Source organism: Protopterus annectens, chromosome 10.part0, assembly GCF_019279795.1.
Source record: "Protopterus annectens isolate FY-2018-M chromosome 10.part0, PAN1.0, whole genome shotgun sequence".
Taxonomy (NCBI): domain Eukaryota; kingdom Metazoa; phylum Chordata; order Ceratodontiformes; family Protopteridae; genus Protopterus; species Protopterus annectens.
Genome location: NC_056744.1, coordinates 1,232,791,185 through 1,232,863,273, shown reverse-complemented (window position 1 = coordinate 1,232,863,273; position 72,089 = coordinate 1,232,791,185).

Genomic DNA, 72,089 nt, shown 5'->3' with positions numbered 1-72,089 from the left:
AAAGAAAGTTTCTAATTTTAACTCTACACTTTCTTTCCATCAGCTAGTCTGCTACCCATTTTGCTACATAGACATTCATATCAATCTTCCTTAAGGTGTCAACAAATCATCACAGGAAACAGATGTAAAGGCTTTGGCAAAACAAAAACATACCACATCTACAGCCAAGCCAGCATCAAGAGAATTGATGACATATTCATAAATATTCATTAGTTATTATTCAATAAACATGATCTCCCTGAAGTAAAACCATATTGAAACATATGAGAAATTAAATCAAACATACGATGGAAGGACAAACCAATTGCACATTCAAACCATTACTCTGGCATACAGCTGAGACTAAGTTATCTGTAGTTATCAACATTTAAGCTTGGTTTACATTTCTCAATTGGAATAACAATTCCCTCCTTCTGTATATTGGACACAAAATCTTCAACCAGGGATCTTTGAAATAAATCAGAAAAACAGGGAAGCACACTCTCAACTATTCCCTTCAAGAAACAGCCATTAATAACAAATAAAGACTTATTTATGTCACTCTCCTGCAATAAGGGTCAATTCCCAATTGGGCCAATAAAAAGGGAGATTGTAGGATTGCAATCTGTTAAGCTCTCAGCAAAAATGTTTACCTAATTGTGAATCTCAGTAATACATTTCATACCATCCTTTAAAGATATCCCTGCTGTTATATGAATTCATAATTATGTAGATGTTTAAATATGGCCATGTGTTTTATCTTTTAAATTTGTAGTCAGATTTAATGAATAAGTATATCTTGATTTTTGAATGAGTCTTGAAGAAGATTATTTAGTCTGCTGTACGTTACCTTATTAATAGAAGCTGGGCAAGCTCTGAAATATCTCAATAGTTTCTTTCTGTCTATCTTTCATCTTGGAGATCTTACAGTTCCACTGGATGGATTACTTTTCTTATGATCAGAAACCATAACAATGGGAACAAAACATTCTATTAGACTATTAAATAGAATATCACCTATCTTTCTTGTATTGACAATCCCACAAAAATTGCTTTCTTATTCCTTGATTGAATTTGAGCATTTATCAACACAAAATCAGATTAATGAAGCTTTCAAATAACCCTATTAGCCTCAACAATTACAGATATAAATGTAACAACCTCAGAACTGACACAGAGGTGATTTGACCTACCTGGTTGTGATGCAATACAATATGCTCTGGTTTGTGCCAGTTTAAACTCTAAGTTTACTTCTGATAGCTCTTGAGTACATGGCTTCATAATTTGTTTACTCTGTGTAAAGGTCTTATACCATCAGAATGCAGACTTCATGCTCATGAGTAGAAAGTGTTCCCAGACCAGACATCTAGCATGTTCCTAAATAAAGCAGAATAACTACTCTGACATGCAAAGGCAACCTGTCTCAATAAATATGCTTTGGGTTATAAATTTAGCTCCAAAGACTGTTTTACATTTGAGTTGGAAAGTATACTTTCTTTCCTCTAGATACTTTGTTAGAATGCAGCATATCAACATTCAGTAAGAGACAAATACCCTCATCATGAAGACCACCTTATACTAAACACAATCTAGCCTGCAACCAATGATAGCATACTGAAAGTTTTGCAATCAAGAATTATTTTCATAATCTTCTGTTACATACTTTCAAACAAAGATAAATACATTTTGGAACAGGAACAAAATAAAGAAGTATAGCCATACTTTCAAACAAAGATAAATAATTTTTGGAATAGGAACAAAATAAAGAAGTACATCCAATAAATGGCCTAACATAGGTAGTAAGTAACTTTGGCAAACTACATACTAACCTGGAGCTAAAGTCTCTTTGATCATACTTCCATTTTGAACATGGCCTGTGACTTAGCAATAGGTGAGTTATTCTTGAAATCTAAATTTGAATTAATGTACACACTTAAGTCCCTGTATTCAAGAATTCCTTTAACTTTAATAACACCCAAGTGAAGGATGTAAGCAGATTTAATGCACCAAAATATAATACACCACATTTTGTTGAGTTAATATATAAACCATATTTATTTAATCTTCCAAATATGTAAGAGAGATACAAATTAATACAAAAAAAAGATGAAGTTAAAATGCACCTAGTTTATATCATCTATGTATATGGGCACCCATAAATAACTTTTGTGGGCAGCAGTGAAAACATATAAAATAAGGCATAAAACCAGGCCCTGTGGAACTCCTGAAGAAACATACTATAATCTGAAATAATGAACCTCAAAAACAGATATTCATTGATGATGGCATGCCAGTTTTGACCACAAAACACAAATACTCTACACCAACACGGGAACTGTGGGATACGATCAGACAAATTCATTAAGGTACCATTATGTATACACAGAGATATACACATTGCAATACTTTTTCCATATTCAGCAACCATTCTTACAAGGTGCTGCATGGTCTACTAATATGAAGGCACCTAGCACCATAAATGGCTGGCTCTGTGGTTATGCTGAATGGTAATGAGGTATTCAAGAGGAAAGGCATATGCTAATTGGCCATGTGCTCTCTCATTGGAACTACCTCCAGGAAGGCATTCACATAGCCAAGCAATTCAAGAAACCACTCAGCCATTTACATTAGCACAGCCATCCCTACCACATTGTAGTATTTGGCATGGTCAAAAGTTCATGTTCAACTGCTTAACATTACCATGGTGAAAGAAAACCATTAGATTCCAGAGATTACTCTTAAAGTGACACAATGACACCAAGGATAGTATGGTGATCAGGGGGTGGGGGGTGCACTAGACACCAGGTATTTCACTTTAAAGAGCATAATGGAGACTGGGGAGTGGGGAAATGTGCTACATACCAGGCAGCACTCTTTAAAGATCTGTAATGAAACTGACATCATAACAGGGCTTGGGGATGAGGGAACCACTGGACAACAGGAAAGAATTAGTAAAGTGGTGTAATGGCAATAATAGCAGTGCAGGGATCAGAGCGGATACACTAAACCACCAAGGCCTAATACATATGTGCCATAATAGTACTTAAGCTATTACAGAGTGGGTGGAACTACAGGAGGCAGACAGGGCATAGAGTGAGGGACTGTGTGTGTGTGTGTGTGTGTGTGTGTGTGTGTGTGTGTGTGTGTGTGTGTGTGTGTGTGTGTGTGTGTGTGTGTGTGTGTGTGTGTGTGTGCGTGTGTGCGTGTGCGTGTGTGCGTGTGTGCGTGTGTGTGTGTGTGTGTGTGTCTCTGTGTGTTTACTTTTGTGTACATGACAGTGACTGGGGTAGGACACTGCCTACATGAGCAGCAGGTTACTAACATGTTATGGTTCAGCAATGATCTGTATGTTGTGCTGGCAAATGTGAGTGAAGAGATGTACAATTTAGTCAATAATGACATCTTACCTTGCAATCTCTAACATGATTCTGAATCACAAAAGGGGACTTTGTGGGGGAAGGGCTCATGCTAGCCACTTAAATTAATTTGTAAACAGGTGTTTGTGTACCAGTTGGTATCTTACAGTTTTTGTGGTAGTGTGCTGTATTTGTACATAACAGTTAGAATAACAACTATCCAAATAACATGTTGACATCTATGTTTTAAACAGCATCTCATCCCTAAAGTAAGAGTTAATATTCTGCTTTATTGAGAAATCTGTAATTACAACATGAGGAATACTGCTGAAGGCCTTTGGCGGCTCCAGATATGGGTCCCCTTCAAAACTTCTAAAACCCATAACATCTAATTTCATAACATCGAAACCAGAACATCTAAAACCCATAACATCTAAAACTCATAACATCAAATTTCATAACATCTAAAATGTATAATATGTAATAGTGTATCAGCACATATGTAAATGTTATAGTTTAATCTGTTAATCTTGTAGTATCACTATGAGATGTTGTAGTTTTCATTTCTATAGTTATTATTTATATAGTGCAGGAATTTATACTATTTATATACTGTTTATTTTGCCACTCTGCATGTGGTTTTTAGGCTATATAGGTAAGTGATTTTGACATTATGTGCACATTCTTTATGGTGATTGCCATACAGTGAGGTTAGGAAATTAACTTTTTCCCACTGTAGTGCAATCTCGAAGTTGATATATTTAATTTACGGGAGTTGTGGGGGGCAGAACCCCCCACTTGGGGATGCAGTGCGAGAGGGCTTGCACCCCTGTAGAAAGATAGTTTGGTAGTGTGGCATTGTTATATGTGGAAGGGATGTTATTTTTATGTGATTTGTAGTGTTTGATGTTGTGATGCACATTTTCCATGTTATGTCATTTGATGTTATGGGTTTTAGACGTTTTGAAGTAGACCCCCCAGCTATACCACTGTATACTAATGCCATTATCAAGTGAGATGCTGACTATTTTATAAAACTGTACTAGATTCATTAGTGTTTAATGTTTTTTTTTCTTTTCATAAAATAATTTTAATTCAGATCTGCTAGGACTAAATCATTCTCATTGTTCAATAGAGATGATAATCTCTTCTCAAAACACTTGTGCAGTGGTGAGGTCAAGCTTAATGGACAATATTTAGAAATGTCATCCGGCATGCCATTCTTATATGTAGGCCAACATTAGTTGACTTCCAGGTCAACGTAACCACATCCTGTAAAATATATAGCCATATCAAATGGTCTTTAAGACTATTAATAAAACAATCTGATATTGTTACACCTGACTGAACTATTCTTTCTAATACTTTATAAGACAAATCTATTCATGACCCCACAGATTTTTGAACATATTGTGGCAGGTTTATCAGTTTCTAAAATTTCTTCTAAAAGGATACTCTTTGATGTTACTAATGTTGTAAAATAATCATTCAGTAGTTCTGCAGTATAATTTTTGTTGCTAATAAAGATGCCCTCTTTCAATATAGGACCTCTTCTATTATGTGCATTCTTGGCACTATTAACACAATTATGAAATGTCTTTTGATCTATGTATTCCATCAACGAGTCTGCATATTTTAGTAGTTTTGTTTAACCTTTTTAATTACTTACATGTTTTATTTAAGGCTCTTTTTGTACTGCAGGATGCATACTTTTTGTACAAACTGTACTTTCTAGCTTTCTTTTTTAATTACTTTTTTATTTTTTTTTATTCTATCTGGGTATTTTGACTTGCTTGGGGCCTGCCTGTTGGTCCCCTCCCCGTGGTATTACTTTAAACAGGCTGTTGATGTCATCTACCTTACAAGCACAGTCACATATTTTCTAACACAAAGACACTGTGGTGCATGCAATAATCATATCAGTCTGTACTGTACATAACTAGATAGGTAGGTCATCTACTAGGAAAAGTGTCAACTCGGTGTGCATATGTGTTTCAATGCATGTCCCATGCAGCAGTGCGTCTGTGTTTCAGATTACTCTACCATGTTAAGAGCCTGGGAACCCACCATTGTCAATCCTAACAGCCCCTGCAAATGTCACACACTTCAATAGTAGTGGCAGACACTGCAACACTATAGTAGCTCTGTGGTGTTTTTATACATATGTTTCAGTTGTTGTCACAGATCACAGCACTATCATTTGTAAATCTAGGCAGGTAGAGGTTGTGCTATCAGCAAGGGCAGGTCATGAGTGTGTGTGTGTGTGTGTGTGTGTGTGTGTGTGTGTGTGTGTGTGTGTGTGTGTGTGTGTGTGTGTGTGTGTGTGTATGTGTATATATTCAGCAGTCTATCTATGTTACGGCCACCAGCATACCTCTCAACCTCTCACAGAAAGACATCTGGTTAAAGCCATATGGAAAGCTGGGGCAAACACCAAACATTGAGCACAACCTTTACATATTGCTGTGACAAGCATGGAAAGTTAATACCAGAATAGGTTGTGCATTTTAATGCACTTTCCAAAGGGTATGTGTTGTTGCATGGCAATATCCATCATCAATCTGCAATGTTAGTCTGTCAAGACTTTCCTACATTTTTCCAGAAAACCACAATTTTATGACAGATAGAAAGAAAGTATGTGTCAAACATCAGGACAATCTGCAGACAGATGCAGAGGTCACAGGTATGGCCACAAAAATGTCATACAGTTCTGTAGTGATTGCATACAGCAGTTTTTGCACATCAGAAGCCCCTTAATGTTATGACAAATAGTGAAGCTTAGGGAATTTCACACAGTAGAGGAACAGGGCTTTTAGCCTATCTGTATAGTATAGCTGTTTCAGACCCTGGATTTTCCTGGTCAAGAACCTCTGTAGTCTCTCCAACTGCTGCATGTACATGGCAAGATAAATGCCAAAGGGGGTATTGTACTCAATAATGGGTCTGATAAGGAAGGAGTACAGGGATGTTATGACCTCCTTATTCCTGGATGACATACCCTGATGTATGAGGTGGACCATGTAGACAGCCTTCTGTACAATGGAGGCAACATGGTGGTCAAAAGTCTGGTTGCTATAAACCTGGGTACCCATGCCCCTCACGACTGACTGCATGCTTAGTATGTTGTTATTAATATCATAAGTAGTGGGGATGAAAATTTCCCCAAAAGGGATAATGATGCATTTCTCAGCATTCATTTTGAGGCCATGTTTCTGGCACCAGTCATTAGTTTGGGTAAGGCCCTCTTGGAGGATGTTCACGTCACTAGGGGAATGTAAGACAGCACCCAGCTTGCAGTCATCTGCACACTTGGTCGGCCACAGACCACTGGTTGTGGCTTGCACCTCAGACAAGTAAATGCCAAACAGTAGAGGTCTCAAGACTGATCCTTGGGGTACACTGCTCATTATGGGTCTACTACTAGAAGTGGCTTCCCCTACTTTGACTGAGTGGGTTCTATCAGTGCGCCAGTTAGCTACCACCTGGTAACATACAGGCTGATACCTAGTTGGGAGGGTCTATTTATTATGCCTGAGTGTGGAATAGTGTCAAATGCTTTGGCTGGGTCAAGGTAGGCACTGTGCACCATCTTCCTCTTGTTCATGGCTTTGGTGACTGTTTTGAAGAAGTCAACCATGTTTAACAGCAGTGATCTCCCTTTGACAAAACCAAACTGTGTGGGGTGCAGTGTCTGGAGTTTGCCAAGGTCTGTTTTTATAAGGTCTATGATAACGCATTCCATGGCCTTGCAGATCAGGCTAGTTAGGTTGATAGGCCTATAATTGCCTGGGTCAGTGGATGCTCCACATTTGTGTAGAGGGATAACAGTGGCTATCCTCCATGCAGCTTGGATGAAGCCAGTGCTCAAGCTGTTGTTGAATAGGGTGTCTAATGGAGCTGAGAGCTCATGCATGAGTTCATGTACGATACAGGCAGGGATGTTCTCAGGTCCCATGGAGACTTTATTTTTTCCCTTTGAGAGGGCATTAAGGAGCTGCTCCATGGTAATGAGGGGACAGGGGCAGGTGCTGGGGATGTCCTTGTGTACTGATGGGGGACAGGGGGGTGACATTTTCACTGAACCTGTCTGCCAGCAGGTTGGGTATATCTATGGCATTTGTGTATGTTGTGTTATTGACCACCAGTTTAGAGTGGATTTGGGTGTTGCCTTTGAGATTGTGGACATATGTGAAGAAGACCTTGTGATTGTCCTTGGTGGATGTGGCCAATTTGGACTTGGAGTTAGCCTTACAGGATTTCATCAGTGACCTTATTTATTTGTTCAGACAAAGGGAGATTGCTTCAAACTTGGCACCAGCTCCCTCTTGGCCCTGGACAGCAATTACCTCCTTCTATGATAGATTTTGTTTATTGCTGCTGTCCACCAGACAGGTTTACTCTTCCTTGAGGAAGATGATTTGGCCCTGTCAGATATCGCTGAGTCCATACAGCTATGTAGGTGTTCATATATTTTCCTTGTGTAGGCTTGGACATTAGTACTAGTTCCATCTCAAGGAATGGTGGCTATGCAGCTCCTTATAACTGCTCTCAGGAGATTGTAGTCAACTTCAGACATGTTTTTTCATGTGACCCTGATGGAGTCACCAGACAGGTTTACTCTTCCTTGAGGAAGATGATTTGGCCCTGTCAGATATCGCTGAGTCCATACAGCTATGTAGGTGTTCATATATTTTCCTTGTGTAGGCTTGGACATTAGTACTAGTTCCATCTTAAGGAATGGTGGCTATGCAGCTCCTTATAACTGCTCTCAGGAGATTGTAGTCAACTTCAGACATGTTTTTTCATGTGACCCTGATGGAGTGGGGGGGGGTCAGGGGAGATGGTGACATCAAACGTGATTGCTTTAAGGTCGAATCTTACTAAGGAGGATGAAACTGTAGGAGTGCTACAGTGGCTACTCGTGTTGGTTAGGACCAGGAACAAGATATTTTCACCTCTCATAGGGGTGTCTACCAGCTGATCCAATGCATTGCCATTGACAAAGTCATGGAATCTCTGGCCATTCATGTTTGGACTAGAATAGGTCCTGCACTCCATGGTTAGGTAGTTAAGGTCACCCAAGATCAGGGTAAAGGGTTGAATCTTCATGGATTGAGGTAAGTAGAGATAGATGGAGTGGTTGTCCTGAGTCATAGTTGGGGGTCTGTAGCTTGCTATGATTTGAATATGTGTTTTGTCAACAATTAACTGCACTCGCAGTGTCTTCTGTGAATCATACAGTTTGACCAGCCTAGAGGTGTGTTTGTTTGATAAATATTAAAAATTCACTTCCTTTGGCTTTGTAGCCCTCCATTTGGTGTCTGAAAGTATGGTAGGATGTGTAACCTGGTAAGGTTGGGGTGCTCTAAACAGCTTTGAACCAGGTTTTAGTGACTGCACAAATGTTAGCATCTTCCAGGGCAAGGAATGCTTGCAGTGAGTGCAGTTTCATGCTAAAACTCCTAGCATCTAGCAGCAGGACCTTTAATTTTGTTTATATGAATTATTCACATTGGTAATCTTGTGGTCATGACTTTGGCTAAAAAAGGCACTATGGTGGAGGCAGGAGCCTTTGCCAGAAGCCTAAAGCCCAGGGGAGACAGATGAAGGCCATCTGTGGCAAAGCATCATGGTCTGTCAATCATGTTCTGGTTTTTGACTGAGACAACAAGGATCCTAGGTTCTAAATGTGATTGCATCTCTCACATATTATGTTCTTAGGTGGTAGTAGTAGAGGGCTGTCTGTGTACATCAGGCAGTTGCTACACTGTCTCACATTGTTCGTCCATGGTTATCAGAATCTGTGGAACAGAGGTCACGGATAGTATAGTGGTTACTATCTGAGGAGATTACCTATGGGTGTGAGTATGGCTGGATAAAATCAATACAATAGCTGCATGTGAGGACCTCACTCTCACAGGAGTGCTGGAAAGGGAAAAAATGCAACTGAAATACCTCACAAAGGGTTAAAATGGCACACCAGTGGTGTGCGACAGGCAAAGATGCACAAACCCACACAGATGCTGGTTTTAAAAACCATACAAACAAAGGTAAAATAGAGACACTGGAATTGACCAACCAACCCTTGTTCCTGAGCTCTTAGCTCAACACTCTATGCCATACTAGTTCCAAACAGTTTACGTACTCCCAATAAGTGCAGGCATGCCCTGACCAACACAAGATGGTGTAGCAGGAAACACAGGAATCACACAAACAGATCTGAATACAGCAAAACCTGTAACTAGACTATGCTAAAGATATTTCAACTCTGTTTAGGTCAATTTAACACAGGAGAACAGATACACACTTAAATATAACAGTAGCAAACAAGAACAAACTGATTTAAACAAATTAACAAATTAACCAAAAAAAAGCTCAAAACTCAGCTCTGTTCCAGCAGTCTTCAAACAGACATGTTCTAACTGCACAATCCTGCCACTAGAGTAAAGGAACCCTCTCCAAAGAGATGGCCTGGATTAGTGCTCAGTTTATACAAAGAAAGCTAGATTCAGCTGATCTGAATCTAGTCTATGCTACAGCAAACAAGGTGCACCAATTTCAGAAAGAAACAGTAGAAATAAGCAGGCATAATAAGCCTTTAACCAGAAATTCCCAGCTCAGAAGTGCAGAATCTAACCTCTACTCCCACAAGAGTGTGGACCACAAACCTTCTTAATGTAAAATAACTGGCCTGAAGCCCAAGTGATTAAACTAAAAGGCTTAGAATATTAGTTAAACTGTAATCAGGCTACTAACAAGCAGTAATAAATGCAGCAGAATAAGTGCAACTGAGTACTTTTGAGAACAGGCAGCAAAGGCAAAATAAACTAATAAAGTAGGAAACAACACAAATACAGTACAATTATTTTATTATGTTAAGTGGGAAGGGATGAAACACGATGATTTACATTTGGGAAACCCAGGGGTGGTGTGCCTTCCCAAATTATCTCTCTCTACTCAGTAGAATAAGATGATGGGATGGTACTGGGAGGAGTTTCCAAAATGAGACCTATAGTAGGGGCGGGCAACTCAAAAGCCACCAAATTTAAGAACAGAGTGGGAGGGGGGACTCTTAAAACTCCAACAGAACAGAATAATTAAAACAAAACAAATGTAATATTAGAATAAGATACAAAATACAAGTGATCAAACCTTGGATAAAGGGCTTCAAATCAACATGAAATGCAGAGATGCCTGATAGAGCACTGCTGACCACACAAACATCAGACAGATGTACTATATTCCCATCTATATGTCAACAATTTTACATTTCTATACGTCCTTACTATTAACAATGCAAATGCAGATGAATGGATGTTGTCAGATACACAGACACATACATGCAAAGGTCTTTCTATGAGACAGGTCTGAAAGTAATAATCAACATTAATGGGTTAGCTTAGATTACATCAGTGAGTGCCACCTGCCTTCACTTCCCAGGCTAACAGCAACTAACATACATTTTAACATCTCTGCATCAGAAGTACATATCTGTCTGATGTTTGTGTAGAACTGGAAGTCATAACACAAACACTTTTACATTTTCAACCTAGTAATTATTTATGTTTCAAGACAATACAAAAACCTCTAGCTGTAGACATTTATGTCTGCTTGCTGCACTGATACTGAGATAACACATTTGTAAAACAAATTCATCTTACTTACTTGAAGTTTTGCTGTTGGAGGCTTCCAGCTTCTACTATGAATACATACATTTGCACAGGTAAGACTTTATATACATTTCTGTTTTTTGCAAGTACAGTACACTGTGGTTACACTCCTGAAACTCAGTCATAACTGTCAACCTCTTAGCACAAGAAATGTGGACAAAGTATGACAAAATGAGGGGACAAAGGGTTATAACTAGGGACAGATTTTAAATATTGCTCCTATAAACTTCACAATTTGCTAGAGTAACAGAGTTTTTTTTTGACATACATTTTCTGAGGGATCTGAAGTCTTCAGCTCAAATGTATATCATCATTTAGTGACATCATTGCTCATATCATCTCAGTGATTTTGCAGAAAAACACAAACGTTATGGGAACAGGCCAAAACTATGAGGCAACAATCTGAACATTCTGTGGAAATCTGTACAGTTGAGAGGTATGTATGTCTAGCCATTATTAACAGACTTTCAGATTCTGTAGCAGTGTACTGTGTACATGAGTGTTGTGGTGAGTAAGGTGACAGACAGATGTGAGTGTCATAGATCCTTTTCTATCAGACTGTGCATGCTGCTACAATTAATGCTGGTCTATCAGTTGTGTATGTTTGTAGGGGCAGACTGAGACATATCCTTTAAAACCTCAACATCCCCCCAACTCTTTAAGTTTGGCTGTTGTGTGAATGCTCTGCTCTAGGTGTTTGGGAGAAATGTTAGGTCTGTAGCAGGTAGTTGGACATACTGCTCCATGTGTAGCAGGCCACAGCTGCTACATCTTGGCAAGGAGTCAGACTAGGGATTGTGAAGACATTAGAGGAGAGCAAGCTGTAACTGTCAACGAGGGTGTGGTGTCAGCTGTTGTGTCACAGCATGGCCTGGTTGAGGGTACCCACAACAGTTCAGGTGAGGCATGTGTCTGTGGTGCATATATTATGTAATAGTGCCATCCACAGAGTATTAGACAACATGTGGTACACATATTCATAATTATGACATGTGTCCCACCCTGCAGGACTTTAACTTGCTACTGTGGGTGGCAGTGACTGCAGTAGGAGCAATCAATTTTACTGGACATTGCAGGACTCCATTATTCCTATGCTGTATTGACATGCATGTAGTTGTTGTGCCACACACTGGGCTGTGGGCCAGGACTGTGGGTGTCTAGATGTGACAGATGCTAGAATTGTAACAGATGGAGCTACTAAGTCATTCATATGGCAGATGTATTTGTTAGACATATGTGCATGCATGCAGTGTGTGACACAGGATTAGCATGGACACGTGTTTTCTGATGAGTATGATGTGTGACACTGAACTGTCTGTCATGCTTTTGTAACCCCAGGCTGCACTGTTCTGCCAGTATGTGTGCACACAGAGTAGGCTTTATGAGTACCCTACCATAAATAGGGGGCACAACTGTGGATATTCAGCAACAGTCTGTGGAGTTATCAGCTCTACCAGATATTGTAGTCCTCCTGTACATCCAGCTGCATTTATTTGTCTGTGTACTGGTTCTGTGTCTGCGTCAGAGGCCCAAGTACACTGTGATTTGGGCCAGTATATATGGGAGTAGTGTGTGACTGGCAATCAGGATACGTGCGTAAAAACAGTTGTTCTGTTCCACAGATCAGTTGGCTTACTGGTATGTTGCTCTGACTGTAGTTCAGATGGGTTTGGGTTCAAACTTTGTCACTAATGTATTTTTTCCCTAAGGTTACATCCCCTTAGTGCATGATATATTTACAAATGCATCATTGATTTCCCAGAGCTGATTTGGTATAGTGTTGTGTTGCTGTGACTCTGGCTCAGAAGCTCCCGTGTTCCGTACTGTTACATGACTGAAATGCATGATATATTTACAAAAGCATTAACAGTTTTCACAAGAGGTTTGTTGTAGTGGTATGTTTCTTGGACTCTAGTGCATGGGGTCCTGGGTTCAAGACTTGGCAGTGATGACATTTTCCCCTAATGTTAAATGACTGTGATGTAGGATATATCTACAAAAGTACTGATGACTCCCACAGCTGACTTGGCATAGTGGTGTGTTGCTTGCACTGTAGTGCACAGGGTTCTGGGATCAAAACTTGGCAGGAATGACATTTTTCCCCTAATGTTAAATAACTGTAATGCATGATATATTTACAAAAGCATTAATAATTCTCACGTCAGGCTTGGTGTAATGGTATGTTGCTCTGACTGTCTTGCACAGTGTCCTTGTTCAAGACCTGGCAGGTCTGGTTATTTTGTTGCTGAGCAAAATAGTGGGTGAATGAGATAGAGTGATTAAAACAGTTATAAACAGTTTTAAGTTGGTTTGAGGGTTTTTTTATGGCACTAAGCGGTGCTAAGAGATGGTTAGCTTCCCTTAACTTTGCTTAGTGGCACTTAATCCCACTTAAACCCACACTAATTCCAAAAAAAGAAAAGAAAAAAGTGGTGATAAGAAAGTGGTGAAATGGGGGAAAGCAGGGAAATACATTATGAAAGGCAGCTAGGGATGTGCAGGACCAGTGCAGGAAAGGAGAAAAAATGAGCCCTCACAAGTACGGCAAGTGCTATGGCCCAAAAAGATACAATCCATATAAAAAAACAAAAGGTCAGCACAAAGTGGTGTAGAATATACTATGTAATTACTAATTATGGCATATAGGGATAAAAGGTACAAAAAATGAAGAACCAGATAGGTTTCGGCTACATAAAGCCTTCCTCAGTGTAAGCCATACAATTCACTAATACCATTCACCATTAAATATATACAGTTACCAATATGAGCCCTTCTCGTCCAGGGGGAAATAAACCACCCAACTTAATTATCCACTTTTTTCTTTATTTAGAATGGAGTGCCATCCAGTTTTATTGCATTTATCTCCTATAATCCTATCAATAATGGTAAATCTGAGATTTGCAGTTGTGTGTGCAATTGAATGCTTATATAGGGCACTAGATTGTCTTTTATTTCTGATATCACTAAATTGTTCAGTAATGCATAGTTTTAACGGTTGAGATGTCTGTCCAATGTAAAATGCTGAACAAGATCATTTGGCAAGATAAATAATACAGTCTGTATTGCAATTGGCTAAAATTTTTATATCAAATACTATGGCTGTGTTTTTGCTGAAAAATGTTTGCATTTATTTAATCTACAACAGTGTGCACAGTGTCCGCAAGGGACACAGCATTATAGAAGTTCACCCATGATTGTTTGTTGTTTGTGTCTATCAACACCCTGCCACCATTTGTAGTGGCTAAAGTATGAACCTAATGTCTTACCTCACAAAAGGAAAATGAACATTTGTGATTAAGAATGCTGGATAGTTTGTGATCAGCTAGCAATTTATTCCACTGTCGATTGATACTGTCCATCAATATGTTGGTATTACATCCCTATCTGGTCAGTAGATGAATATCAGAAGCTCCTGAATTTTGTTTGTCCTTGGCAGATGCCCAATTGTTTGCGGTCAAGATAATGCCAGATGTGTAGCCCCTGGCTTTAAACCTGCAAATCAGGTCTTGTCTATCATGTTCATAATTATCTGGATTAGAGCAAATCTGTCTCATAAAAAGAAACTGTGATTTTGGAATGTTCCTTATAATATGAGGAGGATGGAAACTGGTCACGTGCAATAGTAAATTATATTGTGGATATTTTCGATATAGTTGACTATCCAAAGTATTGTCAATGTTTCTGGTGACCGAAACATCCAGAAACATGATTTGTTGTACATGATAGTTCACCATAAAGTATTTACCCCACTGGTTACCATTTAAATATTCCACAAATTCTGTTAAATAATCACTATCCACCCTCCAGACCATCCAACAGTCATCTAGATACCGTCTCCATATATCTATTTCCTCCATATATATATTGTGAGTAAAGTCATAAATCAATTGTTCTTCAATGAAGGCCATAAACAAATCACCATAAATAGGGGTGAAAGAAGCCCCCATGGCAGTGCCTTGCAAGTGCCAAAAACATCTACCTTGATAGTAAAAAATATTTTTAGTAAGCAAGTGTTCTGCTAGACAGACAAAGAAAGTATTGAACCCTGATGGATATAGTTCAGATCTATCCAATCAATATTGTAAAGCCTGTAATCCTGCCCAATGGGGAATGTTGGTATGTAGTGCTGCCACATCAAGAGTGCATAATAACCACCCAGGTTCTAACTGCATATCAGAAATGATGTGCAAAAACTGCGTAGTATCTTGTATCTGAGATCTAACACATTTTAACAAAGGCTTTAAGGATTTGGTCAGAAACTGGGAGAGTGGTTCAGTGAGTGAACCTTTCCCAGAAACAATTGGCTTATTAGGTAGGTTTTCTAAGTTCTTGTGACTTTTTGGTAATAGGTATAAATGTTGGTTACAAGGAGCAGACACTGTAAGATGATGTAAAACTAAATCAGTGATGATCCCTTCTTCTTTGCATCATGGAGAAATTGGTTGATTTTTTTGTTTGAACCTATGACATGGGTCCAAAAGCATGTGCATATAATAATGACCATCATCATGTTGTCTTTCAGTTCCCCCATGATATTTAGCCCACTCCATGACTACCACAGCTCCACCTTTGTCTGCTGGTAGAATAACTAAATTTGTATTATTTTGAAGGTTCAATGCCACCTGTTGTTCGATCTTTGAGAGATTATGGGACAAAATCTCTGATTCTTTAAAGTGAAAATGTAAATCTTTGAGAACACTGTTCTGAAACATAAAAACATTGTGGTGCATAGGGGGCATAAATGTAGATTTATGAAATTTAAACAAATTATGATCCTCAACAGATGGAACAGAATCAAAATGTAATCTTAAATTCAATAAGCGACAAAAAGATATGAGATCTTGGGCAAAGAAATCCCTCTGAAACAAAAAAACAGGTACAAAATTAAGGCCTTTATTTTACAGTTGTAGTTCAACTTGAGATAAAGGTGTAGATGAAATATTCAACATGTTTTCAGGAACATCTATTTCTGTACCATAATTTTGAGTAATGTCTCTACATCAGGCACCTCAGCAGGGGTATTCACCGTTTTCTCTTCCTGAGGCCTTATTCGGATTTTGAACCATCACAATTTTTGTGGACCTATTTGGTGATTTATTACATTGTGAATGACCAGTGAATAAACTATCAGGAATCCTTTTTTCAGGAGGATTGAACTTTGTTTATCATATATGGACATATGGACATGGTGACTATTTGACAATATAATTATTCAAAGAACTTTTTATGTGAATTATCACATATTACTGATTACTGATCAAGGTGCCACCCCCTGCAAACCCAGCTATGCTTAAACTTTCAGGAAAAATAAGAAAAAAACATTAAACATTAAATTTAAATTGTTAACCTTCACATTATTAGATAAGTGTCCGGGGACACTTTATTGTTTTAGTCCCATAAAGCAATTTTTGCAATCCAGGGTGTGTGTTACAGATATTGTGACACACTCCCTACATGACGTGAATTCACATTCCTAAGCCTCTCAACAGTACAGATTTCCGAATGATGTCCAGATGTGTGCCTCATATTCTCAGTCCATTTGTCATGGGATTGTGTTTCCCTGGCAAATCACTGACAAATTATTAAAGACTGCAGTTAGAAAATATTGAGGGACATTTGAGTTTCACACATCATACTCTTCAGAAAATCAATGCTAATGCAAGACCTGTCATTCTATCAACTTTCTAAGTTTGTAAGGGCAATATTTAAAAACTGTTGCCTATTTTTGGGCCTTTGTATGAAGTGTCTGAGGACACTTTCTTTACTGTAATGTGTCATGCGGCACTTTCACAATGCAGGGGGTGTGTGACAGTACCTGTCACACACCCCCTGCATTAATTTCATCGCCATTCACTATTTTGGTGTCCGTGGATACTGTTATCTTTTTTGTCAGTGTAGGGAGTGTGTTACAGATCTGTGGGAAGTGTAACACACACCCCTAGCACTCATTCAGTATCCGTGTCGGCAGCTCCATCTCAGCAGTGAGCCTTCATTAATATGTAAGACATGGACACCATTCACTCTGTGTAGGAATAATGCTATTCCTATATGGAGTTTACTGAATCCTGGGGGATATTATTCCAGAAATGTTTAAATTACTAACCAAAGAAGCTTTACTTCTGTTGTTAAAGGTATTCACTCTAGTAAAGGAAGGTTTTGATATACCTTCTTCTTGCAAATATACAGTATTATGTCCAATTCTGAAATCAGAAAAAAAGTGCAAACGGATGCTCTTCTTATAGACCCATATCTCTTTTAAATGTTGACTGTAAAATATTCATGGCAATTTACACAGATAGAAGTAAACAATTATTTCCATTGTTATAGATGAGGATCAAACTAATTTCAAAAAAGATAGAAATACATTTGACAACATTAAAATAATCCTTTCTTTAACTGGCTATGTAAATGTCACAACGGAAAATATGATCCTGGTGAGTCTAGATATAAATAATGCATTTGATTCAGTTAATTAGAATTATTTAATTTTGGCCCTAGAAGAATATGGTTTCTCATAAACGTTTGCATAGTTAATAAAAACACTTTATGAAAAATCCTCAACCTATGTTAAGATTGGTTTTTGCCTCTCTACCTCTATAGCAATTACTAAAGGCACAAAGCAGGGATGCCTTTTATTCACATTATTGTTTGCTCTGACATAGAACTCTTTGCAAATTATATCAGGGTAAATCCAAATATGAAGGGTATACAAATTAAGGGCACTCTAGAAATGAAAGTTCAGCTCTTTGTTAGTGACATCTTGCTAACCTTAAATGACAATGATAACTCATTAACAGCTTTAGTGAAATCTGTTGAGTTCTTTCAGTGTCTTTCTGGTCTTAAATTTAATGAAAGTAAAATAAAGTTGCTGCTTATAAATTCTGATGAAAAGGATTTAAACAAGAATTGTTTTCAATATTTATCTGTTGACAACAAAATCAGATATCTCGGGATTACACTAGCCAATGATATAAGTGGAATAATTATAACAATACATTAAATCATATAAAAATCTCATACAAACATGCAATAAATTCTTCTTTACTAAGAAGGATAGACTTTCTATAACTAAAATGATTATTTTTTTCCGAAATTACTATATCTTATGCAAGCATTCTCTATCCCCCATCTAAACAATGTATAAATGCATTTAATAAAATAATGTGTGACAATAGGAGGTACTGCCATCCATACCAGGAGAAGTAGGGTAGTAGATGTATAACTTGTGCCAGCACAGCTAGCTGGAATTTTGTAAATAATGTTATTTGTATATGAAACTGATTTGTACAGATGCTTGTGGTGAAAATGCATTTGTGAGGTTTGCTTGTGATAAAATATTTCAACAGTGTACCCTGCTGGAATGAAAGAAATGTACGTGTGTTATTGTAACTAAATTAAACGTATATGTTTTAATAGATGATAGTCATTCATACAGCAGAGGTTAACCAGCTAGTTTACTTTAAGAAAAAATAAGGGAAATGTAAGTGAGCTGTTAAATCATTAAAATGGCATCCCACAGTGTTGAATAGGACTAGAGACAATGGGTCTTTTAGAAGCCTTTGTTCATTAGCTCTGTAAAAAGAGGGGAAGCACCAGGCACTGCCATAAACATTTAGATGTGTATTGTAGCCATCTATGCTAAATTCCTGTTTCAGCTTCAAAGGGGTATACTGTGAGAACCTAGAGTCAGGTGACCAGATGAGGTAATTCTGCAAGCCATCTTGGATATTATATTTTACAGGGAGTAATCTCTGAGCATTGAGTATTCTGTTTTGGAGAACCTGACTAGAAAGACTGCTCTCAAATATTTCATTGTACCCTGCTCTATCAAGTACATTATTAGGAAATGGTAATTCCCCTAGATTCATTCAGCAATATAGTGTAGCTTAGTTTAGAGATTGTTTTTCTTTATTTGTATGAGTTGTCACATCAATATAACTTTCAATATTTCCTGTGATTTGAACTGTGTGGTTTACTATAAATATATATTTAGCATTTTCTTGTATTTTTATTATTTATTATTAAATATATTTTAACTTTGCAATGTGTCTGGTCCTTTTTAGGAAATATTTAAGCTTTGAGAGTATTTGCACATATTTATTTGGTGATAACTCTGGCTAGTCCTGAAAGCCTTGCTGTTTGGTCAACATTACCATTTTTATTAATATTAACTTCACACAGCATAATTGGATACCCTTTTAAGTGCCTTATAGCAACTGACTGGTGGCAGTGAATCTACCTTATAGTCTGGGCAAAGTTGTTTGAGTGGGTAATCTGTGCCAGCATTTTCCAGATGTGTGTGAAAATTAAACCTCAAACAGTGCGTGTGTGTGTGTGTGTGTGTGTGTGTGTGTGTGTGTGTGTGTGTGTGTGTGTGTGTGTCAGCTACTTGGGGCAGGGACATAAAGCACTGATTTCACAGTGCCAGTGCAGAGCCTTATTGGGGACCTGGCAAGAAGCAGATAGTGACACCCAGACCCTGGGCTGTGTGTGTGCCCTGTGTGCTGTTAAGGAAAATTGTGCTTGTTGCTGAGTGTATCCATAACGTATTCCAAGTGCAGATCCCTCTCCAGTGTTAGTGGTAAGGATTCAGGCTCCTTGATTACTGGCCCAAAGTGGGGATGTCACATAATGATTAATTTTTTATGGCATCCTAACAAACTCAGAGTAGCTATTAATCATCACTTAAATGATTTGGAGGCAGGGGGCATAAATCTTCCTGACATTAAGATCTATGTATCATCATCTATCATAAAGACATTATCTTTATTTTTAAATACCTAATAATCGGAAGCAATTGCATGAAAGTATCTGGTTAAATTCAAGCCATTCAGTGCCTCCACGATACATAGAAATGGTATATAATCATTTTCTTTGGATGATGAAGGAATATACAGTTGACAATAAAAATAAACATATAAGGTCTAAATGTATATCAGATATATTGAAAGTAAAAAAGTCTTTTGGCTTTTCCCGGTTAGGGGTCTCCACAGCAGAATTCTGGTTTGCTAATGATTGGCAGTGGATTTTTACTGTGCCGAGTTGCCAGCCCAATGCCCAACCTTCAAAGAAGGCACACCCATTCACTCATGCACCTATCTGCATTTCTTTAAACATCACTCGATTACCAGGAGGGCAGGCAGACTCCACACATAAAGCATTCCTCACTGAGAATCGAATGGAAGAACCTCTTGCTATGAGGCGACAACACTAGTCGCTGCACCACTGCAGCCAAGCAATTATCTAAACAAAAATCCTGATATTAAAGCAGGGTTGGGAGGGTGGCCTAATGGTTAAGGTGTTTGCCTTACAAACACAAGGTGCAGGGTTTGAGTCTCACAAGGGATAATTGGCTAAGCTTAAAATGGCTCGCAAGGGCAGTTAGCTTAGTAAGAATCTATAAATCTATAAATCTATAAATCTATGGGTATTTATGTTATTCCCTATTGCCTGTATTAAGAATCATATCAATATTTTCAATGTGGCAATGATAAAAATTCCAAAAGAAAAGGATTTAATATATTGATATCAACTGATACAAACTGGCAAACCTTTAACAATGGAACAAGTCAAAAATAAATTTAATTTAGATAGCAACGTGTGACTAGTAATACAGGATTTAAGACAACATGTTATAAGAAGATTAGAGTTAATGAATCCAATTACTAGGCCGAAAGTTCGTAGGTTTATAAAACATTTGATTGCTCTAGTAAATCAATCTAGTGTTCAAGGAAAAGGGTATTTGTCAAATATTTATAAAATAATCAAAAGTACAAAAATGTATTATAAAGAAAAATGTTGGAACTATTATAAAGCAATTAATAATCATTCTCCTAATGGTAACGATAAAAGATTAATACTTGTATTTTCTAAACAAACTTCCTTCTCAATTCAGTGGAAGTTATTCTCATGGAAATTTCTTCACAGATCTTTTATAATGCCTCATAAAATTGAGTTAATATTTAAACAAGATATAGAATGTTGGAGGTTTAAAATAAAGTTGAAGGCAGATTGGCAACATATGTTTTTTATTGTCACTTACTTAAAACCTTTTGGGATAAAATAAATTATTTTTACAGATAGTTTCTAATGATAATTTTCTGTTGTCTAAATCTTTAATTTTGTTTAATGCTCCTATACCACAATGTGTTCCTACAACAAAGTTTTCACTTTTATGGACTCTCCTAGCCATTGCTCACAAAATAATTACAACAAACTGGAAGGGTGAATCATCTCCAACATTTAAAGACTTAAGAAACACGTTGTTTGCCGTATCTTGAATGGAACTAACAACTATTAAGAAGAGAACAGAAGGGATCACCTCTTACTACAATTCTTGGCAAAAAGTTGTGAAAATACTAGAGAGAAATGATTGATTTAATGTACAAATTTAATCTGTTTTCTAAAGACATAAATTGTATTTATTAGTTTAGGCACCCATGTAAATAGTTGGTTTTACTGCTGTGTTATTTCCTTTTTATATATGGTTATTTATGTTGTTAACTTAAAACTGTATGTATAATTTTACTATGAGATGGAAAATCATATTTTACTTTCAAAATATTTAATAAAAACACTTGAGCATAAAATAGACCAGTAGTGGCAATGAATCTTTACTGTTCAAATGAAATAGTGTAAGATTCTTACAGATTGAGAAAATGGCTTTCCTGACATGCAATGAAGTCTGTGATTCAGTTTTCACTCCTTACTTGTTTCCCAACTCTGTATAAGAAATTAAAATAGAGAGCAATCCATCTAATGTGCCAGCAACACAGTTAGAAATCCACCTCAAAGTCTGTCTTTGTAAATAGTGAAGCTAGTGACAGTGGTTCTGGATATGTGCTTGAATGGGACAGTTTGTGTTCCATTTCTATATAAGCTACCTTGTCAATAGATAAATAAATTGGATACTGAAGTACCACTTTATTCCAGTAAATTATTAAATGGGTCCAAACGAAAGGGGGCTGTAAGTGTATGTTGTATAGTGCAAGCAGCTGCTAAAAACAAACCTGTACATTCCTGTATGAGACTGAGAATGTCAGTCTGTGCTGAATCTAGGATTTTTCTTTGCTTATCAGTAATGTAGACTTCCTCCTTCATATAAATTTTTTTTCAGAGTAAATAAATAAATAAATAAATCACTCTAAAATGTACTCACCAGTTAGGAGCAGGAGTTGCTCTAAAATGTGCAGTTCACCTGCAAGTTTCTCGTTAGACCATGAAAAAAGGTTGCCAGTCATAAACATGCTATTTTAATAACGTACACATTTGAGGATGAGATAATCATATTTTTATTGAAGATATGTGATTTTGTAGTTAGTATATATAACAGGGCATGGGGATTAAAGTTCCCCACATACAGGTGCTAGGGTCTTGCTGTCTTGTAAAATATAATGCTTTGCTAAAGATTCACAAGCCTGACTTCAGAATATCTATGTAATGATATAATACATAATTATTACAGGGTAACATTTTTTATTTCTAACATAAACATGTTTTAAGGAGTTTCCTCAGATCTTTGCTGCAATTTGAATGTTACCTTAGTAGGACTCTTATCTCAGTAGCATATCTAGGGCAGGATAAAAGGCACAGCTGCCCTAGGTAAACGTTGTTAGAGGAGATTAGTACCACAGAAGAGGTATTGATCAGTCCTTGCAAATGACTGATGGGATTGATTTTTTTTTTTTTTTTTTGCTTTTTATGATCATCACTCAGCTAAGAGCAAGTACAGTATCAGTAGTCATACTGGTGTTTGACATTGTGTGAAGGACATATTTTTTGTTGACGCTCATCTCTGGTTACAGAAGCACCATTTGGGAGACTGCCCATGGTGCCAAATGGCATAGCTAGAGCTCCGTATTAAGTAAGAGTCAAATAAGCAGAGAAGCTACAGTACTTTACTGAGGAAAAATTAGTAATTTTAAAATGCATCTTTCAAGATTATTAGCAGCATGAGACACTGGTGCTGAATATTAAACTCTGTAAATAAGACACCTGTACCAGCTTAGCAACCTCTCACATGCCTAATACATTACATGCCATTCCAAAGATCAAACTAGCTCTCCAAGTGTGCATTGACATCTGCATGGTGAAGGGTGGGGCTCAGGTGTGATGTCAGATGAGTGACAGGCAGGAGTAGGGCAGATTCACATTGTCTAGACCATGACAGTCACTCTTGAAATGTCACTTCACTAGTGTTGAAGGATCCTGAGCTTGTGTGTGGGATTGAAAAGTATTGTACGATAAAGTCTGCTATATCTCTACTCGAAGCCTTGATTACAAACCCAGACCTTTCTGATTTGAAATAAGAACACGTTGCCTGATTTTATATAGCTTCACTATACGTTAATTTGACAAGTGGACATCATTTAGCTTATGTCAGCAGTATTCACAGACAGAAAATAACTGTTTAAAATATGATCCAGCTATCGTTCTAATGAACTAAATTTATCTAATGCCAAAGCAATATAGTTTAACACAGGAGACAAGTCATGAAAAGCAAAACAGCCAATAAGCAACCATTAGAAAGGTTAAAGGGTACCAAGTGAGCAAGAGAGCCTGCAGGAAGCTGGATAGCATGAAGACTGTGGAAAAGTCAGACCTGGGAAATAAATATTTGTTTGCTTTGTCTTTATTCCTTAAATCTGTTGAAGATGATTTCAATTTTTTATTTTTGGAATTAAGCAAGAAAATTGACTGTTCACTGTACATGAAGTTCTCTGCAACAACTTTGTTTCTGCCTCCTACAAATACTTTAAGTTTGCTAAGTATAGTCACTTCTCAAGTGAAATGTTTTCAGTATAATAGCTTTTATGTTACAGATGATTGATCACAAAAATGATCACAGCATAACAGATGGTTAGTATTTTTTCTACTGACTCGGGTTACTTCAGGGCAAAAACAATCATTCATCGTGCAGACTTTTCTTATTCATTTTTTATTTACTTGTTATTTTCTTGAGCTTGCTTCTGTGTGTGTGTGTGTGTGTGTGTGTGTGTGTGTGTGTGTGTGTGTGTGTGTGTGTGTGTATGTGTCTGTATATAAAAATAAAAAATTAATGCAAAAGTTAAACATCCTCATACCTCACAATTCTGTTGCAGTTTAATATACATGAAGAATTCTGAGTGCATTAAAGGACATTTAATAGTGAAAAAAAACATTGCAAGCATGACAAAATATTGAGGTTATATCCAAGTTATCAGGGAAGTAGGTACAAGTACAAAGAAAAGTTTGGAGAATGTATTGAAGCAGTAATACCAGAGAGTATGAGCATTACAGTAAAATAAGGTACAATCTCTGAAGATTCATTTTTGGCCTGTAATGCCCACACTGGTAAGAGTTCTACCCTTGCAAAATGGCCTATGTTGTGGGGAAGAGTCCATTTAAAGGATGTTTTCTTTTATGCTTCCTGGTGATATTTTTCATAAAATCAAGACATTTTCCTTATTTATAGCTGAATATTTCATATAATGTATTTTTATAAATTACTTGCTAATAGGGTGCTGCGATAGCGTTGTCGCCTCACAGTAAGACGTTGTCCTGTTCGATTCTCAGCTAAAGCGTCTTCTGTGTGGAGACATGCATGAATGGGCGTACCTTCGTTGAAGGTTGTACATCAGGGCTGGCAACTCGGTATTTAAAAATCTACTGCCAATCATTAGAGGACCGGAGTTCCGCTGTGGCGACCCCTAACCGGGAAAAGCCGAAAGATACAACAACTTGCTAATAGTCAGGGAATGTGTGTATCTGATTGCACATATGCACAAATGTGAGAATCATGCTCCACTTACCTTGGTAAGTAAAAGTAAGCAAAAAAAGTAAAAAGTAAAATATAAAGTAAGTAAGTAATAAAATAAAGTAAAAAGTAAAATAAAAAAGTAAAACGTGCTGCTAGACTGTGGTGCAGCTGTAAGGCATGTAAAATGAACATGTCTGTGAATCCCATTAACCCCATTAATATTCTTCTGTGAAAGTGTAAACGTCTTGCATGCAGGAACATATTGGTGGAATACAAGGCAACTTGCATAGTGCATAATGCTGTGCAAGTATCTTCACATACTAGGCAATCCTGTTCCAATGTAGACTTTCTACATCGCGTGATTATGTAGCTTTGGTCTGGTGAGCAACAAGAAGTTTGATGATGCATGGAAATGAATTAGTTGGGAGGAATGGTAATGAAATCGATTAGCATTCAGGTGCACTGCTGTGGAGGATAAACTGCCTTTAATAGTAAATTCATAGACATCCGTACTAAATGATTTATATACAGTTCCAAAATCTTTTAATGTACACAGCAAGTTAGTTGCATATGCCTACACATTTCATAGTTTCAGAAGCAGCTCAGGATGAGGAGGATCATCTTCACCCTGCTCAGACTGCAGATCCAGGTAAGTAGTGCAGTTTGTGTATGATGGATTATGCAAGTGTTTGTGTAAATGAGCATGTGTCTGTATATGTGTTGAGGGGGGCTGGATGACCACTGATTGAAATCACATATGGAAGTATGGATGGAGATACTGTGGATGCAGAGCTTGCAGGTATTAGATTTGTTTATGCCTGTCTGAGTGTGCATATGTGCAAATTAGTGTGTGTATTTGTGTATGTGTGTTGTGTGTGTGTGTCTGTGTGTGTGTGTGTGTGTGTGTGTGTGTGTGTGTGTGTGTGTGTGTGTGTGGGTGCATGTGTGTATGTGTGGTTATGTGTACATATCTCAGCAGAGAATGTGTAAATGGGTGCATATGTGTAGTATCTACAATCAGACTGCTGAAGCTGACAGCTGAGGATCACAGTGGTGATATATAGTGGTTTTGCTGGTCTGCTTAGACTTTTTGATCCAATAGCAGCTAGGTTAGTTACAATATGCAAATGTGTGTGCGTGTGTGTGTGCATGGGTGTGTGCACGTGTGTGTGTGTGTGCGTGTGTGCATGTGTGCGTGTGTGTGTGTGTGTGTGTGTGTGTGTGTGTGTGTGTGTGTGTGTGTGTGTGTGTGTGTGTGTGTGTGTGTGTGTGTGTGTGTACATGCACGTGTGCATGTGTATGAGTGCATGTCTAATCATATGCCTATTTTTGTGCAGTATTCCATGTACCTGAGATACTTACTAATGCAGTAGTTTGGCAGAGTGCTCAGCTAAGCAGTTTTTCATTTGCACTGCTCAGTTGAATGATTCATAGTTATGTAAATTATTTTTTAAATAAATTGGTACATTTAAGTTCAGAGGATGCGCTCACCTCATTCCAGGTGAAGCACAGCTTGACTCTATGAAAAAACAACTATAAATGAGAGCAGCAATATTCAACATTTGTTGAATTTTCAGACTTGTTTTTTATAGTTTTAGGGCTCTCATGTACATATCTGCATATTACTAATAACATAGCAGTACAACTTAGCTTATCCATGCAGTGAGTGACGTTAATGTCATCTTATCTAAGAATTACAGCCAGCAACTTGTATCCCATGTAGTCCTTGCAGAACGAGAGATTGCGTACTGGCTCAGGTATTAAACTTGGGAATCGTCTGGTAGACATTAAGTCTAGCAGTTATTGCTGAGCTGTCAGTCCTTTATAGAATTATCACGTGTGACATGGGCAAACTTACATTCTTATGAATGTAATCAAACCATATTAACAATTTCTTATTTACAAACATCATACATCACATATATTGTTGCATATCATATAATCAAAGCAACATTACATAAACTGTTCATTCCCTCCCTTCTCTTAAACCTTTTTTCTCCTCCAAAACATTTTTTCTTCATGAATTGTTTCCACAATTTCTATTTTTTATGTAATTTACTCATACCCTTCTTGTTATTTCATTGCTATTACTATATTCACTACTTCTAATATAGCTGGTTTAGATTTTTATTTCCATATATTACTAATTGTTTTTTGGTAGCCATCAGAATTAGACTTAACAAGGCCTTACTATGTCTTGACAATTCAGATATTGTATCGAGCTCAAAAAATTGTTTTACTTATTTGCTCACCTATTCTTCCTGACAGAGTACTCTGGAGGGAATTTTTAAAGTCTGCCACCTCATTACAATTCCAGATACCCAGGCAAATCTTTCTTCCCAATTACACCACCAACATTTGCCATCTATCTGAGGAAAATTCTTCGGGGGTCTGCTTGGGGTATAAAAGTATCTATGCAAACATTTCCAGGTAAAAAATCTTAAATCTTCTAGGTTTTGTTGCATATTTGGGCACTATAGATATATCTTCCCATTTTGTCTTTGTGAATTGCATATCTTATCTTTTATGAGCTTTTTGGATTGATTTCTATAGTTTGTTTGCAATATTTACATGCCCTACTAATTATCATATTTTTTTAACAGCAGCTTTGTTATAGATTCAGTTAAAAACTCAACCAGTGCAGGTCTTTCAGTTAGGATTCCTATATATATATATATATATATATATATATATATTTATTTATTTATTTATTTATTTATTTTCATACATTTTCATCCCTAGGAGCTGCCCCTATCATGTCTTAAGCCTCTGTATCAAATCTCCTCTATGTGTTTCTAATCCTCACACTGAATGTCTCTCAAAATTCTGCTTATTTCCAATCATTAAGTTCATATTTATTTCAATTTCATACTACGTTTCCAAACTATAAGATGGGGTAACATCCTTACCTAGATTACATTATAATATAGCTCTGGGTTAAGTATATTCAACTCTCCAGACTACTTTGGCACTATAACTAGTCCCAAGCCACTCAAGGTTTAAAACTGACCCATACATAATCTAATAATATGACTTTAAGAGAATTCTTGGTAACTTGTTTAGGATTGCCTGAATCATACATAACAAAAGAGGTAACATGAAGAAATGCATTGTTTGCACTTTGATCAAGTTCTAAATCCATCATCCTCAATGTTTTAATTACATCTTTCTGCCTATTTTTAAAAATTTCTTAGGCCTTTTTAAAAACATGTTTAATGTATTCCTCAACCATACTCCTCAGTATGTAATATATTAATCTTTCCTTAATCTTCATTCCTGTGCCATCTTCCTGATGGAATATAATTAATTGCAAGTACATCACATTTTGTTTTGCTCACCTTACAAAACCAACACCTTAATACATTTGGCTAACATCTGAAACAACTTAGTACCTCTTTTATTATGTGACAAAAATCAATACCCATACACAAATAATGGTACTTTAAACTGCTTACTAAGCAATGCATATTATTCCACATCCAAAACTCTCACTAGTGCTTCCAGAGCCTGCAGGTATAATACAAACAGCTGTGATAACAATGGGCACCCTTGCATGTTCCCATACTTACTCTTAAAGGTAATGCTAAACTATCATATCTTTTAGCACAAGCTCTTATCATAACTTACACTGTCCTTGGTATCTCTGCAAACCACTCCTTAAATCCAAAGATCAATAATTCTTGCATTAAATGGTACCACTTAAAGCTGTTCCAGGATTTCTGTACATCAGGAATTGTTTAAGAAAATCTTGGAAAGTGAGATGATGCCGGAGGAGTGGAAAAGAAGTGTATTGATACCAATTTTTTAAGAATAAGGGGGACATGCAGAGCTGTAGTAACTACAGAGGGATAAAACTGATCAGCCACAGCATGAAGTTATGGGAAAGAGTAGTGGATGCTAGGTTAAGAAGGGAGGTGATGATTAATGAGCCGGAGTATGGCTTCATGCCAGGAAAGAGCACTAGAATTGTGATGTTTGCTCTAAGGGTGTTGGTGGACAAGTATACAGAAGGTCAGAAGGAGTTGCATTGTGTTTTTGTGGACTTAGAGAAAGCTTATGACAGGGTGCCTGGAGAAGGGTTGTGGCACTGGATGAGGAAGTCAGGAGTGGCAGAAAAGTATATAAGAGTGGTACAGAATATGTATGAGGGCAGTGTGACAGTAGTGAGGTCTGTGGTAGAAGTGATGGATGTGTTAAAGGTGGAGGTGGGATTATATCAAGGATCAGTTTTGAGCCCTTTCTTATTTGCAATGATGATGGACAGGTTGACAGATGAGATCACACAGGCATCTCCGTAGACTATGAGGTTTGCAGATGCCATTGTGATCTGTAGTGAGAGTTGGGAACAGGTTGAAGAGGCCATGGTGAGGAATGAAGGTCAGCAGAACTAAGACAGAATATATGTGTATGAATGAGAGGGAGGACAGAGGAATGGTGAGGATGCAGGGAGTAGAGTCGGTGAAAGTGGATGAGTTTAAATACTTGGGATCAACAGTTCAGAGAAATGGTGAGTGTGGAAGATGGGTGAAGAACAGAGTGCAGGCAGGTTGGAGTGGGTGGAGAAGAGTGTCAGGAGTGATTTGTGACAGATGGGTATGAGTATGAGTGAAAGGAAAGGTCTATACGATGGTAGTGAGATCAGTTATGTTACATGGGTTGGAGATGGTGGCACTGACGAAAACGCAGGAGTCAGAGTTGGAGTTGGCAGAGTTAAAGATGTTAAGATTTGCATTGAGTGTGATGAGGATGGACATGATTAGGAGTCAGTATATTAGAAGGTCAGATTAGGTTGGATGGTTTAGAGACAAAGCCAGAAAGGTGAGATTGCGATGGTTTGGACATGTGCTGAGGAGGGATGCTGGGTCTATTGGGAGAAGGATGCTAAGGATGGAGCTGCCAGGTAAGAAGAAAAGAGGAAGGCCTAAGTTAAGGTTTATGGATGTGGTGAGAGAGGACATGCAGGTGGTTGGTGTGACAGAGCAAGATGCAGGCGGCAGGAAGAAATGGAAAGAGGTGATCTGCTGTGGCAACCCCTCATGGGAGCAGCCAAAAGAAAGAAAAGAATTACTATCTCTAAAGTGTCCTTTTCTTACTGCATTGCTCTTAGCATCAAATCTGCTTTCAAAATAGTATGAAATGTGTTTCAGCCCACAGGAAATCTAAACCAATCACTGTCTAGCAATTTATTTCTAACCAGCTGTGTTTTTCATGAGTACTGCCATAAAGAGGTCATTATCATTATTCTAAATCGGTATATTTCTGTATCATAAAGACAGAACTCTGTGTTTCCTTCTTTAGTAATCCTTGTTATCACAGCTTCCCTCAACAACAACAATGGTTAGTCTCTTAAAACCAAAATTAATAACAGTACTAACTTTAGTCTCACTTTTTCAAGCTCCAGTCTCCTAAACTAAACAAGAAGACCATTGCCACCCGAGTAGCACGGACTACAGAGTCCATCCAAATCCTTTCCTTTAGGCACTTTAGTCAACTTGCCTTTTGAAACTAATCCTCCTGAAAAACACTGGCAGATCTACATTATGAAAGAAAAAAAGAACACCTTAATTTTTAATACCTTTATTAAAATCTCACTGAAAACATGGGCTTGCATATCTTAATAAAAAAGAAAAAAATCCATATTAACATTTTCCCTTTACACACATTATACTTTACATGTTATTTCTTCATAACAATGGTCTTTCATTCAGCATTACATAAAGTCCTGCCGTCCTTTGAACTTTACTCCTCCTCCTCCTCCTGAACATTATTCTCCACATATTATTCCTAAAAATTCCATTTATTTCTATGCAGTTTGCTCCTTCCCTCTTCTGAAGATCCTTTTTACAGTTCTTTTATCTCTTTTACAATATTTAGTACTTCAGATACAATTTGTTTAGATTTTGATTTCCATTTTGGAATCTGGAGTGTTTCTCCCCGAGCCTCCACTTAAATAGACTCTGTCTTAGTCATACTTTCCTGGTCAACAAATGTTAAACAAACAAACAAACAAATACATAAGCAAACAAACAAACAAACAAAACAAACAAAACAAACAAATAAATAAATAAATAAATACATAACTTTCTGGTAATGGCTTTTTTAGGCAGCCAAGTAAACTTAATAAGGCCTTACTGTGCATAAGCAATTCAGATCCTGTGTTCCAGCTCAAAAAAATCAATTCCTTAGTTACAATCATATCTTCCCCCAGTATTGCTGACAGAGTGCTCTGTAGGGAATTGTTCTTTTTTTTTTTAATCTGCCAACTCATTACACTTTCCCTAAAAATTCAAAAAACAATTATCCAAGTTACATCTTTCTTCTCCATCACACTTCCAGTATTTACTCTCTACCTGAGGAAAAATTCTTTGAATTCTTCTCGGGATAAAAAATACCTGAGTGACCACTTCCAAACAAAAAATCGAAAACCTTCTTGACTTTGTTGCCTACTTGAGACCTATACATATATACACACATTGTTCCTTTGTAAATTGCTTTTCCAGTATTTCTTCTCAATCTTTTCTAATCTCCTCTGACTAATTCTTATATTTATCATGCAGTATTATATTATATTTGTCCTACTAATTATCCCTTTTTAGCAACAACTTCTCTTCTAGATTTGATTAAAAACTCTTAACAGAGCAAGTCTGATTTTAATGTCTTCCGTACTTAGCATTGCTTCACATGATCTCTCATAATATTGCCCAAATGCTGAGCTGTCAAAATTTGATCTTTACTAGTACTCTTCCCATCATTCTCCCTCATATTGATTATAATTCTGTGTCCCTTGTTGTTAAAATGTAATTGCCATCTGTTTCGGTAATCCAGAGAGCTATAGATATATTTATTTAGTAGAGCTTATCTAAGAAGATCATATTTATTATCTAACAACTCTTCTAGCGACTGTCATAACTTTTCCATCAATTTTGTAGCAAAGCCATCACCTTTCGACAACCTACCTTGCAGCTCTGCCAGTTTCTCTTCCAAATGCATCAGTTTTTTGCCTTATAGCTTTTAATCATCTGGGCACTATGAGAGCATGTATCCTGCTTAAATTTCTTAAATGTTTCCACCTCTACTAATAATGTTTGCCAATTATACTCAACCATTGCTAAACTGGTATGTTTAATTTCTTTATGCCAGTCTTTACCTCCTTCAGATTTTACAAGGCTAGTAGGAGACTTCCAACATCTTTCCAAGGAAGAAGACACCACCATTTGGATAACACATTCAAGTAAAGCATGATCTAATACTGACATTAGATGTATCATAACTTCAGTATCAATCTATCTATCTATCTATCTATCTATCTATCTATCTATCTATCTATCTATCTGTCTGTATATCTATCTATCTAGCTACCTATCAAGCTATCCTCCCTTATCCATACAATATCATCCCGAGTATCTGTCATTTTAATGTCAGAAAAAAGAGGGAAGATTCATAACCTTCACATATACTGCCACATATCTCCCCATTCTTGTACCATATCTCATTCTATGACCTCCATTTACTTCTGCACTGCTGGCAGCATTCCAGTGTCATGTGGATACCATATTTACTTCTATAATGCAGACATTTTACTTCAAAACTCTGTTTGTATATTCTCTCATGGAACACACAGACTAGGTAGAGTCTGTCATGGAATATTTATATCAGGTAGTGTTTCTCATGGAATATGCACATGATGTAGTGTCTCTCATGGAACATACACACCTGGTCGTGTCTCTCATGGAATATACATACTTGGTAGTGTCTCTCATGGAACATACACACCATATAGCGTATCCTATGGAATATGCACACCAGGTAGTGTCTCCCATGGAATACACAAACCAGGTTGTGTCTCTTGTGGAATATAAACACTAGGTAATGTCTCTCAGGGAATATAAAAGCCAGGTTGTGTCTCTCATGGAATTTACACACCAGGTAGTGTCTCTCATGGTAAATATATACCAGGTAGTGTTTCTCATGGAACATACACACCAGGTAGTGTCTCTCATTGAACATGCACACCAAGTACTGTCTTTCATGGAACATACACACCAGGCAGTGTCTCTCATGGAACATATAGGTTCATAGGTTCATAGGTTTATACTAGGCTATATGCCCTAAGGCATTTATAAGCCTAGCCCAAAGTTTTGTGGCTTACGCCACCCCTTATATGAAAAAATACTGTGCCCATTAGTTTGTTGTGCCTCTGTCCAGCAGTGACACAGAGATGATTCCCGGGGTAAACCTATGATCTCCCATCCACAGGTCAAGATTTCTCTTGAACAGAACCAGCGAGGTGCTCTGCCTCACATGGACTGGGATTTTATTCCACAGCATGGGGAGTCTCTGAGTGATAAATCTATCCCTCCAGCATGTCCTAATTATATCCGTGCTAAGGTTTAAGTCGCTTGCTCTAGTGGTTTTGGTGGATTTGGATTTTTTGAGGTGGAGCATGTCCATTAATTCCGGGTTGGACATGGCCTTGTATGTCAGGCACATGTCACCTCTGAGCAGACGGTATGCGACTGAATAGAGCTAGAGTTTCTTCAATCTGGCAGCATATGACAGATTTTGGAGTCCCTTTATCCTTTTGGTGAGGAACTTTTGGGGTCTCTCCAATTGCTGCAGATGTCGGGTGAGATACATCCCGAATGGGGCATTGTACTCGATCATTGGTCTGATAAGTGAAGAGTACAGGGGAACAATGACCTCACTAGATCTGGATGTGAATCCTTCATGATCAGGTGGGCAATGTAGAAGGTCTTTCTAACCACTTTAGCAACGTGAGTGTCAAAAGAAAGGCCACTGTCAACCTGGGTCCCCAGGTCCCTGATAACCTCTTCTGTGCTTAGTGGATTGCCACCTATATGGTAGCTTGGGGTTACCTTGTTTTTCCCGAAGGGTATGACTATACATTTTTGGCGTTTAACTTCAGGCCATGGCTCTGGCACCAGCTATCTGTTTCCGTGAGTCCCTTCTGAAGGATATCCGTGTCCGATGCACTTTCCACTATGGCGCCCAGTTTGCAGTCGTCTGCAAACTTTGTCAGCCAAAGTCCTCCCATGTTGGCCTGTACTTCTGAGAAGTAGATGCCGAACAATAGGGGCCAAGGACTGAGCCCTGTGGGACACCACTTGTGACCGGCTTGGAGTCTGACATAGCGCCAGCAACTCTAACCCTGTGGGTTCTGTCCTTAAGCCAGTTTGCAACCCATCTTGTGACATATGGGTTTACATTTAAGCTGGTAAGTTTTTCTACAATACCCGAGTGGGGTATTGTGTCGAAAGCCTTTGCAAGGTCAAGGTAGGCTGTATGGACTGCCTTTCCCTCATCAATGGCCTTGGTGACTGTTTCGAAGAAGTCAACCAAGTTCAAAAGGCATGATCTGCCCTTGACGAAGCCAAACTGGGTCGGGTCCAATGTCTGCAAGTCCCCTATATCTTTGTTTATGAGCTCCATTATGATCCTCTCCATAGCTTTGCAGACTAGGCTTGTTAAGCTTATGGGGTGGTAATTACCAGGGTCCGTAGAGGCACCGCCTTTGTGGAGTGGGACCACAGTTGCCGTACGCCACTCCTTGGGCACGTATCCTGTGGTAAGGCTGAGATTAAACAGCTGCCTTATGTGCGGGTTTAATTCCTCATTTAGCTCATGTAGCACACAGCTGGGGACACCATCCGGTCCCATTGATGCTGTGTTTTTAGCTTTAGAGAGAGCAGCTTTCACCTGCGCATTTGAGATGTCTGGGAGGCTACACTCCGCTGGGATAGTTATCTCTCCTTTAGGGGAGAGGGGTGAAGTTTGCACTGAACCTGTCTGTCAGTATGTTGGCAATGTCTGTGGGTTCAGTGGTTTTGTATCATTTTGGACTAATTCTGAGCATATCTGGGAGTTTCCACCCAGGTTCCTAACATAGCTGAAAAGGCCTTATGATTGTCCTTTGAATCCATGGCAATTTTTCTCTCAAAATTGGCCTTAGTTGATTTTATGAGTGCTCGTATTTTTTACTAATAATGATCAGGGGTGACTTCCCTTTTATGGATTTTGTTCTATCATGTAATAGCTTTCTCCTCTTATTGTAAAGTTTGTTAATGGCTGGGGTCCACCAGACTGGACGTTTGCCCTTTGTGGAAAGAGTCTTGGTTTTATTTGGGATTGCCTGATCCATGCAGTCCTGGAGGTGTTCATAGAAGGCATTTGTAAGGGCTTCCGCAGCTTGGGATGTGGTTTCCACTAGCTCAGGGGCCTTGAAGGATACCACACCAGTCTTGAGTAGTGTGAAGTTTGCTTTAGAGAAGTTCTTCACTGAGGCCATTTTTGTTTGGGGTGGGGGCGGGATGTGGATTTCCAGTGAGATTAGTTTATGATCAGATCTCACCAATGAGGGATATACTTCCGGTGTGGAGCATTTTGTCCCCATGTTTGTGATAATGAGATCTAGTATATTTTCTCCTCTCGTGGGAACAGTGACTAGCTGTTCCATGGCATTTGAATTTATGAACTCCAGGAACCATTGGGCTAGAAAGTTAGGGCTTGAGTAATGTTCCCAGTCTATATTTGGGTAGTTGAAGTCACCCAATATGATGGTGTTTGGAGATACATTTATACCCTCCAGTGTCTTCAGGAAGGCTGTGTGGGGTTCCTGAGTTTGAGAGGGTGGCCTGTAGCATGCTACAATTTGTAGAGCAGTTTTACCTATGGTTAGTTGCACCTGGATGGTTTCCGAAGCTTCATGCGTTGCCACCAACCTGGAGGTATGGGTATCCTTTATGAATATGGATACACCCCCTCCTTTTGTGGTGTGGTCTGGGTTTTGGGGCGAATGCATGATATGAGGTAAAACCTAATAGTGCCGGGGTGCTCTCAGGAGCCTTGAACCAGGTTTCAGTTACAGCACAGACATCGATGTTCTCCATACTGAGAAGGGCCTCGAGTGCATGCATTTTGAGATTTAGACTTCTGGCATTGAGAAGCATTACCCTCAGTTTCTTCCCATTTTTGTTTTCTAGGGTGGTAGGTTTAGAATTTGAGCCTTGCCTAAAAAAGGCACTATGGGGGTGGCAAGAACCTTAGCCAATATCCGGAATCCCAGGGGTGACAGGTGCAAGCCGTCCCTTGCGAAGCAGCGTGGCTTGTCAAGCATGTCATCCCAGGCAGACAGACACTGGATCCCTTTTGAATGACACCAGACATTAAACCAATTGTTAAAGCTGATCATCTTGTCTCTATATTGTGGCATCATTCTTGGTGAAGGAAGGATACTGCTCAGGGTCAGGGTCATACCTGCCTGGGCTACATAATCAGAGAGCTCCTCTATGTCTCTTTTCATGTAGTCCAGGGAGGTGCGTCTCAGGTCGTTCACACCAGCAAGGACAATGACTGTGTCATATTTGTACTTGCCGTGGAGTGACCCGAGTGCTTGTGTTATGTGGCGGATTCTAGCGCCCGATAGGCAGCTTACTGTGACCTTCTCCTTGTTCAGCCTGGTGAGTGGGACATCAGTGTGTCTGACTATGGAGTCACCTATGACAAGTATGTTTGGTGTTGTATTTGGCCTTAAGGGCTGTGACTGCTTTGCACACTGATTTTGTGGTTTATGTGTTGCTTGTGGGGTGTCTTGAGGTAGCAGTTGTTTGGGAGTCTGCTTTGGAGGCCTCTGCTGTTTAGGTAAATTTTTACTCAGAGCCTCCGAGTATGTCTTTGTGTGTTTATGTGTTTGATTCAATGGTGTGGTAGCATTATGTGAGGCTGGTTTTGTGGTGTGTGTAGTTGCCTTCTCCTCCTATCTGGTCTTGCCAGTCCTGAGTTGAGAGAGCTCAGCCTCCAGTTTGGCTAAATAGCTGCATCTCTCGCAAGTATTTGTGTTATGTGGGAGGAGGAGAGGGTTGTCTGTGTACATGAGGCAGTTATAACATTGTCTCAAGATTCCCAGATTCACCAGCTGGACCGGAGAGGAGATTGATAACTGACCTTTGGACATGCTGGAATAATATTGGGAATTCCTTAATAATTGAAAACAAGGGCCAGTGGGGCGTGAGGGTGTAGTGCTTTTAATTTTTAGTGCTGACTTATATAATTGCTTTAGTGAGCAAGTGCCAGGTAACTTGAGTGCAATGTGTTACAAGTAACTAAATGCAAAAATGACAAAGAGTAACTTTCTTTCAAGTGAAACAAGGAAATAAGTAGAGTAAGCAATGCAGATATCACTAGTGATCCACAGAAGTGCTGAGAAGCCGCGTATTAGGTGGAATTAGCGTTCCAGGGAAATAACAAGCAAACAGACAACAAGCATATAAACAAAGCTAGATTCAGCAGGCCTGGATCTAGTCTATGCTACAGCAAACAAGGTGTACCAATTTCAGTAAGATACAGTTCAAATATTTAGGCACTATAAACCTTTAACCAGAAATTCCCAGCTCAGAAGGGCAGAGTCCAGCCTCTTCTCCCACAAGAGTGCAGACCACGAACCTTCTTAATGTAAAATAACTGGCCTGAAGCCCAAGTGCTTAAACCAGAACTAATACACTTGGACACTGGGCTCTCAATCAGCAGTTCCCAACTTAAAAGGATGAAAGCTACCTGTCCTGCCACCACAGTGCTTGCCACAAACCTTCCTAATGTAAAACAACTGGTCTGAATCCCAAGTGCTTAATCTAAAAGACTTAGAATGATAGCTACACTTTAATCAAGTTACAACCAAGCAGTAATTAATACAATTGAATACTTTAGAGAATGTCTGGATTAGTGCTCAAGTTACACAAACAAAGCTAGATCCAGCAGGCCCAAATCCAGTCTATGCCACAGCAAACAAGGCGCACCAACTTCAGTAAGAAGCAGTTCAGATATGCATGCACTATAAGCCTTTAACCAGAAATTCCCAGCTCAGAAGGGCAGAGTCCAGCCTCTCCTCCCACAAGAGTGCAGACCACAAACCCTCTTAATGTAAAATAACTGGCCTGAAAGCCCAAGTGCTTAAACCAGAATTAATACACTTTTAGAATAACAGACACTGAGCCCTCAATCAGCAGTTCCCAACTTAGAAGGATGTAAGCTACCTGTTCTGCTACTACAGTGCAGACCACAAACCCTCTCAGTGCAAAACAACTGGTCTGAAGCCCAAGTGTTTAAACCAAAAGGCTTAGAATGAGTTACACCAAGCAGTAATAAATACAACTGAGTATTTTTAAGATGATGCAAAAGTAAAATGAAGTAGGTAGAACACAAGTACAGTAAAAGCAGATGGATTTTTTTTTTAATCTGAACAAGTGCTGAGATCAAAGAAACAGATTTGAGTGCTGAAACTAGAAAACTGGCTAGTTATAAGAAAAAAAACAAGCTAGAAAGCTTCCCTCAAACACAGAAGGGCTTGGGGGCTCAGAAGCTACAAATAGTCTATACCACTTAACAGGAAAGGCAGGAAATAAGCTTAATTTTTTTTTGTCTGTTTCCCAGATGCTCTCTTTGTACACAGTAGGAGTGCCTGAAATCAGAATATGATCTCACTGCACTCAGTTGAGTGGGCAAATGAGATGGGCCCAGAGGCAGGGTGAGGGGTGGGCAGTTTCAAGGCCACTAAGATTAACACCAAAACAAAAACAGGGAGGGTGGGTGGGAATAACTGAAGAGCAGAGTTAAAATATATTTTTATGTTTTTATACCTTTACTCTTCTGTTCTTAGTTCTGTATTGACTCCCCCTCTGACCACTCTGTTTTTTCTGTCTCTTGCGTCTTTTAGCTGACCTCCTATAATCCTGCTACCTTTTATATTTCTCACTATCTTTGTTTTTCCCCCTCTCCTTTACCTACTGCCTGTTCCTTAGCCTCACTAAGTCCAGAATTCCTATACCTAACAGTAACTGTACTTTATTATTTCCTTTCTCTTTACATCATTTCTGCCTTTTACCTATCTCTAACCTTTTAATATCTTTTACACTACTAACCTGCCTGTTTAACACTATATATTAACCTCTTTTATGCTTTCAGCCAAGACCTATTTGTTGTCATGACTAGCTACTATGGATATTGTTTTAACTTTAAATTGTTTTTGATACTGAAGCTTTTCTCCTCAGCCCCTGACTGAATTTTGATTGTCATCTAGTCAGATTTGTACATGAAAAATGTATTTGCATTTGTATTTTGCCGTATTATACTATATTAGTTTTAGTTTTATTTGTATAGATAGTATTATTAATGACTTCATATATTATAGTGTATTAGTCTGATAGTGGAGCTTTTCTCCTCGGGCCTCTGCTGAAAATGGACATGTATCCAGCCAGACTAGCCCGGTTAACAAATGTAAAATAAAATAAATAAAATAAAATAAATAAAACTGCCAGTTCAGTTAAATTTTCTACAACACAGTTTAAATCAAATTAAATGCTGTATTTTTTTTTTTTAAAAAGTGCAGATAAAGGTACTTAAATTCTCTTATACATCCAGTTGAATATAACCAAGTTCTTAGCTGGCCAAAGCTGAGGTTTTTAAGCAGAAAATATTTCACACTGTACCACTTAAATAGGCAAGGACAGGAAATCAAAGAATGTGGCTATACCCACACCTGTAATTACTAGCAAATAACAAAATTCAGCAGACATTAATTTCAGTTCAAGTTACTGAAGAGCAGAGTTAAAACTGCCAGTTCAGTTAAATTTTATACAACACAGTTTAAATCAAATTAAATGCTGTATTTTTTAAAAAAAAAGTGCAGATAAAGGTACTTAAATTCTCTTATACGTCCAGTTGAATATAACCAAGTTCTTAGCCGGCCAAAGCTGAGGTTTTTAAGCAGAAAATATTTCACACTGTACCACTTAAATAGGCAAGGACAGGAAATCAAAGAATGTGGCTACCCCCACACCTGTAATTACTAGCAAATAACAAAATTCAGCAGACACTAACTTCAGTTCAAGTTACTGAAGAGCAGAGTTAAAACTGCCAGTCCAGTTAAATTTTCTACAACACAGTTTAAATCAAATTAAATGCTGTATTTTTTTTTAAAAAGTGCAGATAAAGGTACTTAAATTCTCTTATACGTCCAGTTGAATATAACCAAGTTCTTAGCCGTCCAAAGCTGAGGTTTTTAAGCAGAAAATATTTCACACTGTACCACTTAAATAGGCAAGGACAGGAAATCAAAGAATGTGGCTACCCCCACACCTGTAATTACTAGCAAATAACAAAATTCAGCAGACACTAACTTCAGTTCAAGTTACTGAAGAGCAGAGTTAAAACTGCCAGTTCAGTTAAATTTTCTACAACACAGTTTAAATCAAATTAAATGCTGTATTTTTTTTAAAAAAAAGTGCAGATAAAGGTACTTAAATTCTCTTATACATCCAGTTGAATATAACCAAGTTCTTAGCCGGCCAAAGCTGAGGTTTTTAAGCAGAAAATATTTCACACTGTACCACTTAAATAGGCAAGGACAGGAAATCAAAGAATGTGGCTACCCCCACACCTGTAATTACTAGCAAATAACAAAATTCAGCAGACACTAACTTCAGTTCAAGTTACTGAAGAGCAGAGTTAAAACTGCCAGTTCAGTTAAATTTTCTACAATACAGTTTAAATCAAATTAAATGCTGTATTTTTTTTAAAAAAAAGTGCAGATAAAGGTACTTAAATTCTCTTATACGTCCAGTTGAACATAACCATGTTCTTAGCAAGCCAAAGCTGATGTTTTAAGCAGAAAATATTTCACACTGTACCACTTAAATAGGCAAGGACAGGAAATCAAAGAATGTGGCTACCCCCACACCTGTAATTGCTAGCAAATAACAAAATTCAGCAGACACTAACTTCAGTTCCAGTTACTGAAGAGCAGAGTTAAAACTGCCAGTTCAGTTAAATTTTCTACAACACAGTTTAAATCAAATTAAATGCTGTATTTTTTTTTTTTTTAAAAAGTGCAGATAAAGGTACTTAAATTCTCTTATACGTCCAGTTGAATATAACCAAGTTCTTAGCCGGCCAAAGCTGAGGTTTTTAAGCAGAAAATATTTCACACTGTACCGCTTAAATAGGCAAGGACAGGAAATCAAAGAATGTGGCTACCCCCACACCTGTAATTACTAGCAAATAACAAAATTCAGCAGACACTAACTTCAGTTCAAGTTACTGAAGAGCAGAGTTAAAACTGCCAGTTCAGTTAAATTTTCTACAACACAGTTTAAATCAAATTAAATGCTGTATTTTTTTTAAAAAAAAGTGCAGATAAAGGTACTTAAATTCTCTTATACGTCCAGTTGAATATAACCAAGTACTTAGCCGGCCAAAGCTGAGGTTAATACACCAGGTAATGTATTTTATGGAACATGAGTCCAAGTACTGTCTATCATGGAACATACTCACCAGGTAGTGTCTCTCATGGAACATACACACCAGGTAGTGTCAATACAGTTTCATCTAAATAATCCTCTACTTCTTCATAACATTTGCTAGTGCCTACTTGTAAATCTTCCAACATAAAAGGGCATCTTAGTGAAATTAATAACAAAATTGCAGCATTGTATTTGATTTCTGATTTCTCAAACATTGAAACACTAAATTTGTTTTTCTCAGATTAGTCACACCACTTCCATTATAAATTCATTCGTTTTCAATCAAAAACTTCTTCAGTTTCCCCTCCTATTTTATAAACTTTATGTTTATAAGTATGTCTATTTTTGGTAACAGTTTTACTTTTGCATAGTGGTATCATTATTTTTTTAATAATTCTCAGTCCAAAGGTATATTAGTAACAACTTGTAAACCAAACTACATACAAGGTATGACACTGTAAACACATTTGTTATGTTTCTAACTTTACAGATATATTTTGCATATAAAGTTACACCGGTCACTTGCTCTCACTCCGTATCTTTAGTCCTTCTTGCCAGTCCTGTCAGTAACATCTTTCAAACATTAAATACATCTATATTGAAACTACTAATATGGCGGCTCATTTTTATTCCACAGTTTCCATATATCAACTCCCAGGTCCTTCAGCTCATATAATTTTTACCTCAGGGTGGTTGGCACCATAGATAATGAGAAACCTCCCTTTTCTCTCCACCCATGCACCCCAAAGAAGTAAATTCAATTCCATAGTTCATCTTGTAGGCTTGAGGTGGCACAGTGGTGCAGTGGGTAGAGTTGTCACCTCACAACAAGAGGTTCTCCAGTTTGATTCTTGCCTGGGGTGCCTTCTGTGCGGAGTCTGCATGTCCTCCCTGTATTCATGTGGATTTCCTATGGGTTCCCTGGTTTCCTCCCACATTCCCAAAACATGCTGCAAGTGGATTAGACTTTCCAAATTAGCCGTAGGTGTAAGTGTGTGCCTTCTGTCGAAGGTTGGGCACTGGGGTGGCAACTTGACACCTTAAAAATTTACAGCCACTCATTCTGCAGACTGATAGCATGCTGTGGCAACCCCTAATGGGAGCAGCCAGAAGAAGAAGTTCATCTTGTAGGCTTGCAGAGACCCCCTCTCCACCAAGTCAAACTAGTTTTCAGCTTGGGAAGTAAGTATCAATTGCCAACCTAAGAATACAATCAATAATTTCATTATTTGCAGCACCACAACAAAAGAAGGAAACATCAAGTCAAGTTACAACTATTTATTTTGAACTTCTTCATTCTACATGCTTGCACAACTTACTCACAACTCTCTGATTCTGTTTTTTATTTATTTATTTAACATTTGTTAACCAGGAAAGTCCAACTTGAACCAAAGCCAATTTTCAGCGTAGGCCTGGGGAGAAATGGTCCAGATGCATGTCTTTGTGACGTGGGAGGAAACCAGAGCACCCAGAGGAAACTCACACAAATGCAGGGAGGACATGCAGACTACACACAGAAGACACTCCAGCCAAAAATTGAATCAGACAACCTGTTACTGAGAGGCAACAATGCTACCGCTGCACCAATGGACAGCAAAGCCACAAAAGTCCTCAGATAACTGATAACCATTTCTTTCATGGATTGATTCAATTATTTTGGTTTACTCCATGCTACAGTCCATATTCTTTCCACTGCATCAGTCTCCCATTAATCTCTTCTGTCCTTTTAATTTTATTCCTCAAACTCCACTATTTGGGGCTCATAGTTACTTATAACTTAAAATACTTATTGTGACTCTACGTATAAATTACAGACATTTAGGAAACACTCAAAATGTATCATATAGAATGAATCATATTTAACCTTAATCCCTCTATGCTCTGTCTCCTCAGATTTCTTGCATGAAATTCATAAAATCCATAAAATAACTCTTATCCTTTTATATATCTTTCATTGTTTCCATAACAAGAACAAGACTTTGTTTATATTTCTTAAGTATTACCAATATGTGCTCTGGTTGCTTTGCATTTCTAGCTGGTTTGGCGTATACATTATCAACAATCTCCATCTCACACACATTTGTCTCTGCAGTGTATTCTGTGAGCTGTCTCTTTTACGACAGCCAAGAGACTCTCAGCCATTATCACATCACAGATGTCTACTGTCGCTCTTCCTATATTATGATTCCAGACAAACAGGTGGGGTAGTTCATTTACATTCTTTATTATATAGAAACACATCTGGATGGATAGCAGTAACATAAAATATAAACAAACTGATTAACTGACAGACCATTACATACATGCATCCTTACATCTCAACAGCTTTCTACAAAATGGCAGTCTGGCTTGCACGTGCTCAGTATTTATACACATGTGCAAGCCATGGAAAGCTTCTTAAAGGTATACAATGCATACTGATCTACATTGACTTATTTAGAAAATGGAGAATCAGGCCATTGTTGATCACCTACCATCTTGGATTCTCTGTCAAGCAATTTTCTACCATCTTCCTTTCCTTTTTTTCCTCTTAGATTAAGTCATGTAACGTTGTCTTCCACGTCTTTATACAAATACACAACCCTATAAAGCTTGAATTATTTTACTTGTTCAACGTATAGCATCTTTTCTGTATACTTCCATTTAATAGCCATAGCACCTTATGGAGTTCATACACTTTTTGGATCTAGCTTCTTTAACTAAGTGGCTTATCAACTAATAAAAGGCAATATTGGAAAGGGAAATGAATAATTAGCAAAATAAAACTGCACTGTTAATCTGTAATGTCGTATGTAAGAGAAATTAATCACTGCTTGCCATGCATTATTGATATTTTCATAACTGCGAGACCTACATGCTACAGTGTATGGTGTGAAATGCCATGGTGGGAGGCAAGAAAATTCATTATCAATATCCATATACATCATACTATACTGAAGATATCATTAGTTGTTTGTCAGTAATTATGAAAATAATCAATATTTCCATATCTACTTAATACTTCAAAAAACAATTAACTTACAAACTATTGCATGGCAGCAAGTGAAACTTCAGATGAAGAAAACTGTCATTGACATTTTCAGTGTAAATTGCACATCTTGGGAGATATTCAATGTTTATTTATATTGTTAATTATACAATTATGCATACATTTTGTATTTCTGCAAAATTTCAATGAATGTGCAATCAGAGAAGAACCTCTTACTATAATATAAAAATTTATGCCTAGTTAACAAGTGTTCTAAAAAAACCTTTTCAGGTTGTGCAGCTTCCAAGACATGACAATTTGTTTGTCAAAGTTTAGCAAAACATGTAATTTTTGATTTGTGTGCATTATAATGAATTATAGTACTCATAGAAAGACTATGAATGCCCTGGTTTTAATCACTGTAAATAATACTTCTTACTGATAGCATTGCTATTTGTACAGTTATAATAGCTTTTGTGATTCACAAAACATTTATATTTGTTTATCTTATGCATTTTAAGTTACTGTATCAGAAATTACTCTGGAAAGCAAATATGTAAGTAGGCTGCTAGAGGTGTAACATTCCATACTGCATTGGTGTTAATGAGTTTAACATTAGTTTGCTTATTTAAGTGAACCCACAGAGTAATCAAGAAGAAGACAAAAAGCTGGTAAAGTGGTTTAAAGAGACCATTTGTCAGCTTTCATATATGGGTTGATGCCACTGCAGTGCTGACCTCTGCTGAACAATTCAGCTAGAGATCTGTAGTAAATCAGCACTCAAAGCAGATGTACCATATTGTTTTGTGTGTGTACAGTAGCAGTATCTAACCCATGTACAGAAGCAGCAACATTCAGTAGATGAGGCCACTTTGTGATGCTGGAAGATTAGGTAGGACTAAACTGCGGATATGCCTTTATTGGTTGTGAATGATGACCGTAGGCTCTCATATGAACTCCTCTGAGTCAGCTATATGCATGATGACATCACTACTGGGAATGGATAGATCATAGGAAGTGGTCAAAGATGACTGGACTTGTAAGGTACAAGTTTAAAAGCCAATTGAAAGGAGATGTTCTAAGACAGCAAGAACTCAGACTAAAGGAGACATACTTAAATTCTGTACAAAGTATTTCTCCTTTACCCTGACGTTGTGCTATTATAAAACTAATACAAATGTGGTAAAATGGATAGAAAAATGGATGAAAGGCAGAACCCAGAGAGTGCAAGTTGCAGGTGCCTCATCAAAAAGTGTGAACCTGTCTAGGGGTGTCCCTCTGGCATCAGTACTGGCTGTTTACTTCTCAGATTTTTGTCACCCTATTAAAACCAAACAACTATCCAGAATGAATTATCGCTTACAAACTCTTGGTGTACTTAAAATAAGTTCAAACTAAATGCTAAATGCTAGCAGTTATAACAAATTCACATTTGAAAGACACCTCCTACCCTCATCCTCTTGTATAGACATCACACCACTACAAAGGGAAATGTAGTCATAGGCATGGGTACTTGGGTTAATAGCTTCCTCTCTTTTGACCAGCAAGTGACAGTGGTTATCAAGAAATCCTTTAATTTAGACAGGCTAATTGTCAAATGAATATTATAAAGATCTAAACAGAAACTTTCTCTCATACTCAGTATTGATCAGGCCAATTATTAAGCACTATACCCCCTTTGGAATGTAACTCACTAAGCATATCAAACATTTAGAAAAACACCAGTATCTCCTAACCAGGATCAGAGGCCTGAAGTGCCTTAGCTGCCAAGAGAGGCTGGAAGATCACTATCTTTATTAAGTGTCTTGCACACTTTTAAGGGAGATCTGTGTCTTGATTACTGTGCCATAAGAGACTCAATTTTCCTGGACCTATGTTTCTCTGCAAGTTTAATATGTCCACCAGTATTGCACCAGAAGCCTTAATTTTTACCATCAGATAAATAAAACATGGTGGTGGAGGAGTAGGTATATATCCCAGCTCCTCCTCAAATAAAACTCTAGCGTAATCAATACCTGCATGTTAAGCAGTATGATTTATTCTCTTCCTTTAAACATAAACTAGATAACTGGATAAGTAGCCACAATATATATAGTTATCTATATAGCTGTATATATAAATATGGACGCATATATATATATATATATATATATATATATATATATATATATATATATTTATATACGGCTCTAGTACTCTCCATCGAACACACGTTTCACCGAAATGTAAACCACAGAACAAATGAAATAAATTACACGAAATTTATCAAAAAAAAAAAAAAAATATTAAAAAATGAAAGACTACTCACGTTTATGCAGGGTGTGCCCCCCCCCCTCACTTTAATATTCTCACTCCGAGATCGCACTACAGTGGGGAAAAGGGAATATTCCCTTATCCCCACTATACCGCAATCTAAGCAACAATTTATTTAGTTGTACAATCTACACCACATGTTGATGTACAACTAAACCAACATGCAAACAACTGTTTGCTTACTTACCTTCTGGTGAAAGTGAGCTCGCCCATTTACGTTTCAGTGAAATGTGTGTCCAATGGAGAGTCCTAGACACATTTATACATACACACATGCACACAGACACACACACACGCACACATGTGCGCACACACACACACACACACACACACACACACACACACACACACACACACACACACACACACACACACACACACACACGGACAATACACACGCACACACAGACAATACACACACAAACCTATATTGTTACATTGAAGAGTTAAAGAAAAGCACATCTAAATGGACCCTACCACTGTGCTTTTTATACCAACACAAATCTTTTACAATCGCCAACCTGAGAAGATAAGATTTCTTCTGTTAACACTTCTTTTCTTTTGTCCATAGGGTATTACAAGTGTCACATCTTAGAACCCTTTTTTACATTTGCAAATAAAGAATGGCATGTACTCTTTTCTTTACACTTAGCTCTTCCTTCATGCATCTCATGAATCACATGCAACATTACATCTCAAAGTTGTGCAGATAGGATAATCTTCTCAAACTTGAACATTAGACTTTGTATACACAATCATTTATCACAGTATAGGTGTCACACTCTGATATCTGAATGCACTCCTGTAAGCTTCCTATAGAGGCAACAGTACCCAGTCTTGATTTTTTTAAATTAATGCCAACCTCAATCTCCATTTATTATAAATTTGTTGCTTCACTTCTGTCATAAATGAAAGAAGGGACATACTTAAGTTCATTGATGATGTTTTGTAGATCATAACATTATTTAATTATTTTTATTTTAATTATTAAAATCATTATTTTATTATTATTTTTATTATTATTATATTTGCCAGGAGGACAATCCTGGCTCCCTTTAAATGCTTCATAAATCAGTAGCAATCATACCTCTGTTTCTCAATGCTGGTACAGCAATGAAGTGAATTTAAGTGCTTCCACAACAAGGCCCACTAATTTATATTTTATGTAGTATGCCTAAAAGATCTGTTCGGCTCCCAGATCACTGACAAAAAGATTTTGTGTGCGGGACTATCTCACCAAGCACAGCCCCATATAGAATGCAGAGTTGCATGGATAGTGTTTGCAGCTGAAGCAGAGAAGTAACATTATTATTTTTTTTCTTGCAATAAATATGGACATAATGTGGAAATTCAGACTGTACACACACGTGTGTGTGTGTGTGTGTGTGTGTGTGTGTGTGTGTGTGTGTGTGTGTGTGTGTGTGTATGTCTTAGATAGGATGCCAGAATAACTGCATGTGTGTTTACTTGCTTTTATCTGTACATAATGCTCATATACAAGTCATTTGACTTATTCTTATTCACATAATGTACAATGGACAGCTGAGTGAAACAAACTGATGGCTACAGGATAAAGCTTATTAGCATTTCATGTGCATTACACATTTAAATTTATATTATACATTATCCTTAATGCTTCACACTGTCTTTCTTTTGTGTAATCACAGGTGCTCATTTTTCATAGCAGCAGTTATAAAAATCAAGTGGATTTATTGACAGGCTTGGTTATAAAGCAGTCTGGTTCCTTGCTTATACAGTCAGAATTTAGTAACACAAACTATTTTTTACAGCCAGAAAATATGATACTAGTTTCTAGATTTATAGATTTATTTCAAAATGGATGTCACAGAGTTCAGAAGAGTTGTTTATGTGGTAAAATGGGATTGTGTCAATAGAGCAAGCCCTCTTTCTGTGACTGTTGATACTATGAAATCAACTCACTGAAATAGCTTTCAGTAACAATTGAGTTTTCTCTTTTGTCTCTGTTATGCGAACTCAGAGTGTATATATGTATGAGTCAATGAGATAGAAAGGGGGTGTCCACATGAAAGGGAAGCAGTGGGGCTTGATGGCTAAAATAAATAAATAAGTAAACATACCCCTGTGTTCATTGAGATTTATAGGACTGCCAATCACTGAATAAATGCATTGTCAATCTATTAATCTAAATCCAGAAAACTCATGAAGGGTCAAAGTGACTGCAGGGTTAAGAAAAGCACTTGACTCACATGTAAAGTATTAGGAATGCCTAACATCTGCCTGCTGCTATAAATGGATGGATATCATAGCAATATTCTACCAAAGCTGACTAAAGAAGAGAGAATAGCAAATTATTATAAATATTATATTTTATGGTGTCTATCAGAAGATCAGGACTTTAACATGTGAATCCTAAAAGTCAAAAAATTGTGTATGCTCATCAGAATTTAAGTAAACAAAACTTCCTGTTATATCTAAAAAGTGTTATTAGCAGGAGGACAAGTGCTCTGCACTGTCAAAATGGGACAGCTGCACACCCACATCCCTACTACTTATATCTACTACTCTAAGATCCCTGTTACTCTGAGGGACAGCAGTTTCAGACTTACCTTATATTTGCATATAATTGAATTAAATTGTCACAATTCAGAGTATCAAACATCAAACACTAGAACATACAAAAGGAACCCATAATTTATTTTACTGATCAAAGAAGAAAGTATTCAACTATCCTTTCTTCTACAGATTCAGTACTTTTCTTGATATCATGTCTCAGATGCATACATATTTAACTAGTGGTAAAATGTTTCTAAATATTCACATAGGTTCATAGATTCATAGCTGTATACTAGGCTAATGTCCTTTGTTAGATTAGCCAAGTATCATAATTGTACCCTGCAATTGTATGTGCATTAGAGGTTATTCTACAGGGTACATATAAGCCAGGACAAGAGTTTCAGGCTGCCTCTGTCCATTAGAGACATAGGTGGTAGACCCAGGGTATAGTTACAATTTCCTACCTGCTGATCCAGGTTTCTCTTGAAGAGGTTTAGGGAACACAAGGATGGAAAGCATGTTCCATAGAAGGGGAACACTGAGACACATATCTGTCCCTCCAAAATGTCCTATTTATGCCATAAATAAAGTTTCAGTCCCTAGATTGAGTAATTCTGATGCCATTTGTTTTGTGATATGCAAAAGATCCATCAGAATAAGATCCAAGGATGCATTGTATGCGGGTTCCTATTACAAAATCGAAGAGGCTAAACATCGAATGGCTTTAACATCAGAAATGCCATTCAGCAATGTGCTTTTTGTGAGATCATAGTAAAGTGAAGATCAAAATATTTGCCCTTTCCTCACTGTAGTGCAGTCTTGCAGTTGGTATATATAATTAGCAGGGGGGGTGCACAGCCCCCCACAACAGTGAGTTCAAGGTCTGGCATTTTCGGCCTTTAAGCCATTTGATGTTCAGTGTCTTTGGTGTTGTAATATAGACACTTGTATTCCAAGCATGTATTGACTCTCAGTCTGTAAAAAACAGAGTATAGAGTTAGGGCTTTAGGCGAATTGCATTGGACATGCTGTTTACACCCTACATTTTTTTTTTTCTGGGCAACCTCTGTGGCCATTCAATTTGTTGTATTTCCCTGGTCAGGTACATACCAAAGTGGGGTTGTACTCAATGATGGGCCTGTTGAGGGCTGAATACAGTGGAACAATGTGTACCTTGGACCTAGATGTCATGCCCTGGCTTATAAGTTGACCAACATTTCTTTACTACCTTAGATACAATTTGGTCAAAAGCCAGGTTACTATCTACCTACATACCCAAATCCCTGACTACTGGTTCTACTCATAATGGTGTGTTATTCATCATTTAATTTCCAAGGGTATCTGACGTCCTAAAGAATACTATTATGCATTTCTTGACATTGAGTTTTATGTCATGGTTTTGCGATGTCTATGTTAGTCCTTCCTGCTGGATGTTAGTGTCTCAGGAGTGGGAGTATTTTATGACTACTCCAAGTTTGCAATCATCTGCAGACTTAGTCAGCCAGAGGTCCTTGACCTTGGCCTCCATTAATGATCACCCCCTTTGTGGGGGTGATTCCCCTAGCCTAAGCAAGGGTAACTTTGGAGCTGACTTTGTCAGACAGCAGATTTGCTATGTTGTCTGTCTCTGTGTAGGTGGCTTTGAGGTTTGGACATGGCTAAAGAAAGCCTTTTGGCTGCCCCCTGCCTGGGAGGCTAGCTTTACCATAAATCTGGATTTACTAGACTTAATTTGCCCTCTTAATTATTTGTTTAGACTGACATTTTTTTTATCATGCTGGACATAGCACTTCCTAATCTTTCCTATGATTTATTTTCCCTTTGCTCTGCAACATATTTATGTTTGGATTCCACCATGGTGGGCTTTTTTCTGGTAGGAACACATGTCTCTATGCATTTATTGAAATTATTGCACAGTATTTCTGTGAACATTTCTACATAGGCAGCTGCATTATCAGGGTTTGGGGTGGGCTTGAAAGTTTGACAGATTATCACTTAGTAGTGGGAAGATTGCCTTAGAATAGTTCCTAAATGTTATGAGGTTAGCTGGGGTCACAGAATTGATTCTTGTTATGAAGGAACATTGTATGTGTGTCTACCTAGTTTACTATTCTCTTCCTCCAAACGTAACTTTTGTTCCCATACTATCTCTTCTCACCTAACAACCTAACACTTTTATAAGCATCTAAAGATCTTTTATCCTTGAGGAAAACCTCACCTATTATAAACGACCTTTCTATATGTTTCCCTTTGGTATTGTATTTCAATTCCTGATACTATGTATGTAACTAAATGTTTTTCACTAGTTTGTTTAATTGTACCACTGCAATTAATGTTTTTTTTTTTTTTATACGGAGCTTTTCTCCCCAGTCCTCTGCTGAAAATGGACATATATTCAGTTGGATTAGCCCCATCAACAAATGTAAAATAAATAAAATAAATAAAAGGAAAGAGCTTTGTGGTGTGTCCTTACCAAAAAGGATATTTAAATGTGGGGGGGGGGGGCATACAGTATTCTCTGATGTTTGTGAGTATCAGGTCATATATGTTTGCACAGCTAGTGGGTGTATAGACTGTCTGGCCCAAGGTATTTCTGTTGACAAAGACAAGAAATCTCTGGGTCATGTAAGTATCCCACTTCAAAGTGGAGTAGTTGAAGTTTCTGATAATTATAGCATTAGGTTAAATGGTGAGGATGTCCAGTAAATCCAAGCGCATGTTATGAGTCTCTTGGGTCAAGGGGGTTACCTACATCTTGAAAATATGATATGATAATTTTCCTATAGAGATTTGGACATGGAGAAGCTTAAGCACATCATCATGTTTGACTAGTCTTGAAGTCTGTTTGCTGTTGATATAGATTGAGACACCTCCATCTTCGACATCTTCCTGTGCAGTAGCTGGTATGAATGTATAGAAGGCATTGTCGCCCTGCACTGCCGGGGTGGTCTATATGGCTTTAACCATATATCAGTAACTGCATAGATGTTCACATTCTTCAGAGTGATGAGAGCTGGAAGGGAATGAGGTTTCTTGTTTAGGCTCCTGACACTGGGCAGTGACACCTTTAGATGCCCTTGAGTTGCTTTTGTTACATCAGAAGGTTTGTCAGTTTGATATTTCATAAAAAAGCACTTTTTGGGTGAGGACAATGTCTTAGCCAATTCTCCAAAGTCTAGAGGGGACAGGTAGAGACTATCTTTGACAATGCTACCTGGTCTGTTGAACATATCCTCCCATGCTGCCAAATATTGCACCCCTTTGGAATAACACCAGAAGCTAAGCCAATTAATGAAGTAAATCTTTGTTTGTTCATATTGTGGCATCATCCTTGGTGAAGGTAGAATTCTGCTCAGTAAGAAGCAGATAACAGCCTGAAACACACAGTCCAAGAGCTCCATTATATCTCTCTTTATATAGTCCAGGAAAGTGTGTCTCATGACCTTTACATCTACATGGATTATGACTGAGTCATATTAATACTTTTGGAGTAATGACTTGATTGCATGGGTGATTTGGTAGATCCTGGCCCTGATAGACAAGTGACTGTGATTTTCTCCTTACTCAGCCTGGTGAGCAGGAGATATGTATGTCTCACAATGCAGTCTCCTATGATAAAAATATTAGGCAGTGTGTTGGCTTGCCTTATTGGCTTTGTAGTAGAGACTCCAGAATGTGTGACTGTACGTGTTGTGTTGGGTGCTGTTTTGGAGGTGTGCATTTATAACTGAAGAGTATTCTAATTCAAAAGGGTGGCCTAATGGTTAAGGTGTTTGCCTTACAAACACAAGGTGCAGGGTTTGAGCATCATAAGGTATAATTGGCTAAGCTTAAAATGGCCTGCAAGAGCCGTTAGCTTAGTACTAATCTATGAATCTATAAGGGTTTAAAATGGTTGCTTTTAAGTGCTTCAGCAAATGATGGTCTATTGATGGTTCATTACTATGTATTGTAGGTGTAATGCTTATATTGATGACAATCTTATTCATATTTTGAGTGCTTTTGTGTGAGAATCTTGCCTCCAGTGACACTGTGTAATTACATCCTTCACATACTGTATCTATTTCTCTAAGGAATAGCTGTTTGTTAGTGAATGTAAGACAATTCTTACATTGTGTTAGGATACCCATATTTATCTAGCAGGTGGCAGAGAAATTGAGAAAGTGCCTTTCCATGGTTTCAAGTCTTTTTTAAGTGAACTACAAACAGGTAATGCAGCAGGATAACTTGGGCATTGTAAGGGCAGACTACAACTAGGCTGTGAATGACTGAATGCATGTGGCAGTGCTCCCCAGCATGCATGCAAATCACTCTTTGTTGCATGCAAATCACTCTTTGCCCATCGGAGTAGTGGGTCAAGTTTTATAGGGAATATTTAGATTCTAAGTACTGCAGTGGTGGTGCTGCAGTAGTGTTGTTGCCTCACCGTAAGACATTGTCCTGTTCGATTCTCAGCTAAAGCATCTTCTGTGTGGAGACATGCGTGAATGGGCGTACCTTCGTTGAAGGTTGTACGTCAGGACTGGCAACTTGGTACATAAAAATCTACTGCCAATCATTAGTGGATTGGAGTTCAGCTGTGGTGACCCCTAACCGGGAAAAGCCGAAAGATACAACAACATACAACATTTAGATTCTAAGTGCCTGTGTCTACACAGAGCACTGCTAATCCCAACAGCACGATGAGCCACAGAATTTATAGAGTCAAAGAAAAGTGACTAAACCAACTAAATGTCCTCTGGCCAATGAAACAAACTAACATTAAACCTCCTTGGGCTTTTCCCATCTTAGACCAGGCTACCTTCATACTGCCATTGGAATTGAATTGCAATCTTAATCTTCTTAATGTAAAAAATATGTCTTATCTTATGTATTATATAAATTTTATCAGAGTTTTAATGATCTGGTAAAACTCAAGCTTGTACATATTGTCTATACTTCTCTTGTGATACTGAATCTACTTTAAGCCATCTTCATCTGAGATGACATCACATTGCCAGTGGAGTAATTGATGACAGATTTAGTGCATTATGATGACACACAGAAGTACAAGAAATTTAAGAGCAGGCACAGATGGATACATTTATTAAGAACAGTTATTTGTATAATTGCATATTGCCTTAGTAATAAACAATGGGGAAGAAATATGATTTTTGATATTAATCTGCTGTAGTTTAATTGCCCCTAGTGACCGCTGTGAGTATGGTGAGCTGTTTCATTGGGGTATTCTGGGAAAAGGACACTGCACACATGCTTCAAATGGGCAGAATTCAGTCTGTCCCTCTTGTAAAAAGGGAGGACAACAGCTAGAGGAAGAGAGAGATTGAGAGAGAAAGTTTGGCCTCTCAACCAAGAGTAGAGACAATTTGTGAAGCCATGATCAGACAGAGCTATGATTTTACCTGTAAACCACCAGAAGTTGCAGATTTACTTGTAGAGTACTAAGACTTTATATCTGGAGTTGCCTTGGTCTAACAAAGTCAAGGATTTACCTGTAGACTACAAGAAGTTGTGGATTTACCTATGTAGCATGAAGAGTTCACCTGTGGATTTAACGGGATATAATAAAGATATGGATTTACTTGTGGAGTGACAAAAGCTTTGCATTTTCCTGTAGAGTACAAAATAGTCACCAGTGGATTTATCAGAGCCTAATGAAGCTATGTTTAGTACCAGAAGCTATAAATTTACCGATAGTGAATCAGGAGTTTACCTGTCAATTTACCAGGATCCAGTGAAGCCATGGATTTTCCAAAGGGGCAGCAGAAGGGAATGAGGTTTCTTGTTTAGGCTCCTGGCACTGAGCAGTGACACCTTTATATTCCCTTGAGTTGGTTTTGTTACATCAGAAGTAGTCTTGCCTTTACCTTCAGAGTACCAGAAGCTGTGGATTTACCTGTACAGTACCAGGCGTTTATTCATCTTGTTCTAATGAAGCCATGCTTTTATCTTTGGAGTACCAAAAACTGTGGATTTACCTGTAGAGTATGAGGTGTGTGCCTGTGGATTTACCAGGATTGCAAATATATTGTAAATAAACACAATACGAGTCTGTTAAACACACTACACTGCCCAGAAGCTGTTAACCAGTTTTTATGATAGTGTTTAGCTTCTGATATACTAAATTTGTACAACCTCAGTGCATATTGAATGAGTAAGATTATCATTTAATTTGTTCTTAGCTTACTCGAAATAACTCATCCTGAAGTTTGCCATCCTCTGCCCCACCTGTACACTGACGTATGTGATTCATTGACATGTAACAAGCCTAGATTCTAGATATGCAGCAAAAGATTGTCAGCACAAGAGCAAAGTGATGCACAATGTAACAAAAGCTATTAGGAAGGAACTCCACAAAATCAATACTTAATAATTCATGTGCTTTACTAGTTAACTCAAGAGCACAGAAAAGCTAGCCTGAATTCCTCTTAGAACTCAATTTTATTCTAAAGATAATCAAATATTTATAGTAGCTAGTATATCATTTCTCCTAGTCAGCTCAGTTCCAAGTGTATTAGCTATGGTGTATTGTTCTCCTACTTAGACTTTGGAAAGATATTCAATGCAACAAGACGTAAATGGCTAATGAAAAAATAAGGCTATCTTGGAACGAGGTTGAATCTGTGTGGAAAACAGCCTGAAGATGAAAGTCAACAAGAACTCATCGCAGTAAACGGATGACTGGTGGAGAGTGTAACACTGTGCCTCTGACAACAGGAAACTGAAATGAAATTGAATTCAGAATCAAGTCGCTTTTAATACAGTTTGTCTCAACTGTGGACATAGAGGTATAATGTCCCTGATTACTACCCAAACAGAGTTGAAATAGGGGATGATGCACTGGAAATGCAATATTTGTATATTTGCATATTAATATTAATATGTCAATATGGATAATCTTAGCATTAGGTACAATCTTCAAGCTGATATGCTTTGATATACATGCACATTGAAAAGGTCACTGAGATATATAGTTCTTGAGTAACTGAAAGTTGCTTGAATGTATTATGAAACTATGATAAATAACACAGACAGGGGCTATGACTATGTTGGGATTGGGGCCTATGCAAGCTGATGGAGTTATATGAAAACTGAAAAATGTTAACTAGCATACATCACATTAAGAGATATAACTTAAATGAAGCTGTTTATGGTACAAAACATTCACATTAATTGTTTTCTGATATTGAGATCAATATCTCTTAAATAGTTAACAGTGATTTAGATCATTTGGTAGACATGTCCATTGCGGGATGTACATGACTTTAGTTACTGAAGTCTTTTTTTTCAAGGAGTTAGGCAAAATATGAACTCCTCCACCTTTACATTAATAATGGAAAAATGAACTGTGATACTGTCATGGTAAGGGAATGCATACTAGCGGCAAGTGTTATAAAATTGCAGCAGTAGTTGTTAGGTAAGAGAAACAAATCTAGCAATACAATAGTTTGTGTCAGGTGCCGGTTACTAATATCAGGACAGAACGTGGCAAGCATGTGCAATGAAGTCTTTGAAGTGGGATGCATAGGTTTTGCATTATTAAAAAGTGTTTGCAGAAAGTTATGATAATCTAAAGTATTTTTCCTATTTAAAATAGTAATGCAAAAATATAGGGTAATTGTGTCATACTGAAAGAGGGCTACTCAAGCAATGGACGTTAGATAAAATGTGGAAGTATAAATGTTGGGTAAGTCAAACATGTCCAGTAATATATTGTTTGATTGGGGTACAAGTTATTGGCAATATTGAATATAAAGTATAATTATATTGTGAATGGTATGTCATGCATCAAAAAGCAAGGTGATGTGATATGGTGGGTATCACTGTGGGATGTAAAGGGCTTGAGTTACTGAAGACAGTTTGCAAAAGGTCATGAAAAAGTGTGATCTGTTTTACATACTTACATTAGCAAAACAATAAAAAAATGAGTGTGATAGCATCAGGACAGGGGGCTTATGCAAGTGTTTGATATTAGAAAAAATGACACTGCACACTCTTGAGTAAGACACTGTATTAGTTTTAACAATATTCTATTATTGAGATTAATATCGCATTAAGGGTAAGTCTTACATTAGGAAGCAAGGTGCCAGCTACAAGCTGGCATTATTTGGTAGTCATGCACAGTAAAACAGTCAGCAGAGAATGTACAAAGCTGGCCTTTTAAAGGAATGTTTGCAAAATATTATGAGAACTATTATATTCATAAAATAACAAACAGTATTCCAAGAATTAAGCCAACATAGGAATGAAGAAAGCAGATTATTTCTAAAAGGGATGACTGAAAGTTAAGGGTATGTGAAAATTACCAAAGAAACCAAGGCTTTGGGAGAAAATAACTATATGGGTGAATACAGTAAAATGGAATGAGGCTAAGCAGAAGTTTGTCTGCAGGTTAGAGACTACATTCCCTAACAGGGATTGATAACAGAGTATAGGCAAAAAGGAGGAAAATGAGGACTGTTCAATGAAAGAACCATTGTTGTAGTAACTACAGAAATCAATCAGATGAAGAGGATTGTCCAATGAAAGAACCATTGTTGTAGTAACTACAGGAATCAATCAGATGAAGAGGATTGTTCAATGAAAGAACCATTGTTGTAGTAACTACAGGAATCAATCAGATGAAGAAGATTGTTCAATGAAAGAACCATTGTCGTAGCAACTACAGGAATCAATCAGATGAAGAGGATTGTTCAATGAAAGAACCATTGTTGTAGTAACTACAGGAATCAATCAGATGAAGAGGATTGTTCAATGAAAGAACCATTGTTGTAGTAACTACAGGAATCAATCAGATGAAGAGGATTGTTCAATGAAAGAACCATTGTTGTAGTAACTACAGGAATCAATCAGATGAAGAGGATTGTTCAATGAAAGAACCATTGTCGTAGCAACTACAGGAGTCAATCAGATGAAGAGGACTGTTCAATGAAAGAACCTATGTTGTAGCAACTACAGGAATCAATCAGATGAAGAGGATTGTTCAATGAAAGAACTATTGTTGTAGTAACTACGAGAATCAATCAGATGAAGAGGATTGTTCAATGAAAGAACCATTGTTCTAGTAACTACAGGAATCAATCAGATGAAGAGGATTGTTCAATGAAAGAACCATTGTCGTAGCAACTACAGGAATCAATCAGATGACGAGGATTGTTCAATGAGAGAACCATTGTCGTAGCAACTACAGGAATCAATCAGATGAAGAGGACTGTTCAATGAAAGAACCATTGTCGTAGCAACTACAGGAATCAATCAGATGACGAGGATTGTGCAATGAAAGAACTGTTGTCGTAGCAACTACAGGAATCAATCAGATGAAATTAGAAAAGACTAATACAGAGGGACAATGGGAGGATATCTATACAGCTTCCAACACCAGCCAAGTATGAAAACATGTCCAAAAAGTTTCAAACTTTTGGCAGGAAGTGTTTGCATATGTATTTTATACCCTAAGAAGATTTCAGAGATGTTTCTTAAGCAGATACTAATGGTGGAGGCGTGATGGAAAAGAGAATGATAACTGGGAATGTCTTTTTGGGGAATGCAATGAGTTGGCAGCTTTTAAAAATTCCCTTCTAAATACTTTGTCAGAAATGTTGGGGAAAGGGACAAATGGTTGTGTTTGTAACTACCAAAACAATTCAAATGATTCTTCTGAACAGGATATAGGATCTGAATTTTCCAGACATTGATAGCCCTCAGTAAGATTAATGCTATTGACTGAAAAATAATAATTACTAGGAATGGAAAGTAAAATCTAAACAATTACAATACTGAATATTCTAAAGAGATACAAGAACTACAAGTAGGATTTTAAGATAAGAGAAAGAACAAATTACATATGAATTTTGAGGAACAATACATACAAAATAATGTTTATGACAAGGAATACAATTTAAGGGAAGGCAGGAATTGAGTAATTTATGTAAAGCATTTGTGAGTTTGTGAATGAAAATTGTTAAAATGTATAGTACATGAACAAAGCATGTATGTACCTATTGCACTTTTTAATATCATGTTATATAAAGATGTTTTAACAAAAACAAATATTTTCCATATTTACATCACCTATGCAGAAATGGGGAGTGACATTGTTGTGTTGGGGATGGCATGTGTAAGCAGTTTGTGTTAGCTAAGAATTCATATTAAAATATGAGGGAGTAATTTAAAGGTATCCATATATATAAATGTTTGGTAAAGCAGTTATAAATACTCGGTATATGTTAATGTCTTAATTAATATTGAAAAATAGTGTGACCTGCAGGTGAACATATGTTGCCATTGTATGCACATCATTAGGACATGCAATTTGCCACTCATACATCCCACTCGATATGCATACTTTTATAGAATAATAGAGTTATTTTGAAATAGTGTGAACATATTCTGTGAATACATTGCATTTTGTGTGCAATATCAGACAGCAGCCATGTGCTACTAGGTTTGTCAGACTTTACAGGAAAGCTCTTGAACAAACAAACAATCCACACACTGGTAGATTATATATGTTGTTGTTGTTGTTTGTCTTTTTGGCTTTTCCTGGTTAGGGGTCGCCACAGCGGAACTCCGGCCCGCTAATGATTGGCAGTAGATTTTTATGGTGCCGAGTTGCCAGCCTGACGCCCAACCTTCAGCGAAGGCACACCCATTCACGCATGTCTTTAGGAGGCCACTCGACCATGGGGTGGACATGCAGACTCCACACAGCAGGCACTCTAGCCGAGAATCAAACAGGAGAACCTCTTGCTGTGAGGCAACGCTACCGCTGTACCACAGCGGCTTTGCAAAAATATACTTCTTTAGTTAGCAACAATACTACAAATTTTGTGTAAAACAAACAATGCCACTTTTTCTTCATGCATTTGTAATATAAATTCACTGTCACTGGAGTCACTTTTTGATATTGAAATCAGTGAATAGCCTACTGTGTAAGTAACAACTCAATAATATTTATTTGCTTATTGAGAGCTTTGTGTATGTAAGTATGCATGCTGTATTGGGAGATTTGTGTAAATTAAGTTAATATACAGCTAAGGCTGTTTATCAGGGTTGGTAGGTGAATCAAAACTAAAGGGTTGGATGAGCTGTGCACTGGATAAAAATCTATTGCCTTTTTTCAGTAAAAAATGCACAACTGCAGATTTAAACAGTGGCTGATCATACATGGTGTGTTTAATAATGGAAAGATGCCAGCTAAGGCTTTTGGAAGATTTCATTCCTTTTATGTGCATAGTAAATGAGTTCAGATAGCTACTGTGGAATTTATGATGGGTGGGAGTGGCTGTCCACATAATACATCCACTAATATTTAAATAACCTGGATCAGAATGTAGGTTGGGCCAAAAAGTTGATAGAAGCAGTACATGTAAATAAAATGTAGTAAAAAGTCAGATAGTATTGTAGATTGTGGGAGAGCAGTGGATGGTCAATGAACAATTGTAATAGACAAAGAAGCAGTGATTCTGCCATGAGGGCTAGATAATCTGAGTGTATAGAAGTTAAAAAAGGACACTGGAAACCCAGACAATTCAAAGCCATTAAAAATGATTAGCAGTACAAAAGATGGCCTGCTGTGGAGAGAGTAGTGGAGCCTTGTAGACAGTTAGATATAGGTCTCCGCAGAAAGATGTAGTTCATCTCTGGGAATGTGGAGTGATTTGCATGTTTTAGTATTTGGGATGAGGATGATAGGAGACCTGCAGAAAGCATCAAAGGAGAGCAAGGAAATGGAGGAAGGAAGATCTCATAGGTACATAGTCACAGACGAAAGATGGACTCCAGAGGACCTCCAGCTGTTGGGGACAGAGGCATTGCCATTTTACTGTCTGAAGGTCTATGATTTTAAGGAAAGGGAGTCTGGTTACATGAAGTTGACACTATTCTCTTAGATGTGTGTTCCTGTTGTATTCCATTGGAAGTGTTTTGGCACAGTAGTACACAAAACAATGGGAGCAAAGATCAAGAAGCAGGGATGCTTCTGGAAAAAGTGGAAAGAGATGAAAGAAAGAATAAGTACACTGGCAGTTAAGCATATAGTGGCAGAAGGTGGTCTGTTGTTTGATAATACAGACAAATTATATATAATAAATGCATGATGGATATGGTGTAGATTGACTAGACATTGAACTAGAGAACATTGACTGCAAGCTTTGCACTAGATGGGGGGGAGTCTTAGAAAAACTTGTAATGAAAAAAAGGATGCATTTACATTTGTAAAATGTTGTCATTTGAGTTTTCATCTCTGCAAAGAGGCTATCCTGATAATTCATAGTCAACCAATTATGCACTTACTTACAATGATATTTGGCTGTATGCATTTACAATTTTGGTAAGGAGAGGTTAATCATTATTATTACTTTAGATTCTGATATTTTGGAAGGGCTGTGTAAGGTTATATGGGGATATAGACAATGCATACTTGAGCTTGCTTATTTTTACTGTGTGTGAGTCCAGATTGTGTGTGTGTGAGTCCAGATTTTGTGTGTGTGTGTGTGTGTGTGTGTGTGTGTGTGTGTGTGTGTGTGTGTGTGTGTGTGTGTGTGTGTGTGTGTGTGTGTTTCTGTCTGTGATGGGGGGGCTTCTTGCTAATGGAGATGGCAGTTTAACAAAGCTGATAGATGTAGTGATAGCAAGTGAATTACAGCAGAAGATTATTCAAATATATATTGAATGTGCAAATTATAATTGCAGGCATAGATCAACTTGTTAATGGTAATTAGTAATGGAGTCATATGGTAATGTGGTAGGTTAGAGGTTAGTGAAAAGAGGAATTAGAGTAATGGTAGATAAAAACATATGAAAACACTAACGGCCACACAAATGACTGATGAAAAACACCAAACAGGAACGGCAGAGTTGAGTAAATGATAAAGATTTATTGAATAAATCTTCAACATTTACTCAGCTCTGCCATTCCTGTTTGGTGTTTTTCATCAGTAGATCAAAACATGACAAGAAGATAGAAAGAAGTGTAAGTTATTAGCAAAAAAGGGGGTGACAGGCTGGAGAGGAATATGAATTGTCTGTTGTTGTAGGCATGGTCAATGTTGGTCAGTGTCTGCCTCTTTCAGGAGAACATAGATAGCGGGACCTAGCGCTACAGAGTTAAATGGAATGTGGAGAAGCAACAGGAGATTAACGGCTGGGACATAAGACTTGTGGGGAGAAGGGCATCTAAACAAAATGTGAAAAGTGTAGATTACAATACAAAAAAGTGCTTGACATAATGTTGTTTTAAGTGATGAAATTAAGGAGAAGAGAGTTTGGTAATCTGGAAATGAAGGATTTTAGTTGGTTAGGGGTGAGATGTGAGAACAGGAAGGAAGAAAAAGCTGAGATTCTAGTAAAAAGAAATAAGAGATGGGTCATAGAAAATAGATGAAGAGGATAGTAGATGGACCATATGGGGATGGAAATGGGAAAGAAGAATGTTCTTATATCATTCTATGGCCCAATGGAGACAGAAAGAATGCATTGAAACAGTGTTTGCAATAGACAGAGACAATTAGGGTAGTGTTGAGTGGGTATTTCAGTATGGCGCTGGAGCTGAACAAGGAGGGATTGCTTGATCTCTACAGTTTCATAAGCATAGAAAAGGGTAATGAGGCAAGGGATGAAGAAGATTGGATTGGTAGATGTCTATAAGGATGAAAACATGAGTAGACAGAGTTTACTTCTTCTATGAATGAAAGAAAAACATATTAGTAGGGTATTAGTGGTCATGGAGACTGCAGGGAGATAAAAAGTGCAGCTAACAGAAAGTGAGCTTTAGGATCATGCCATACTTTTTTGTGTATATATAATTTTGTCTCCACAGCTGATCCAACAGTGAACTCCAGTACCCCTCCTTGATGCCTGGGTATACTTACCCTTTCTGGTTTCTGCAGAATAACACCAATAAGGGTTAGGAGCTGATAAGGAGAATAAAATATCCTGAGTCTGTATCATACTGCTGCTAGGAATGTTTCATTGATCATTCTCCCCATAAACGCCTGTTAAATCCCAGGGCAAGGGCATGCATTGAAGACATGCTATATTATCCCACAGCCTCCATGACACAATGCCTCTCACCTTTTCCCCCTTTTGGACAACAGCCCCTGTACAGCCCCTGTACAGCCCCTGTCTCTAACAGGGATATAACTCACAGTCTCACAGTACATCTAAGTACAGGCCTTACCACTGGGTGGGCTCCTCCATCCTTTACCTGTTGGTGCCTCCGATGCCTAGCAATTAATAGAGCATAAGTTTCCTGATCCATACTTAGGGCTTTATCCCCCTAGTCACATCACTGGCCATGTTCCTGATGTGTTGGTAATAGGAGGAGGACAGGCAGAAGGGCTGAAGCTGGAATCCTGGACATCTGTCAGAGGGAGAGCAAATTGGGTTGATGGAGACAATGGTGATTTAAGTGATGAAGGACAATGTAAATGATGATGAAATGGGTGTGGTATAAAGGCAGCATGGAGAGAGTGACTAATGGAGGGTCATGGGGAAGGATAACAGTAAGAATATTTTTAATCCTCTTCTAAACCTGCCTGATGACTCCTCTGGCTTCATCAGTTTGGCCCATTTATTCTTTCAAGTGTGAGAGCCAGACATCCCTGGGATAGACAAGACTCCAATGCTCCATTTGCTCCTGCACAGCTGCCGGTGATGGGTGGTATGATACAATTGTGGCATCAGTAAAGAAATAAGGACATCAAAGCAGAAACAAAAGTAGCTCCAATTGCAGAGAAGGTCAAAGAGATCAGATTACAGTGTTTTGAGCAAATGAGAAGGAAAGCAGAAGGCAAGCTGATGAAATGATTTGGGACAGACAGGAAGAAGGAAAGAGGAAACAAGCATGTCCAGCAAAGAAATGAATGGTTGCTTGAGAAAAGACCTGTGAAGTTCAGGCATCACAATCAAAGAAGTTAGGACAGAGGCATTGAATCGAGAAAGATGAAGACAGTTGAGAATACTCAAAAAGCACATGCAGAAAATGGGAAAAGGGGTTAAAGAAGATGATGATAATAGGACTGCCAGTAAAGGAAGGATTGACTGTTTTGTTTAACAACATAAAAGAAAAATCCAGCCAAGCTAGATTTTCTACTGTCTGATTCCTTAAAACCTCTTGTAATAGAGGTAACATGGAATATATGCAAATGAACCCTTAAGGACATCAGGTATTTCAACTATTTGGCAGTTCTGAACGTCCATGACGTTTTTCCTTTTTAAATCTGTTATGGACAAATTCAGGCCAATAAAGCCAAACCCCACTAGCTATGAACATGCACGTTTCATTAAAACAAAAACAATTGGCAACTTCAGCGAAGACTGAATCCACACAGTTTAATGAAGTACTTTTCGTCCAAATACTTCTTTGAATTTCATCAGATACTAACATTTACAAAAAAATCAAGTTTAAATAGTCATGTTTAACAATGATTAAAATCAGCTGGTCTCTCCATCTTAAAATTTAAAGGAACAGTAGTTAAAATAGCATTGTGAACATAATATGCATTTTCCTGTTCTTTAAAACTGCCTTATTTAATGAGCAAATGAATACATTTATCGCAGCAGCAATATGGTAAAAATCATATGCGAAAATTGTGTAAAAATGTAGTCTCCTCATTTATCTATCCTTACATTATAAACATTTTCAAGTAAAAAATTAATAAGTAAAACATAATTTCTATAATGTTGTTACAACAGTATTTCATTTTATTAAGCTTTTTAATTTTAAATAGCATGTGACAGAACACATGTTGTTCAATCCTGGAAAGTTATAAGCATTGAGATGAATTTGCCAGAGCAATTCCAACTTTTCTAATAATAAGGTGAATGGACCCCCTCTTGGATTACTGTCCACTTGATCAAGTATCCAGAATTTAAATGCATGCTCTGGATATTGTTCTGTATACTTTGCTAAAGCATTGTCCAGTTTGTGTTTATTAATATAATATATATGTTCGTATATGCGGTCTCTCATTCTATGCTCAGTTTTACCGATGTAGAATGAATCACAATTTTGACATTTAGCCACATATACGTTCATTTTGGAGTTGCAATTAACTTTTCTTCTGTTACTCAAATGTGTGTTGTTTATGTGCAGTGATGCACCTTACATGAATGTATTTGCAATAGGGGCAACTACCGCATTGTTTCATCCCTACTGCATATGATTGGATCCTACACTCACCTTCAAATATATTCTTGATTGTTCTACCCTTCCTAGTAATGAATCTTGGTTCTGTACCCATTTTGTCCACTATTAGTTTGCGCTCTAACAGAATATTCCAATTTTTTATCAGTATGTTTTTTATGTTACGATAATCAAGGCTAAAAAGTTGTAATATAGCTCATTGTGAAATCAGTTTGGTTCGTACCTGCCCCAATGATTGTATCCTGGATCAGATTTTACATTTCAATCTATTAGTCATAGAATAGTCATTCAACCCAGTAGGGTGTTGTATACTCAGAATGAGTATGTACACACCATTAATTCTTTTCTCCACAACTTCTTCTATTAAAAGTACTCGGGTATGATATTTTTGTGAATAATTTCTTCAAGAACTGGCACTCACTATGGAAGTCCTCATCTGTAGACACCATTCTGGCAGCCCTTACTAATTGGCCCTTTACCACCAATCTTTTTTGGTGGTAAGGGTGTGCACTTGTATAGTGCAATAATGTGTTTGAATAAGATGGTTTCCTATAAATTTTTTCTTGGTATCTCTTTTCAACATAATTTTTGGTAAGTTGTACATGTAAGAATGCTATTTCATTTGGGTCAAAATTATATGTAAACATTAAGAAGTCTGTAGTCTCATTAAAATAATCAATGAGATTTTTTGCCTCTTCATGTTTCCCTTTTATTAGTAAAAAGATGTCATCCAAATAGCATGTAAAATAAATAATTTTTGAGGCTATTCCTTCCTTATTGAGTACAAATTGATGTTCCCAGTAACTCATAACCAAATTTGCAAAGCTAGAGCCACAGGGGAACCCCATGGCTAGTCTGCTTTTTTGCAGGTAATAGTTTCCTTTAAAATAAATGTAATTGTGGGTAAGAACTATGTCTAGAAGTTCTTCCACAAGACTGATGTCATTCTGGGGAGCCTCTTTCTTCCTTAGTAATTGACTAACCCACTCTATGCCCAATGTTTGTGGTATTGACGTATATAAGTCCTTTACATCTTGTCTATCACTTTAGAACATACCAAAAGGAAAATAGATTCAGGGGTTATGAGTATAATTTAACTAAAGATGAGCAAGCATGGTTCAACTTGATAAGAACAGCTAAGGTACACATCATGAAGCCCGTCAAAGGTGGAGGCCTTGTATTTATGGATTTGGATGACTATGAAACTAAATTAGAATCAATGTTAGCTTCTAATTCATATCAGAAAGCATCCCTTAATGAATACAACACAGGTAATGAACATGTCAAACATATCAAAATCTACATTAATGATTTATTCATGGAGGGAAGGATAGATATAGACATGTACAACTACATGATAGTTTTAACACCAGTGGTACCCACAATGTTTGGGGTCCCCAAAATCCATAAATGTTTATTTGACCCTCGACATTGACCTATAGTTGATGGCAGGAATTCTGCCACATATGCATGTGCTAAAGTGATAGACATTATACTTAAAAATATGTAACAACAGAAGAAGTAATATGTAAAGACAAAAAAATTAATGAATTGAAGTATGATGAACAGTACAACGTCCTTACAGAAGAAGTTGTTTGTCTGTGTGTCTGAAGAAGTTACTTTATCTAAAGTGACGAAAACGTGAAAGATTGTTTATTAAATTGATTTTACGTTAAAGTGAAAATGTTGTCTTTGGGATTACTACTCTTTCCTGCTACAAGCTGTTGGTCTTCCTTTCCATTAGGTTTGTTCACAGTTTTACCTCTCAAGAAATAGCCCTAACTATCTCCTGCAACTATCACAAGGAAGCAGGTCCTCAATACAGTCTTCAAGGCCAAATCACTGCATCAGTAGGACCTGTCATTATCCCAGGATACCTCCTTAATCACATAAAACATGACCTACTGGGCCACTAGTAGCACTATTCAATCACAGTCTCCAAATAGGCTTTGTGTGAAGCGAATGGAGGACTGCAACTATCTTCCCTCTGCACAAGTAGGGCTATTCATGGATCTGGGAAACTACTGACCCATATTTCTAGTGTCTAGTGACTACTGTCATATATATGACCATGGAAAGACTAATCAAGGACATACAACACAGGAAACCTTCAGACATTGGTTCTAACCCAGTTTAGTTTCAAGCACAGGTCTTGCCTAGTCAAACTGTGGACTTTTTTGTGAAGGTCAGCAACTCATTGGATGAGGGAAAATGGTATATACCACCTACCTCCACATGTCCAAAGAATTTGACCCAAAGTCCAATTCAGCATTGGAGACAGGCTCACAAAATTAGGTATAAACATCTTCTGGATAGCCAGATGACTCACAGATAGTATATAAGATGTCAGGATAGGAGAGGCTACCTTCAGAAAAAGGCCAGTCACTGGCAGAGTCTTTCTGAACTGGGTGCTGGGGCTTTGTCTTTTTGGCATCTACTTCTTGGATGTCAATGCCAATATCAGGGGCTTCTGGCTGACCAATTGCAAACTAGATGCCGTCATAGAATTCCCCAAAGACATAAACATACTCTAAGAAAACCTAACACAGACTAATAACTGGCACCAGAGTTCAGGTCTACAACTCAATGCCAAAAAATGAATAATCGTATATTCTAGAAAGCAAACCACCCCTATAAATTACTGTAATGATAATTTGCCCCTAAGAGTTGACCTTGTGGTCAGAGACTTGGGAATGCATGTAGACAGTGACTTGGCCTTTAACCATGTGTCTACTGCAGTAAGGAAATCATTATATGTTGGGAAACATATAAGCAAAGGTATGGTATCTAGTTCTAAAGATGTCATACATGGTGTAGACAGCATGTCCCACATGAACTGCCTTAAAGACTTATCCTTGTACTCAGTCTTCTACTGACTGCTGAGAGATCATCTATGCCTGGCTTTCAAAGCATCCTCTGATCAAGTTCTTATGGACTTGCTACACATCTGCAAAACAAATAGCATTAGAAACATCTTATTTAGCAACATAAAGCTTGTCTACAACATAAATAAAACATGTTGGAGGGACAGGCATGTGTCTCAGATAATCTTTATTTGAACAGGCTCCCCATCCCTGTGAAGCAGAGTTGCTCCCAGCAATTATTCATGTCCAGCTGGGATCAGTGGATGGGGAAGCGTAAATTTACCTCCGGTCTGACATCTATGTCTTTATTAGAAAGATGAAGCTTGTAAATGCTCACACACTCATACCCAAGCTGCACCCTCAATAAAATGAGTGGTATCCAAATCTGTCAAATACATTTGGGAAATATGGCTAGGCTTAAAAAGGCTCTTTAGGGTCATTATCCTAGTATTTACCCATGATCGTATGACCCCCATGAATCTAAGAACATGTTTGATAGGATCTTGTTGTAGACATTATTGAGAGGGGGACAGACTCATCACAGTCCCATGATGGGCTTTGGGACATCGGAACAGTAGCATGCTCCAAGAGTATCCATCAGATGCACAAGGTGTGTATGTTTTCCTTTATTCAGTCATGATTAATATTGATTGCTCCCTTTATAACTGAACATCTCACCAATGTTGTGTGCTTCATGTACTATACAGTGCGTACAACAGTGATACAACTTCAAAGGGCACTTGTACAAGTTAAGGTATATTACCCATTACTGCCAGTATTCATTGTAGTAGTAGCTCTGCAATAGGACAAAAGTGGAGTTGATGGGTTATATTTATACTGGGTGCCCATCTTTAATGTCTTCACAAGTGATTCTCTATCTGGCTCCACCATTGTGGAAATTTCACCACCTGATGTTAGAGAAACGCCTAACTGTGATGATGATGATGATGTTGATTATGAAGATGTTGAAGGTAAAAAGGGAACAGACTGTATGTGTTGGACAGAGGGAGTGTGTACACAAAATTCCCTACCTAGACTATGCAAACAATCTTTGTGCCAGTAGACATCCAAGAGACAAATGCCACACAGGTAGAGCAAGGTAGTAAAAACACATGCAGTCTGCCAGTGTGTCACACCCCCTGTGACCATGCCCTCAATGTCTGCCACATACCCTGTAGAGCAGGGGATGCAAAATAGATGTATATGCTAATGCATGAGTCTGCATTGCTATCACCCTCCCTAAGAACAATCTTTGCTGATAGGATCCAATGTATGTGTAGGGTCATTGTTGCGGTATAAAATAGTATCTCCTCACACTTTACTCAGATGATAAGGGTGCAGCCGGGTGTGCAGAATGTCCTCTGGAATTGCATATCTCATACATGAGACATTTCTGACAGACTCGGCTGCATGCTGGCACAATAACCATCATGGCTATGGATGGCCAAGTTCATGGTCACACAGTGTCAGAACTTCCACAATGATATCAATTGTGGAAGTAAATTTGGGTAGAATATAGTTCTCTCAGATTGTGGTAGTTGCAGCAGTGGAAATTCTGTTAAAAGACAACAATAACATTCATGTATCAGACATATATCTGTCCAGGGCAGTGGTACTATCCATGAAATTCCAGGTAGAGACAGCTCCCATGATCAGAGGCATGTATTAGATGTCCTCTCATCTTCCATGCATGCCCTGTTGTTGTCTGTTAATTGAGCTACAGTGTTGCAGCAACTGCTAAAGATGTCTCAGAATGCCCACACATAAGACACTCCAGTCCCTAGTGAATCACATTCATAGACAACTGATACAGTGGACCCTCCCAAAGAATTCCTCAGTAAGCCCATCCATACTTACTACAGATTACTGCATGCAGTTAACCCACAGTCTTGCATTTTGTAGAAAACTCTGTTTTCTTTTGGAAGACTTGGTATACTTTTGCTTCCTCCTTCACCTACTCTTTATCATTTGTTATTTGGGTTGTCTATGTCTGATGTACAAGGTGGTCTGCCTACGCATGGCTAAGCACATTGTGGTACTGAGTTTGCATGCATTATTTTTACTACAGTATATATGCTTTACAATGGGCTGAAGCTATGTGCAAGCTGTTACCTCTTTGCCTGTGTCATGGCATACTGCACCACCTCTGTGTAGTATATTTATCCTCTGGTGTTTGGTCCCACATTGACTCCTAATTTAGTTCATCCTCTACTGCCTTGTGCACTGAGAGTGGTTCATCCTGTATCCTGTAACTGACCTTCATGCTGTGACTGCTTCCTAATTATCATGTTGTGTAACATTGCACACACTGAAAATATTTTAACACATTTGCCGGGGTCATACTGCAGGACACCACCAGAAATATCTAGGCAGTACAAGCATATCTTCAGCAGTCTAAACACATGCTCCCAGACTTGTGATAGGAAATAGTTGGGTTCCTATTACGTGATTGAAGTTTTACAACTTTGAACACCATATGGTCGAACCCATATGGTCGAAGTTGTAAAACTTCGAATACTTAAAAGAAAAAAAGAAAAATACTTACCTGGTTGTTTTAAGCAGGGGGCCAAGCTCCCCTGCACCCCCCACATGGGGGGGGGCTACACCCATAGCACCCCCCGCTCTTTAAATATACCAACTCCGAGATTGCACTACAGTGTAGTAAAGAGAAATCTCCCCTTTCCACACTGTACTGCATTATAGTGCGGTCTCAGAGTTGGTATATTTAAAGAGTGGGGGGGTGTGTGGGGTGCACAGGGGCTTGCCCACTACTTAAAACAGTCAGGTAAGTTTTGCCTTTTTTTCTTTCTTTTTTTTTAACATTTTTGAAGTTTTACAACTTTGAACATATGGGTTCGACTACATGGTGTTCGAATATGTAAAAATTCGACAACGTAATAGGAAAAAAATAGTTGTATCCATGCTCTGTTACAATCTGTAGATTTTGAATTAATGTCATCAGCCAATAAGATGCCGCTGGAAGAAGCTACCCTTCACAAACCATTGATAAAGATCATGTAACATATGTGGTAGTTATGGTAACTGCCTAGGTAGTCTATACACACACAGAGACACACACACACACACACACACACACACACACACACACACACACACACACACACACACACACACACACATTGTAGATGATATGCTGTGCATTACCATTCAGCTTGCAGGTTTGTTTTAATTTTAATTTAATTTATTGATAAAGATAAAAAAGATTTCTACTATAACCTTCCAGATGCCCTATAATCAGATCGAAAAAATTCTGGAATGCCATAAACTAAATACTTCATCCTGGTAATCCTACTTCACATAATCCATCTCCTGACAAATCTCCCAAAAAGACTGCTAACACCTTTAATGTCTATTTCATTCAGTCAATAGCCAAACTTTTCAATCCTAATCTAAAATACTCCAGTAATAATGTTCCAAATTGCTTGGAACCTCCACCCACAGCCAACTCTGCAAACTCTTTTTTCCTTAAAGCAGTCCCTATTGCTTACATCAAAATCCTCCTTTCCAAACTAAAACCATGCTCTATTTCTGTTGACAGTATCCCATTTTACTTTCTTCAGATAGCTGCTCCCTATATTGCTTTGCCAGTATCTGTTTTAATCAACCGTTCCATCTCTGAAGCTAAAGTACCTGCTATCTGGAAACAATTCTACACCATACCTATTCACAAAGGTGGCAATTCCACAGAACTCTCAAACTTCAGACCAATAGCTATCCTCTCCCCTCTGTCTAAAGTCTTAGAGAAATGTATACATACACAAGTAATGCAATATCTTATACAGGGCACACTCCTCACTCCCACTCAGCATGGTTTCTGACCCAAACATAGTACCACTACAGCTCTACTTTCCTTTCTCAACACCATTTCTATAGCTAGAGATAATCATAAACTTATTTCTTGTTTATTCCTTGACCTCTTCAAAAGCCTTTGACACTGTCTCACATCCTCTGCTACTGAATAAACTCTCTGGTCTGAACTTCTCTACTACAACAATAACATGGTTCTCCAGCTATCTCACTGACCGACAGCAATCAGTAAGATGACACTCTTCACTATCATCTCCCCTTCCAGTGAAAATGGCTGTTCCCCAAGGATCCATCCTTGGACCACTACTTTTCAATATCTTCACCAACTCACTCTACTCCTCTTGTCCACAGTCCTCATTAGTCCAATATGCAGCCGACTCC